Here is a 71,203-nt window from a genome sequence, read left to right as displayed (position 1 = left end):
GCCACAAAAGGCACAAACCACCAGCTCTCGATCTTCCACGGCCCGCACATTGGACCGGGAAAATATTACCAAGACCCCCCATCCCACGATGTTTTAACATTTCCGCCGAATACTGTTTTGTTTCCATGAGAAACACAACATCAGGAGCTTCAGAGTGGATGAGCCCACGTAGGGCCCGCACTGCCGCCAGGTTCCCAAGCCCGCGTCAGTTCCACGATAGGATCCTCATTGAGGTGGGCGGGGCTGCTCCACAGCCGCCGCCATTCCCAATCCATCATCAGTATTTTTCTTCTTCAAAGGTGGAGATATCCCCGAGCTTCCGGTGCCAAATGCGGAAGAAGTCACATTGGTCCTCTTTCTTTGGTTTACCACCTTTCCCTCCTCATCGTGAGGATCACCAATTTTTATTCCTGTTTGGAGTGGCTTAACTGTATTGTGTGTGTTATGCCCAGGCACATCAAATTCAAAATCATGAAAAACATTAGTGCTCTCACCGTACACAGTAGGAAAATTTACCTCCACCTTGGTGCGAGTTGCATCATTCTCAGTAAAAACATCAAACTCCTCGAGCTCGTCATTTTCATCTTCTTCCTCGGTTTCAATGGCTTGTTCTTTGTTCTTGTAGGAAGGTTGTATATCATTGGGTGCCCTGAGCTGTCGGCCTCCCCTTCTACGTCCACGTCCTCGTCCTCCAGCAATATCCACTTGGGGCCGTGGCGGTGGTGGTGCACGTAGCCACGCCCCAAACTTCTGGTTATTCTGGCCTGGTACGATTGCCACCGTGCAATCCTGTTCGCGATGATCGATCATCCCACATCTGAAGCAGAAGTCATATAGTTTCTCATACTTGAAGGTGGCCTTGTATGGTGCCTTCCCCCCTCCGGCGGCCACAAGCTGGCCCTTACGAAGTGGCACGTCAATCTTCAGCCATACACGGATGCGGAGGCACTCTCCATCTCTTCGCTTATCCCAGTCAAGGAAGCCCCCAAAATTAGAAGCCAACGAACGGGCAACCTGTTCAGTTCTGTAAGGATAGGGTAGTCCATGCACCTGCACCCAAAACGGCACCTGGGTCATTGGGATTGCCTCTGGATTAACCTCAACATTATATTTGTTCAGAGCTATCATGTGTCTGTCGAAACACCACGGCCCTGACCTCAGAACTAGGTCTCTGTCCTTTGTTTTCTTGAATCGGAAAGAGAACAGGTTCTGGCCGACATGGCGAACCTCCTCACAGTTTCGTGATTCCCACAAGTTCTTCATGGTTGCCCGGAATGGTCCTGCCGCCACCCTTCCTCTTGTTAGAACCTTGCCAAGAAGCCAGACATCCTCTCGCAGAACAGGTTCTACCTCCAAAACACCCACATCGAGAACATCATTCTCATCCCCGTCCAAGATCACTTCAAAATTTTCCATGGTCAATTACACAGTGTTACACGCACAAACGTATTCGCACGACTTCACTTTTACTTCCTTTCTCGCCCCAAACAGTAGCTGTGGATGTTCCCCAGTTTAATAGCATTAAGATTGGCACCGTTCGTCAACCCAAATCTTAGTGCTTTCCATAATGTTTCGGATTTTTATAAGAATTTAACTTGAGACTTGTGATTTAAGTGATGGTTCAATTAATTATTTCTTTCATCATAAAAAGGGAGATTGTCAATTATTTGGTGGTGAATATTTTATTTCGTTTTTGTCATATATTAGCCACAATGGCAATTAGTATCTTTTCTTATAACACGTGAAACCAATATAGGTTCATCGCAAAAAAAAATTCTTTATGAAATTCGAATGTTTATACATATAGCTAATATTAGCTCATTCAAAAAATTGAGATATTTCTGTCACTGTAAACCGGTAAATAATTGATTTTTTTACATCAAAAAGTAATAGTTAATTATAGAGAGTTAATTTTTGCACCCAAAAAAATATTTATACAGTGTTTAGCCAAAGCATCCATACAGTACTGTTTGGCTAAGGAATCCGCAACTGAAATAGCCTCCCATCAATACACACAACCCCAAACCACATGAGAGAATACATGAAGAATACCCTGAATATGAGTGACAAGAGGAGAGCATAAGGGTGGCACTCCTCACACCCCTCAGGATTGCACCCCTCAGTCAAGAACTGAGTGCTTGTTTGGGATGATATTTGTGACCCTTCAACACACGTTTTTATGAACACTCCATGTAATGGATTCTTCCTCAACGCTCGTTAAACCTTTCCTCAACACCAATTCAAACGACCCCTGAATACAACTAACAGAATTTGATTCAATGACCACATGCTGGGAAGCCCCGATCACACAAGATACAACACTACAAAAAATGTGTGAATTACGTCGGTCAAATTGTGTTAATTATGTCGGTTTCGACCGACGTAAGGTATAAAATGATGGTTAACGGGTAACTGCCATTACACCCGACGTATTATGCAATAAAATAAAATGGCGGGCAATCTTGCAAAAAACGACGACTGAAAACGCCACATTATTTCTGTATTGATTTTCAGCATGCAAATAGCGTCGGTCAAAACCGACGTAATATTTACATATAGCGACGGTTTCTGCTGCTACAATTACCGATGTTCGTAATAGTTAACATATAGCGACCGTTTCAGTCGTTGCAGTTGTTTGTTGTTGTATGTTATGTTAGTCAAAACCAACGTAATATATAAGGAAAAATACATAGTAATTAATTTTTATTAATATTGATATTATAAATCATCAATATATATGCATAAGGAAATATTAATCCATATTAATTTCTAATAATAGGGAATATAATCCATATGGCAAAAATTAATAAATATATATATGTACTAAAAATTGGTTTCATTTAGAGTACACAAGAAAATCCTTGTGTAAGGTTGCACCACCCTAGATTTACCTGTTATAGCAGGTTACTTCCAGGTAAATCTTTTTTTAAGTAATTATCTAATCCTAGTTTAACACCATTACTGTTCACAAAAAAAAATCCCACCACCACCACCACCTCAACCTAAACGCTATCTGCCACCACCAGATTTTCTCATTCTTCCTCAACAATCACCACCACCTTCAACCGAAATCTCACCCAACAGCACCACCATAACCACTTCTTCCTCTTCCTTTCCCCCAAACCCTTCGGCGGAGACTCTCATCAAAATCTCTCAATGCTAAAGGAGCTTCTGCCAACAGCGTGTGGTAGGCCACTGGGCTTTCCGGAGGTGGCGAAGGGTGATGGTGAGGATCCAAGCATAAAAGCTTTTCACGGTGGTCGGAGAGTGTTTCGTGGAAGCCATTTGATATCGTGGAAGCAAAATCAGAGCAAAGTTATGAAATTTGCAGATTTGCGATGAGGAAGAGGGAACGCAAGAACATGGTGCTGGTAGAGGTGAAGCAGCGGTAGAGCTGCGGTTCACGCCCTGAGCTTGTTGGATCTTGAACTTCGCTCGGGTTGAGGGGAAGAGATCCTCCTCCGATGATGGCCCCAGATTTGCTTGCTGCTTCACAAAAATGAGAAATCCCTCTTTTGATATGTAATTTTCTAAAGTTTGGCTGGAATTTTTGTGTGGCTATGGGAAGGATGGGTTTGTTTGGTGAATGGAGATGAGGGGGAAGGAAGAAAAGAAGAGAAGCAGATGAACAAATTGAAGTGTTGAAATAGGAACCGCCGGCGTCACCACCTCCAACCGCCACCGTCGCGCTGCCACTTTCTTCTTCTTCTCCTCTCCTCTCTTCAGCCTGAGTCGATAAGAAGGTGGCGGTGGTGGGTTTTTTTTTGGTAAACAGTGGTGGTGGGTTAAACTAGGATTAGATAATTAATTGAAACAAATAAAAAAAGATTTACCTGGAAGAAGTAACCTACTATAACATGTAAATCTAGGGTGGTACAACCTTACACAGGGATTATCCTGTGTACACTAAATGAACCCCTAAAAATTTACTACTCCCTCCGTTCCAAAACTATTGTAGTTTTAACTTTTTTATCTTGTTCCAAAACCATTGTTGTTTTACATATTCGAAGCACTTTATCTCATTCTCTTCCATTCATGCCCTCATTTAATATTATATCTCCCAAGTATAACCTCTTACTTCCACCAATCACAATTCTCACCAATTAATTGACCAACGATTTTCATTCTCTCTCTTTCATACAACTCATATTAAATAAGAGTGTTATAGTCAAATTATAACATCAATTAATGAACTCTTAAACTTTGTGCATATCCCTTAAACTACAATAATTTTGGAACGGAAGGAGTAATATATATGCACTAAAATTTACTAATACATATGCACTAAAAATTCACTAATATATATGTACTAAAATTTACTAATTTAAATGTATTAAAAATTACTAAAACTATTTTTCTATTCTTATATCTCTCTCTTCTTTACTTATTATATCATATTTTAAATTTTTCCCTCTTATATAATATCTCTCTTGATGTAGTTCAAAATGGTGTGTAAATATTCACTTTTTTTCTTTTCTTTTCTTATCTCATCACATCAAAATAATAAAAACTTCATAATTAAATGTGTTTCATAAAGAAAATTTTACTAGTTGTCTATTGAAAATGATTGTAAACTAGGGATATTTTATATTAAATAAGAAATTAAGGTGTCCATACTACTTTATAAACACAACCATATATAGGTACTATTTACAAAGTACTCTCAACACACATATTGTGTCTTGAACTAGAACCAAAAAGGTTACAAAAATGCTATAGCAAGAAAACAATAACCGAAGCATGTTGAAGAGAGTAAACCTTGAATCGGACAGGGGGATCGTTGCAGGAACAAGGGGCCGAGTCAAACGTCTTTGAATCGATAGCAAACCTGCGATATGAGAGGGAAGTAGCATATTTGCGATATGAATCGAAATCTATTCCGAGAACCGAATCAAAACAAAGCTAGAATCAAAATCTCTTACACTTACGAAGGTGAAGAAGAGAGATCGAAGACCAGATGCGGTGAAGAAGAGAGACCGAAGACCAGACGCGATGAAGGGAGAAAGCTCAAGATTGATGCCATGGTTGGAAGAGAGAGAGCTCGAGACTCATGTCATGGTTGGAAGAGAGAGAGCTCGAGATTCATGCCATAGTTGGAAGAGAGAGAGAGCTCGAGATTGAACAACGGCGTGGTAGAAGAGAGAGTGAACGACGAAAGCCTAAGGTGGAAGAGAGTGAACGACGTGTGGTAGAAGATCGAGAGAGCTCGAGATTTTGACCTGAAAGTGAAAATTTTAAAAATAATAATTTCCTTATGTCGGTTAAAACCGACACTATTTTGAATATAACCGACGTAATATATATATTATTGTGGCAGTTGTATTGACCGACGTAATATATACATATAATGACGGTTTCTGTAAACCGACGTAAAATGAGCGATTTTTTGTAGTGCAAATACTAGCAAGTGCAAATAATACCCCAAACATGCTCGCTAAATAAATGAAGGGACATATGATTGAATACAAACAAGAATGCATTTTGTATATAACAAACTCAAAGCCCAATTATATCATGAGCTTATCTTTTCACCCATTCTTAAAACATTAATTACATATACAAACTCATTTTAGAAAGAGTGTTTTTCACCGAACACGTGATCATACATCATTCAAATTTCCATTGCTTGAACCAAAACCTTGATATTAATTAAATATCATTTACTTATTCTTAAATGATTAACATTACAAATAGGGAGATATTTTTAGGGGAATATTATGCCGGAAAATTATATTCAAGAACATAGAACCAAATGAGTTTGGGGTTATCTAAATGACTTATGATAAAGTTTAGGTTAAATAACTCATCATCCAATCACATTGAAGATAAGTGAGTAGAAATTTCTATATTTTATTTATTAATTTATTTCCAACTCATTTATCTCAATGTGATTGATTGATCAGTTATTTAATCTAAACTTTATCATTGATCATTTAGACAACCCCAATCAGTGTGTGTTTGGAAAACTTCTGCAGATCCACGTTTGACCATGATCCACGTTTGCAGAAGCAAGAAATAGTTGATTTTGAATTTCTTAATCCACGTTTGGCCTCTCCAGATTTGAAACCAAACACACACTCAGTTTGCTTAATAAGAGCTTCTGTTTCTTTTCCCTGAAATTGGAAAGCCTATTTTGTTTTTGCTTTTTCCCTGTTTCTCTTTCTTCCATTTGCAACAAAACAGAAGGCTATTAATGACCGTTCTCTTCACTAGACATGAATTCAAGCCAAAAACGTGCAAGAGAAAAACCTAAGCCTTCACCTATACATGCAGACACAAAAAATTTGCTTGGGAACAGACACATAACTTCAATAATAATTGCACACCCTATCAATCCAAGAATCTGTAAGTGGACTTTCAGTGTCAGAGACCTGTAACAGAAGAGGCCATAATATAGTACCTAAAAAGCTTCAGCCTTTCTCAATGGCACATGGGACCGATTTCTTAATTTCATACACGATGAAAAATTGCATTTAAATCAAAATCACAGTGATAAATGATAATAACATAAACGTTTCTTAGCTTTTAATTGCATATTTGAAACTATATATATAAGTAACTTTTTTTTGCTTTTGCAACTCTTTGACCAAAATTTTAATTTCACTCTAGTTTTCCAATATATATTAACATTAAGCCAAAATCCTACTAAAGCAAACACTTCCGATTCAACAATAACATCTTCCATGCATATCATTTTTATTTATATCTCTCTTCCTACTAAATCATATTATATATCATATCTATTACTTATGTTTCATTTTTTTCATATTTAAGTCTATAGCTAGTTGTCTAAGTCTTTGATGTTGTGTTTGGTTTTCAATTTGGAAATATTGTTATTGGTGTGAGGGTATACCTGAGAGGAAGCATGGTCACGAATAATTTTTTTTTTTAAACCACATTTTATTAGGAGTTTACCACATTTTTCATCCGAAACTCTAAGACAATACGTATATGAGTCATTTCATCCTATACTATATACTATTTTTAAAACAAAAAACTGACAACTCCGACAAGTGTCACACCTTCATACAAAAAGTTGTTATCAAATAGTTTTAAATGATTGATTTGGAAATTACTTAAAAAAATTTATTTTATGTTTTTGTATATACATTAGAAGATTAAAATGATTTTCGTATATTGATTGAAAGCATAACAAATTAGAAAAAAAAAAGAAAATTAGAATGTAACTAGAATTAGAAAAAAAAATTAAATAGGTAATATAAACATTTAAAAAAGAAAAACGAGAGAAAAAATATGAAAAAGTTTGATGTATGTCAACAAAATATTCTTATTCGATCCGTGCATCGCACGAGATCAATACTAGTTTATAAAGTATTCATTAATCTCCTTCTTTTTCAATGTGAGACATATTTATTTATTTTTCTTATTACTCACACTTTTAGAATTTCCAACAGGAAGTCTGTTTGAGTCATTGAAATTCAAGATCACACATTCTAATGACACAAACGTGAAATAGACTTTAAACCTCGTAGATAAAAACACTTTCAAACTGTGAACCAAACACAGACTTAAATGTTCACCCAACTTTTATAAATCACTTATTTCCCAAATTCAAACAATCTCTTTACCACAAAATAGTTACCATGTTGCAATAATTTTTCTCTCTATTTCTCTATGTGTCACATCATGTGTTACATTCATTATCAGTTTTCTATTATGATATATATATATCTCTCCCTTTTTTTTTCACCTTCATTTTTTATCTATTTCTCTTTTCTCTATCAATCAAATCACATATCATATTTTTACTTTTTCTCTAATTTCTTCCTACCTCTCTCTTCCTCCACCACTCTACACTTAAAAAATGATGAGGTATAAATATATAATTATTCTCACATTTATATTTGGGTATGCCAACACCAAAGAAAAGTGATAAACCGACCTTTATTGGTATTCAAATCACGTATCACATTTGCATAAAAAGAATGGATTCTCATCAGGTTCTGCTCTCATTCTCTATATAAAAGATCTCCAGTCTCCATATTCAACAACACCAAACACAACAAGATAAAGTAAACAATTAAACACACACCAAACCAAACCACACCACAACCCTTTTTCCAAAATAAAAAATTTTCAACCTCATCAAGAGCTTGAAACTTGTTCCAATGAGCATGTTAGGCCTAAGAGATCTAGTTTTCATAGCTCCAAACCCATCTTCCCTGCACCACCAACACCAACACCAAGTCCAACCCATTTCATCAGACCCCAATTCCAACCTTAATCCTCTCCCTTCATCAGCTTCCCTCAGTGTTGGCTTTGGCATTTTCCCTCTCCTAACCGCCACTCCTTGCATGCCACAACAACAACACCAACAACACCCTCAGAACAACAACAATGAAGTTCAAAACCAAGAGTGTGCTGCTAACAACACCAACACCAACACCAACACCGCCACTAACTATTGGAACCTCAAAATGTGCCCAGAAGTGGATCCTGATCCTCCAAAGAAAGGTGCAATGAACAACCTCGTGGATGATGATGAGAACCACCACAACAACAACAACAAGCTCGTGATGACAACGTCTGAGAGTGAAGAAAACGGTGTTTACGGTCCTGATTTCAGGGTTTGTCAAGATTGCGGAAACAGAGCAAAGAAGGATTGTCTCTTTAGAAGGTGCAGGACATGTTGTAAGGGGCGCGGGTATGACTGCAACACGCACGTGAAGAGCACGTGGGTTCCTGCAGTTCGCCGCCGCGAGCGCGAGGTGACGGTGGTTTCCGGCGGTGAGGGTGGTGGTGGTGGTGATGGTGGTTGCTCTGTTGTTAAGAGGCCAAAGCCTTTTTCACATAATGCAACTGCCACCTCTCACAGCTCCAACTCTAATGCTCCCACACCCAAAAGCTTAGCTAATAGCTCTTGCCACCAAGGTAGTTTAACTTTCTCTTCCAGAGATAAATTTTAAATAGAAATATGATGTAACTTTATGGAACATTGAGTTAATGGTTAAATTTGGTCTTTGAAAGTGTAAGACTCGGTCACTCGACAAGTTAGTTCATAGAAGAAAAATACAATACTTCTGCGGTTTCTGATTGTGTGAAATGTCTGTCGTCAACACAGTCTAGAATTACGGGGCATTTTTCTTCTTCTATGGATTAACTTGTCTGACACGGACACTTTTAGTGGCAGTAACGAAATTCGACTTTAACTTAATTTATTCATCCTATAAATATTGTATGCAAAAATGCCATAAATTTTGTCCTTTTAAAAATAACTGCATGTTAGTTATTGGAATAATTTCAATTTAATAAATGGAATTGATGTTTTGAAAGGCAATTTGGTTGTCCTGGAGGTTTTGAAGCACTTGCATGTTTGGATATAATGCGGTTTTAGTTAAAATCACGGTGGACAGAATCAACTTTCGTTAGTTTTTGTGAGTGTCAACTACGATTTTGCTCTAATTTTTGCTCTAATGGTAGTTTTTCACTGTGTATCTAAATATGCACGAAATTATTTGGTGAAATCAGGTGGTTGAAGTGATTTTCTGTTGAATTGCAGATGCTGGGTTCAAAGAGAGTTTACCAGGTCATGTCCGTGCACCTGCAGTGTTCAGGTGCCACAGAGTCACTGCTATTGGCAATGGTGAAGATGAGTTTGCTTACTTGGCCACGGTTCATATCAGTGGGCATGTGTTTCAGGGGTTTCTTTATGATCATGGTGTTGGTGGGAAAAATGCTTGTGTTTCAGAGCTGCAACTGGGAAAGAATTGTAGTGGGAAGAATGGGGATTCTGCAATTGGGGTTCCACACAATCATGCCTACCCTGCTTCTGCTAGTTGAAGATTAATTGCATAGAGGTACAAAATTGGATCCAGCTTAATTCTAAGTAACACTTTTAGAACTTTCAGATGGTAGCATTTTCATCAAAGAATTGAGCAACAAATTAGGAAAATAACAAAGAAGAAAATTATAATGTTATTTATACACTGCATTTCTACACTTTTCCTTTTACATGATGTCAAAGGTAAAGTTTATGATAGTTTTTTTTTTATCAACAAAAGTTATTGATAGTGAATGGCATAAATAACATTATTGAGAATAAAAGTAAAAAAGACCACAGGTAAGTTAAAAGTGCATTTTCATCTACATGTGAAAGTTATTCATGCATTTATTTATTGAATAAATTGTCAAATTTGGTCCCTCAAAAATGTTAGACGCTAACAAGTTTATGATTATCCATAAAAAAAGGAAATACACAATTTAATCCCCAATGCCATGCCTGGGTGACTAACTTGACAGATGTTATATATGTGTGTAACACTAAGGACCAACTTAACTGATATTTTACAATATTGAGGACTAAATCGAATATTTCCTTATTTCATGATTAACTTGTCAGGAACACTTTGAATGTCACTCATTATTTATTTCATATGAACGTTTAAGAAAGAGGGGGACAACCAGAAAAAAACACGGATCGTGCACTTCTTAATGTCCATTATGACTTATGAGTGTATATTACTTTTCCACTACTCATTCATCTTGTCACAAGTGTGACACTTCCACTACCAGATCCGAAAGTTCCATAAATTAATCATCAATTGCTTAGCTAATTAGCTACTAGCTAGGGGGTTTTTTCTTTTTGAAAGTAGGGTTATTTTTTTTTTGTTACAAAGTAGGGTTATTTTGACTATTGTTATGTTATCTTATTACATCTCTAATAATACACGTCACCATTTATTTATTTTAAAAAACCCACTTTCTATGGTTTGTTCACACTTATTTTTTTTAAATGGGAGATAGAGAAAGAAATGAAAGAAATGATAAATGATAAAAAAAAAAGAGGTAAATAAAAAACATGAGAGGGAATGAGACTCAGGGAATGAATCAAAATCTTCAAAAAAAAAAAATCATTTTTCATCTCTGTAATGTTGAAGAAGTTATTAATTTCTTTCACCCTCTTTGAGGGGAAAGGCTTTCATGCGATTCACCACACATGTTACCTTGGTGCAGATAATGGTTGTCACCATTTTACTGCAACATCAGTTTGATGGGATGTTTAATTAGATTCACCTCACTCATTACCAATACTGGTCAATGGGATTTTTGGATTCACCCAATTCATTGCTCTGACTCATTAACTTGCAACAGGATTATTAGGTAGCTGGTGTACTTATTTCTGCCTTTCATGTCATTCATCAGACATATCTATCCTGGTGTCACCATTTTATTGCAACATTTGTTTAATGGGGTGTCTAAATTCACCTCATTCATTTCAATTTTCAAGTATAGGTTGACTTCAACTTTGATGAAGGAAAAGACACACAACACTTGTTCATTGCAATAGAGCACCGGCACCAACCACCATTGCCTCTCAACTCAACTCAACTCATGTATCCCACTTTTTTTTATTTATAAATATGTTAGCTTAGCCCTCACACTTAAAACTCTCATAAGAGAAATATGATAAATGATGTGATAGAAAAAGAAGAGAGACAATTGTGTTTGCAGTTTGCATTGCTGTTCCTTTCTGTCTTAGTTTTATTCGTTTATTTAGATCAGAACTTTATAGCTGACTTTTAATGAGGACTTACAACATATAAACTTTCTATTTGTAAATGACAGGTGATGGATCAGTTTCAAGAACCTTTAAAGGAAGGAAGTTCATTTAGAAGTTTTGTTGGGAAAACTAACCATATATGCTAAGTGATCTTCAATTGTGTAAATTTCTCTTCTTCCCAAAGTGTTCATATGCATATATGAAGCTGATAGGCCCCTCTTAAATTTCTTGCATCAGATTAGGGACATTGATGTTGATGTTGATGGATTTTGGTTAATAGTTAATTGAAGGTTTGACTTTGATCTCATGTCGAATATAAACAAGATATTACGATAATGTTACTTACACACCTCTCATTTGAGGTGGAAAAGGTGGAATGAAGAGAGAAATAGGAAGAAAAGAAAAAGTAAGAGAGAGAAAGTATGAGATGTGATAGATGATAAGATGAGAGAGATAGAAACAAAAAGAGGTGGAAATGAAGTGTTTAAAAAATGAGGTGTGTATATATTATTACTCAAGATATTATGTCACATGTTTCCACAATCACTAGAGAAACTGCTGAATATGAAAAAAACAAAGGAAATGAAGTTTGAAAATGGGGTCAAATAAGAAGGTAACCAAGTCATTTATGACAATAGTAAAAGTCAATAGGACAAAAAAAATCAATCAGTGTGGTGAGGTCAAAACTGGTGACAGAATAAACTGGTGTATATCAGATGTGGACCATATAACTATATAAGAGAAAAGAACATACAAACCTTAAGTTTCATATTTTACTATATGGGTATAATAATTGTACCATAAAATTTTTAATGTGTGTTACTTTCAACTTGAAAGTGTTTTCGACTTAATGTAAGGAATTCTTACTTTTGAGTGTGTTTATATACATTTTTAACCTACATTAGTACTCATTCTAATTATAATGTATAAAGATTAATTTTTTAAGGGAACTTTAGAGTTAAATTGGATGAGAGGACTTTCACATTCAACTAAATTCTAATATAAATATACTGGAACTGCTCCCTTCGTTCCTATTTATAAGAACCAAATGAAGGGTGTAGCTTGGTCTTTTTTATAAGAACCCAATTCAAATTTAAAGATGCATTAATTATTTTTTGACAAAAATATCATCATTTAATAGAGGTTTCTCTTTCTTTTCACTATGCAACTCATTAATGATAAATATAAATTAAAAAAAATAAGTTGGGGTAGTTTCGGAAAGTTGAGATAAATTTGAACAAATTTAATACTACCAATCACTTTCTTAAGGGGCGTGAAATGTTAATTTTGTTCTTATAAATAAGAGAGGAGGGAGTACTTTGTATGCTTTGGAATGTGGGTAAAAGTGATACTCCCTCCGTTCCAAAACTATTGTAGTTTTAATTTTTTTACTAAGTTTAAGAGCTCATTAATTGATGTTATAATTTGACTGAAACACCCTTATTTAATATGAGTTATATGAAAGAGAGAGAATGAAAATCATTGGTTAACTAATTGGTGAGAATTGTGATTGGTGAAAATAAGAGGTGATACTTGGGAGATACAATATTAAATGAGGGCATGGATGGAAGAGAATGAGATAAAGTGCTTTGAAAATGTAAAACAACAATGGTTTTGTGCTTTGAAAATGTAAAACAACAATGGTTTTGGAACAAAACAAAAAAGCTAAAACTACAATAGTTTTAGAATTGAGGGAGTAGTTTTTAACGGTTGAGCTATGAGTATGAGGTTTTGGAAAACCGACAATACAATTTGAGGTAGATTGCAATTACATTCAGAACCAAAACTCAGAACTATGAATATTCATAAAATTGTGAGGTGGATTGCAATTAAATTTCTTGCATCAGATTAGGGACATTGATGTGGATGCTATATCCAATGGTTAGTTAATGGTTTACTTTGATGTCATGTCAATATAAATGAGACATTATGTTACTCTCTCCGGTCCTATTTATAAGCAACAACAAAAGAATTCACATAGCTTAAAAAATGTAGTTTAACACTTTAACTAGATAAAATGCATTAAATTTATCTTTTTAAAACTACCCTTTGTTATTAGTGTTAGAAAGTGGGAAAAAGAGAGAATAATTAATGAGACACTTTTACAAGTTAGAATTAATAAAGACATCATTGGAAAAAATTAATTAATACTCCCTCCGTCCCTAATTATAAGCTAAAGTTGTAAAAATCACACTTATTAAGAAAGCCTTAATTGATGCATTGGTTTTCAAAAAAAATGTACAACTTTCTATGTTTACCCCTATTTATGATAACACTTTTTCATCATTGTACTACTAATGGTGGTGCTCCACTACCAATAAATGCAAGGGTGAATATGGAAAGAAATATTAATTTTTGCAAGATTAGCTTATATTTAGTGACACAAAAAAGTCTCAATGTTAGCTTATAATTAGGGACGGAGGGAGTATAGCTCAAACTTTCATTTGGTTATTATAAAAAAGACCAAGATTTTTCTTCTCTTTCATGCTTATAAATAGGACTGGAGGGAGTACATGTTTTCACAATCACCCAAAAAAAACTTTAAAAACTGGTCAAGTGACAAAAAAAAATAAGAAAATGTATTTGTGAATTTGTGATTTGTGAAAATGGGGTTAAGATAAGAGCTAGTATAACCAAGTTATTTATGATCAAAACAAAAGTAAATAGGACGAAAAAATTCATTAAGTGAGGTGAGAGGTCTATGCTAAAATTGTACAAAAAATGTTTTTTTAGGCCGATGTTAGTTATTAATTGTAGTAAATTAGTTCATTCGACATAATTCGAACCCTGACCCTTCACCCTGCAAATCTCTTCATTCCCTCACCAACCCTTCCCCTTACACGAAATGTGAAATGAAGAAGAGGGAAATAGGGAATATATTGGTCTATATGATATGAAACAATAACTTATTTAAAGTAAAAGATAAACCATAAGTTACTTTAGCACATGTTTGGAAAATAGAATCGATTAAATAGCAAAATGGACGGCTAATCTCTATGATTTAGTAGAATCAGTTTTGGTTTAAAGAAGCTACTCTATGTAGCTTTTAGAAATTCAAACCTACTTTTAGTCATGTGATCCACTTGTATACTGGTATAACCCTACCATAACAATTTTGTCTTGTGCTCTTTTCTTACATGTTTTTTAACCGAAAATATTGGGTAGACACACAATGCATGTAGACACTCGTAGCGAAAATTAAAGAGAAGAAGGTGAAGTAATGAATGTGATATGTGATGTGGTCACAGAAAAACAAGTGGTAGAGCATAGCTAGTCGGATGTCTTAGAGCATCTTCAATGATACTCCTAGTATCTAATGTTAAATACATATTCATATGAGTAACTATTACTATTGGAGTGCATATTCAATTCCAACATGATAAAGATGAGTATGTGGGAATAGATACTCTACACTAGACTTGAAAAGTTAGCTTGTATTTATTACAAGCACTTAAAATTAATATAAATTGGATTAAAATGGAGATAAATAATAAAATATACAAATGTGATATTGATGGTGAGATCCACTATAAAAAAATTTAAGAGTTGTTGGGTTGGAGTAAAAAGTTAGTAAAATTATGTAGATGATGTGACATTATGGAGAAGGTAAAAAGTGAAGTGTAGATATTTTATTGATTACAATGAATGTAGATGCTCTTACTCTTCCTCCTAACTGAAATCCTAAGCGTACGTGTCTATTACAAGATTGGCCCTTATTGAGGTTGTAACAATAATGATGACACAAGGGAATTTCGTAGCAATATAAATGGTGTTAATGGCGGAAAACACATTTCAACCATGCCTGGAAGATTAAGTGCATGTTTGAAAGTACATATGTAAAATCATGTAAACTCAAGAATCACATAAACAATAGAGACTACCTGCAATTGAGATTAGAACACTCAAGGATTAACTTGCAAAGTAAAAAAATAAGATTGTCAAAACCTGCTGTGGCAGGTAAAATCACTTGTTCATCTGTATTGTAATTTGGTCCAAAATCCAAGGGTCCTCATTTGGGGGACAAAAATGTTAACAAAGAATAATTTCTTTTCAATGTTGTTCTCTCCCTTTTGTTCATTCATTTACAATTGGAAAAGGCTTTGATTAACTCTGAACAACATTGATCATCTACACTACAACATACATTTGTTGTTGTGACTATAAATAAATTAAAATTCCCCAAGTGAAAGGGGGAGGTGGAGGATGATAGCCAGAACAATAAACAAACTTTAGAAAATGTGTATCCTCCCTTGTCTTTCACAGTATAGACCCCCAATTAGTGTGTTGGCAGCCAACCTAGGTATGAGTGTGTCAATATGTTGGTTAGAACTCTTGTCATTTACATGGGTCGCTGCCGGCTGCAAGCTGAATATTTAGCATCAAAACTATGACACTGGTTTATCCTTAAGTGTCCTCTACAAAAACTCTGAAGATGAAATCGCGAAAGCGTTTTGAGTATAGCCTTGGATCAACAGCAGAGATTGAGGTTGGATCATACTGCATTGATTTGTAAGCATGCTCAAGCTTTTTACTAATGTCATAGTCTTGTAATATGTCTATGATGCCAAAAAAGATGATAAGCTCATACAACTCCCCGGTTGGTTCTCCCACTAGTTGAGGAGTGTCATTGTTACCTTTTCTTACAGTCATTTCAGCTCGTGCCGGCATGTTGACACCTAATTGAATCCAACTGCAACATAAAATTGCAAATATTTTCAGAGAATGTAAGGAAGAACTTTTCTTGACTGGAGGAGAATTAAACTAGAAACTAAACAGTCACATTGGTTATAGATACCGTTTGGTTGTATACCAAAGAGCACTTATGGGAGCTTATCTACTAGAAAAAGCACAAACTAAGCTCCAATAAGTACTTTTTGGCTTTCATCCAAACAAGTTATAAAATAAGCTCCAATAAGCGCTCTTTGCTCTGCAGCCAAGCGGGCTCATACTTGAATAGGGCTGCTACATGTTTGTTGAATCAATAAAATACTTCAGTAACTAAAGTTTAATGTTTGGCGTAGTTGGATTCATTTGTAAACAGTCAGAAGTTGTTATCAATTGAAGCATCTACAAGGATGAGTTGATTGAATATATACCGACTAGGATCTACAATGAGGTGATCTGCATCGACCCCAGAAAGACGAGGACGGCCATCATCAAAGCCAGATGGGGTGCAAGCTCCTGAATAGCGACCGGAAGGTGTAACAGATCCACTAGGTGATGTTTCTTTAAAGTGAAGACCCACCAACATGCTATAATCCATAATCCTCTCCTGTTCGAGAAAGTCACAGTCCCTATCCACTTGCCTGCATGAAGAAATGCTAAGAAATATAACCAACTAACTTCCAAATATTTCATGCCTAAAATGTCAAGACATAGAAGCCATATTTTATTCCATAAATCATATGATTAAAAATTGAAGGCAATATTATGATGGTCATACAAGAGTTCAACTTTTCAGTGAAATCTATGGATCGTTCAACTAAGAGATGAAGTAATAGGCCTATTTGTGTAAGTTACCATTACTTTCCTATCAATCATATCATTTTGATTTATACAACCATTTAACTTGAATGAGAGCAGCTAACAAAATGTGCTATTGAAACAAACTGTTGCATAGTGCAGTGTCCTGCATTACATACAACACATAAAAAGGGGGGACAAGAAGCAACAAGCAAGAAATTCACCTGCAGAATTCTTGGAACCAAGACTTCTGCAACCGGAATATGAAATTCAGGTCAAGGTCCTTAAGTGTTGTTGTTGGCTCTATTTCGTCCTCAGGTTTATCAGTATTGCGACCAAAGGTTGAACCTTTTAAGTCAAAGCGTCTGTGGATGGCGTATTGAGAGCAAAAGAGGTTTCCCATGATGACAAAGCGAACCTGAAATACGTGAAGAGTGATTAATAATAATAAAAGATTTACAGTTACATCAAAGTGGATGTTTATAGATACCTCTGCATTACCTTCTTCTGTGCAGTTCCAGTTAGCCTCACACAATGGAGGCCAAAGAACTTGGTGACTAGAGTGTTCTCAAAAGCCCGAACGTGTTTATAATAAGCAGGAAGCATTCTTAGAAAAACCTGTTATCATGCAATTAAGTTTGAATTGAAATATTACTCGGTAGATAAATAAACTTTCAAATGGAAACACTATCTAAAAAACTACCAACTTAAAGTGGACTAGTACATATTTGTAACAAACTTGCAAATATCTTAATAATATTCTTTTGCAATGCATCTATGATCTATCCATTCTATTACTAGACATAAAACTGAGATTACAAGTTATCTTTCTACTTATAAGATTCTTTCTTCTTTTAAAGAAAAGAAAAGAAAAGAGAAAACTATGACTTATATTATAGGGCAATTCTGTGGTGGACCATGTTAAAAACTGGTTCATCCATGAACCATATTTTTAGTTTTTAATACTAACATTTAGTACATGTTATTTACAATAAGCTCCTTATATATTAAAATTAAATTGCAGAGAAACCCTTTTAACTTGTGAACTAGATTTTTCTTGGTTCACGGTAGACAAAGCCTATATTATATCCTGCCAACTAAAAGGGAACTCACTTTTACTTCTGCTTTTTTCATGGTCTTTATCATGTATCGATCATCATTGGTCAAGTAGAAGAAGCTTCCACTTTTCCCAGGGGACGAGAGCTCCCGAAGGGCATCATTCCCACATATTGATATCATGTAATCAGCAGGATCAACTTTGAACAATTTTCTAAGAGCCCTGCAAATATAAATGTTATCAATCATAAGAATCTGTGAATTTAGACAAACAAATGAAGTTCTAATGCAGTTAGAGACTATTTGTGAAAATAGGTTATGAAACAATTGCAATAGCAAACATATATTTCAGAAAATTTTCTTATTGCCACTTTTGAGAGAAATAAAGACCTTCCTCTCAGCACATCACCGACCTCTTTGCCTCAAAAGAAAGGTTATAAATTTCCAAGATCACTCTATAAGAGTAAGCACTTAGCAGATTCTGTTACCAACCATGGTTCACTAAAATAAGACCAAAGTTTGTTGAAATAATAAAAAAAGACCATTCAGTCCTGATGCCCACCTGAATACTACCGGGCAGTAGTCTTTCCATCTAAATTCACAAGACGGGTGAGGAGGCGTGTGCTTGGATCCTTCTGGTGGAAATTTAGTCCACACTTTTTCTTTGGGATCAAATGCAGAAGGCTTCAAATCAAGAGATGCACTTGGAGCAGGTCTTCCAACAGAATGTCTGTGCAATGGCACAAGAAATTAATAAGCGTATAGTGAAATTAGAATCACAATATAAACATAAACAGGAACAAAAGCCTTATTTCACTGAGTGAGGTCGGCTATGTGGATCACATGATCCATTTTAAAGATACGAGAGTTTTATGTTGGTTGTCGGTTGTCGTAGGCCTTACACAACCTTCTTCTATCCGGACTTAGGACTGGCTATGACATAGTCACACAGCATAGGCGGAGTTTGAAATTAGAATCATAAAAAGGAAATTTTATTCACCGGAATGTTATAGTCATCAGTGCACAGAACATTTAACTAAGTAGATGCAATTTTTATGACTAGAAATGGAAAAACAACACGAGTAATCCACATTTTTTAGTAGATGACAGAAGAAAAAGCTCAGCTAGACCATAAAGACCAGAGTGAATTACATGAAAACAACAACTATGGTCAGTAGTACCTGATACCTAGTTGCAAATTCAGCATGAGCTCATAGTTCTTATGCCCTTTCGATATGGTATCTCCCTGTCTCTTAGGAGCCTTAATTCTCAAGTGCGGCGATTTGCGCGATCTTGGAAAGGAATTATTACCCCCCAACTCATCAAATCCGGATTTCCTACCTCCATCCAAAGTACAAGACCCATCTTCAGAGCCATAATTACTAAGCCTTCCATCCACTGAGGACCATCTAGGCCTCTCACTACCATTAGTTCCCTTCACTGAGTTAATATCTGCCTCTAACCCAGCTAACCCAGGGACATCCAATGTCTTCTGTGAAGGGTAAATTGGAACTTCCTCACAAGGACAAATCTTGCAATCACTCAACTCCACAGAGAACACCTCCTGAGGATCCCATTCAAGATGGCTATCAGAAGCACCAGAAGGGTAATAAGTCCCACTCTGCTCCCTTGGGTCTTTACTCCAAACCCCAACATAGAAACTCCCATCACCCCACCTGAATGTGCCATTCCCTTTAGGAAACCCATCTTCCCAACACCCATCATATCTATTCCCATTGTGCCACATCATTGTCCCATTCCCACTAAACAACCCACTCTTCCACTTCCCAATGTAATGGTTCCCATTCTTCCATTGATACCTCCCATGCCCATTCTGCAACCCTTTCCTCCACTCCCCATCATAGAAATCCCCATTAGGATAACTCTCAGCACCATGGCCATGCTTCAAATTCATCACCCAAGAACCTTTATAAGTATCCCCAGAGGAACCAATGTAAGTACCTTTACCATCCATAAACCCACATTTGAATTCACCTTCATAGGTAGCACCACTAGGCCAGCTAAACCTACCTTTCCCTGTGGTGCTACCTCTGCTCCATTCACCAACATACATACACCCATCTGTCCAGAGATATTTACCTTGGCCATGAGGGTTTTTGTCAAGCCATTGTCCTGTGTAGAAGTCACCATTGGGGAGAAGCTTCTCAACCTGGCACACCTCTCTTGACTCATCATCATCTACATGGGCCACAGACATTGGTGTGAAGATGCTGTTTGCCCTTTTCTTTCCACCAGCTGATTTTCGAACTGTTGCTTCCCAGGCCTTTACAATGCCATTCAGCTCTCTGCTCATTCTCTTGAAGGTCTCCACTTTGATTTTCAACCTTCCACCACCCTTCCCTATATTTCATTCACCTTCATCCATCAACACCACCCCAAACCAAAAATGTCTCTCTATCTCTCTCACTGAATAACAATCTGCAATGGAAGGAGAAATGCAGAAACCATTTCTGCACCAAACCCAGAAGATGAAACCACCCCAAATGAACCAAAAAATGAAAGACAACAATGGAGAGAATGAAAATGTGAAACCAAACCCAAGACCCCAAAAAATTCTTCAGGTTTCCTCCAAATGATGTTGTGTAAAATGGGTTGTTTTCAGATTTTGGAAGAAACAATGGGGTTGTTGTTTTGACGAGGAAACCAAAACGTTGGTTTGGAGCCAATGAATGGTTTTTCTTTCCTTTGTTGTTTTTTTGCAAATTTTTATTTTCTCTGTTTTATTTTTTATTTTATTTTGTGTTTAATTTATTTTTTCTCTTTCTTGTTTTTGTTTGTTTTGTTTCTTCAGATGGAATTGGACAGGAAGAATTCAACTTGTGGATTCCGATTTTGGCTCTTGAACCAAACAATTGGGAGAATGAGAGAAATGGTTGTGTCTCTAAATGCTTTTTTTAGAATGTGAGAGATAGTTTGGTTCTAATTTTAGTGTTTATTTTATTTTAATCCCCTGATTTGTTGCTTAGAATAGATACACAATGCCACTTGGTTTAGGCATTTGTGGATTCCTTCCAGACTGTGCTTAGTTCTTCGTTCTTCATGTGTCTCTCTCTTGCAGGCCAAAGCAACCTTAGTCCCATGCATTTGCTACTCTGAATGAGATTTAACTAGTTGGGTGAGAACTTAGAAATGAAATGGAAAACAAACAAGTGTTTTTTAATAGAGAAGATAGGATGTACTAGATTGTGAACATCTAGCAATTAATTTTGATTACAAAAGGATAACAAATAAAGATGATAAAAAAAAATTATTGTAATTTCAAATGTGTTGTCTCTTGAACTCAATATAGATCTACATCAAAGCTAACGTATGAATATTTTACTTCTTCAATCCACATTAAAGGCAACGTGATAAATTCTAATTACTCTTGTTAATATATTATGATATGTGAAATCACATTAGCACTAGCTCTAATGCAAAACCAAACATGCATTTAGAACGTGGGATTTGGCATCCCAATGCTGTGAAGGTGAAATTGGGCTATGCTTTAAACTCATGTTCACCGACTTTGGAATGTGGGATTGAGAATGTCAATGACATGAATGTGAAAGAGGTTCAAATGGTCCGTTCATGTTGCATTAAGCTAATGTATGTACAAACATACCAAGTTTTGTGTATGTTGGCGTTGCATTTTAGTTTGATGAGAATTTACAAAGAGAGCATTAGTTTATCACTCTAACTTAAAATGAGTTAAAATATCTATAGCTAAGGTTTTTCTAAAGTAAATGTAAAAATTCATAAACATATGTATAATGTCAATAACAAAATAATGATGATACACAAACATCAAAACAGTGCAAATCACTTTCGGCAATACATTTTATGACGGTTAAAAGCCGTCAAAAAATAAGTGTCCAATAGTTATTGTATATAATGTGTTCATCAATATTTTTTATAACAAAATGCAAAATCTTTCACTCGGGTAACTTTTGACGATAGGTAATTAAGTTCGTGACCTGTTATGATATAACTTGAGGATTCTGAATATTATAAAAACTTAACGAACTCCCAGGTTAAACCCCATCTTAACCTTAACTAACATCTTGAGACCACAAAAGGCTACCATTAGTTAGACAAAATATAGGTAAAACACTAAACTAGTAAACTTGTTCTTTTGTTTTGTGGTACGGTCACACTCACAGGGAATCACGAGTTCACGAGAGTAATGGACCTCTCTATTTTCCTTACATAGACATTATTGGTGTGTGTTTTCAATGGAGTCAGAGTAGACAGGATTGTGGAATAAAGAATTAGAGACGGGAGACTAGTTATAGAGTTAGAGTTTGTTTCAAGAGCTAAACATGATTTAATTTGATCCTCTGAATATAGCAAGATTTGATTTTCATCTCTAACTTAAAAAAATTGATTTTTATCCCTGTGTTTAGAAAAATATTGTATCAGTCATCATCGCCGGAGGGCTTGTATTCGGCAACGTTGCCTAGTAGCAGGTCTGAGCAATTTTTAATATGTACTACTAATCTTTGGACTAATAATTTGAAGGAACATGTCATTTAGACTACAAGTCTACAAGATACAAGAGACACTCATCGTTTAATGAGCACTGAAGACATCATCTACCATATTAAGACATTGTCTACGAAAGGACAGTGCAAGAACCCGTCTCACACCTCATACGAACACCGACTTATGTGATATAATTTTCGTCTATAAAAAAAATGTGATATAATTTTCATTGCTCAAGGAAGAAGTGTCCTATCCATAAGAGTTCATTAAGTAACGTGCCTTCTTTTTGTGAAGCCAACTACACAAATGTTTCATTTGAGTTGAATGTGAAAGATTGAAAGTTCTTTCATCCAATCCAATTTTTTTGTTCCTTGAAAAATTTGTGTTTTTTTACATTGAAATGTGTGCTAATGTGGATTGAAAGTGTTTAACTGTTTCTAATCACATATATTTAACCAAGCCGTAACTCTAATCCAATGGATTTATTTCAAGGGATTATAAAAGGAGAAAAAAGCTTAAAGACAACTAACGAACTAACCAACCTACGAGTTCTTTCACTTTATTTATTCTTTCGAGCTCATTCATTCAAAGTTGTATAAGTTTGTAAAGCCTCTTGTTGTTCATACTTTGTATGATTGTATCCTTATAAAAACAATAGAGAGCTAAGTGCACACTGCACACATCATCAGCTCATAATCTCACAAAGGAGAAACTCAAGCAGTTCATACTTGTTTCTTTCTGAAGTTTGTAGAGCCTGAAGAAGCATGAGAAATCAATACTTATAAAAGGGTTGAGAAATCCCTCTGTTTAGACAATAAATGTTTTGTAGATGTGAGGTGATATGTCATTCAACTCCCTAGTGACCCTAGAGCAAATAAAGAGTAAACATGTTTCCTAAAACCTAAATGCCTATCACACTTTTGATGAAGTCATGGAGAGTCTACATCCCTCAATGCTATTTCTAAGGAGCTGACTCAAATCCACAGCTTATGTTTCGGGGATCAGCGTAGTTTCAGCTTCTGCCTTGAAGTTGCAGGGTAAATGCCTGCAAGGACAAAAGAATTGCCTTCAATTTATTCTTGGCATTTTCATCAATTAAGTTGCCATCACTATCAAATTTTGCTGGAGGCTGGAATGCATGTAGGAAGAACTCAGGTTTATTGATGAAATGTAAATCGAGATAAACTCCGATTTGGCGGAGATGGTAGTGTGATCTTCCCCCACCAAAGTCTCCTCCAGCACTTACAATGGCAGCAGGTTTACCAGCCCAAACATTTGGTGGTCTAGATGCCCAGTCAATTGCATTCTTTAGTGGAGCTAGTTCAGGATCAAGGAAACAAAATCAGCAGTAAAGAAGCTTATAAATTATACAATTGACTAAATTGCATGAAGCTGACAGGTAATAGAATCTATCTTTATCTTAATTTATCTAATAAAACTACAAAGTTGGACTAAGAAACCCACTTGCAAAAACCACAAAAGGAATGCACTAAGAACTATGTAGGTGGCATGCAAAGTCCACCAATTGATCTTAAGCTTAGGGCGTCCAATATGCTTCATGAAAATTTTATGACACAAGTAGCAAGTATCCAATAGCTGCTCTTAGCTTTTGAGGTTTGTCCACTGTCATTTTTGGCAAAATCTCGATTAAGAATTGAAGAATTAAATGTAATGTTTCCTCAACCTAATACCCTCTAATGTAAAATCGGTCCTCAATTCTGCTAAAATTATGATTCTCTCCTCTTTGACTATTTTCATAATGCACAAGTTACACATTCCGGTCAAGCACAGGTGCAATAAAAATTTCAAAGACACAAATTCTATCAGAAAATTATAGGCACTTATGCAAACTAATCAGTGCATGTTTGGATACAGGGTGAAAAACCACGAGAAGCCAGAATCTCGATGGATTGAAGCAACAGCTCTTAGCTTTTGAGGTTTGTCCACTGTGATTTTGGTTTCACAGTGCTTTTCCATCGTGTATCCAAACATGAATTTAACCAACCCCAGCTAAAGATGAGAGCGGTCAAATTCCAAAACCATTATTTCAGCACATTTAAATGAACATTCCAAATTAGTGGTGTTTATGCATTCTAATATTACAGCCACACAAAAAGAAAAGATACCGCAAGACCCTTGATGAATAAAGGACTAAGAGTGTACCAGTGACAGAGTAATTGTACTCAGGGGAAGCAAAAAGAATGCTATCAGCTAGAAGAATCTTGCTGCGAAAAGCCTCAACTTCAGGTGGGTACCTCCCTTTCTCCTCAAGATCAGTGTTCAAGAATGGCAGAGCTGAAATGTCAATGTATTCAATCTGGATGCCTTGTAAGTCTCCTTTGCTTAACTCAATTGCTACAAACATCATCATCAAAATAAATAAATAAATAAACCAGTGCATGATGATGAATGATACTACCAAATCAGCATAAATAAATATAGCAAACACCAAAATCATGTAAAACCAATAGTTCAATACAATATATTGAAGTGTTGGTTAATAGTTGGTGTGGAGAGTTTGTTTACCAGAACGAATAAGTCCATTGTGGTATGAGCCTTTTCGGAGTGACCCAGAAAGTGCCGCCACGTTAATCACCGGCGGGGAAGCTCCGGCAGCCGCTGCCATCTCTTATTGAATAAGATTAATACTACGAGTTTGGACCCAAAGGATGGCCTGCGATTGAGGAACACAGTGTTGTGGTGGAGGTGTTTTTTTGGATGAGAAACCTACGGCAATAATAGCGCAAATTGCAAAAAGGTTATCAAATCCTCTTTTGCCTTGACTAAGAAGTAAAGAATAGTTGGCCCCTCCATGACTTTGGATGTTTCTGGTTATAGACCATTTTATTTTGGTATATGTATGGGGATAATTTTGTGTATACCCAAAATTATTATTTGCATACCCTTAAATTTTTACTAAAATATTCTCTTTTCTAAAATAATTTAAAACTTATTTTAAACATAATATATTATTGAAAAAGAAACTGCATTAGAACAACCCTTTCATGAAAAAAAACAAACCAAAAAACATCACAACCAAATCTTCAATGGTGATCATACTTTAGAATGAGCCTCATTAAAATCTTACTATGACAAACTCAGAGGGATAAAAACCTAGTGAAGGAAAAAAAGTATCACATTCTCAAGTACAAAGACTCAAAACAACAAACCCCACCTTGACACCCAAACCAAAACAACAAACCCCATAATATATATTTCAAACCAAAACCAGAAAGCACATTTACCTTAAGCTATCCAAATAAACCACCACATAATGCCACAAGATTAATCCAACAGGTCCAACCACACAAATCCCTTTCATGAGTAAACCTAGTGCTCATATAAATCAAAGTCCACATTGCATATGCCACCCCAACCTTATCCAAAATGGTTCCAACCAAGGCAAAGCAACTAAACCTCCAAACATGTAGATCCTCCACTAAACCCACTAGGTATGAGGATACCAACACCCTTTGATTCGGGCGTACCTGTATCACGCACAAACGAATGCAGAGCTAGGATCAGCACCATCACACCCCATGAAGCTAGTGGAGGCTCCGCCTTCCAAAGGAGCCCACAAAGCAAGCATCTTGTTGATATACTTTCGCACGGACAATCCAAAAGCATGCATCTTCTTGACTCATCAAGTTGCGAAGAATTGGTTTTCTATATTTTAGGACCGTTTAACTGAGCTTCAGCCAGAAGCAGTCCCGCAATATGCTCCTCCAAACCTATTGTATAATTGCATTTTCCTTTTACCAAAATATTCTTCTGGTTACGAAATTAAATTATAGACTCTATTTTACCTCAACATTATCCGCGTCATTATATGCATATGCGTATGAAAATAATGATTCATAATTGAAGGTAATATATCATCCGTTCTAAAATTATTGTAGTTTAAAGGTATGTACATAATTTAAGAGTTTATTAATTGATGTTATAATTTAAGTGAAATGGCCTTAGTTAATGTTGAGTTATATTAGAGAGAAAATGATAATTATTGGTCAACTAATTGGTGAAAATTGTGATAGGTGAAAATATGAGGTGATATTTGAGAGATATAATATTAAATGAGGGCATGAGTAGGAGAAAATGAGATAAAATGTTTTTTTACTTCGAAAAGATAAATTGCACTCTCTAGATATGGATCTCTAGACCTCCCTATCCCAACTCATATGCCCCTAACTTTTACTACTTAAGCTATCATTCGCAGACAGATAAAATGTTTTGGATTTGTAAAATAATAGTAGTTTTGAAAAAGGAGATTTTGATCTTGAAGCATTGTATTCTTGCTCCTCATTAGTAATACAAGACTAAAAGTATTTTCTAGTAAAGTCTTTAGATTGTTTTATGCTCTCTTCCATTGACATGTCATAGACAGAGTTGAACTCTTCAAGTGTCAACTCGTAATCTCCACTCATAAACTGAAAGGTGGACTATCCTTAAACTTATCTTGCGATCTGTGTTATGTCTTTCATTAATGGAGATTAAGAACTCAAATGTAATCCTCTCGAAAGCATTAGTGGTTCTCATCTTTTTTTTTTTCTTGATAACCTACCTATCTTTTCATTTTTTTTCTAGCATATTTTTTTTTCTCTTTATTAAAAAAAGAATTATTAACTAATACAAAAGAAAAATGAAAAAGTAGAGTAGTAATACGGTGCGTTTTGCTTGAGGAGAAAAGAAAAAGGGTTGTTATCATCCCTTTATAAGTGTTTGTCTGCACTTTTGTTTCAGCACATCCTGCAGCCGCCGCTCGTAGGAACAGAGAAGGAGCTCCTTCATTCCCGATTCATATTTCACATTACCCTGTTTGTTCTATCATAGATATTTCCCAGTGACGAAACTTTTAGTAATCTGAAGGAGGAGCGTGGCATGTGTTCACTGTTTCAAATCGAAATGGGAGCTCCCTTTGATCACAAGGTTGAGGCAACCCATTTTGGTTTTTCATGCCATGTCTCACTCCCCAGTTGATACTTGGCATTCTGAGGGATCTATGTTCAATTTCCTAGTTCATGATTTTACCCTCTTTGCTCTTCTGATACCCTTCAATGTCTCTATTGGCAAACTATGATATCTGTTTTTGTTATCTTTCATGCTTAAATGTGATTTTCTTTGCAATCTACACTAGTCATGAAAAAATGGAATTTCCACATTCTAGCAGTGGTATTCTACAATTTTCATATCGAACTGGTCCTTGTCTTTGTAGGGTTGTTTGCGTTTGGTCCTAGCCGGAAAATATTGTGATTCTCATCCCCATGATTGCAGCAAGTTTGCATTTAGTCTTTGCCGGAGGGCGGAGCTCTGGTGAACTTGCTTAGTGGCAGGCTGAAACTGACGTGTCTTTATCCACTACACTTTTAATTAAATTTTCATTTTCACATATTTAATTAAAAATAAAATTTGTAAATTTGTGGGGAGAAAAAAAGAATGAAATGTGATCACGAGACATCAAACTCAGCAAAAATATACAGAGCTCAGCATAAAACTAAATAAGTGATTCTCATATGTAATGTAACCATAAAATTTAATCTCGGGACTATGTACATAAAAAATGAATCAAACCCACTCCCTCAAACAATTTGAACCAATAAATTAACATAGCCCCCATCACTGCATCATCATAGTTCTGAACTCTTCAAAGCAAAGCAGGCCATCTCCATTCAAATCAAAGTGATTGATCATTAACCTGCATTCCTCCAAGGACTTAGATTCTCCCAATTTCCCAAGCATTATTTTCAAGCTCTTGGGTGTTATGAACCCACACATTTCCTTGTCATGATACATCTCAAAAGCTTCTCTCAAGTCCCTCAACTTCTCATCTTCCCCTGCTCCTTCCATCAGCTCCACAAAATCTTCCAAACTCAGCAAGCCGTCGCCGTCCGAATCCAATTCCTCAACAGCCATCTCAAATTCCTTAAACAAAAACTCACCACCACCACAACCTCCCATCATGACTACCTTGTTTCTAATCTCAGTTGGAGATACCTTACCATCCCCATCTTCATCAAAATACTTAATTACACGCTCAAATTCTGCGTTCATCTTCATAATGATGATTAAGTTGCTATGAAATTGAGCACTTAAGAATTTGTTATGCACAAGGTGAATTATATATGTATGGGATGAGATGATTTAATTGTGTGTGTGTGTGTGTTGAACATCTTGTTGGAGTGAGATGATTTATATATGTTGTTTCTGATGTAAAGTTGGTGTTGCATTCGTGTTGTGATTGGCCCCAAGGTGGTGCAATTTGTGTTAAAATTCAATTCAATTTCCATGAAGTTAATGGCATATGGGAATGTTCAAGAGAGGAAGGTGAAGAGAAGAGGGCGTAACGCGCCATGAAAGGACAAATAGGACAAGGTAAAGAATGGTGGAATGCTTACCACCCAGTAAAATCAAAGACGTGTTGGTACCGCTTGACTTGTGTGTCAAGAAGTTTCTCGCCGAAATTATTTTGCCTCCACTTATAAAGAATTTTCTCCACTTAGTTAATTAAACTTACTATTTTGTTGAATTATAATTAAATTGAAATAATAAATTGATAATTATACATTGATAACTTACAAAATTTCAGATCCTCATTCAATTAGAAATTCAATGTTTTTTCATTGGAGGTACTTTACCTCAAAAGCCTGTTTTGTTGGTTTTACTTTAAGTACACAGCCTTAGGAGTTGTCATATGAGGCTTCACCAATTTTATATTCTATTTTGTTGTATATATAAAACTTAAGTTTCAAGATAGCTCTTGAACCATTAGATCATTCATAAGTTCCACAACTTGAGTTACATGCACATCTCCTTGTGTATCTCGAGAATTTCTTGTACAATGGAACTTGAACGTTGCTATGTTGATGTGTATGCTAGAAAATATATCAAGGCACTGATTTCTTACACTATTTTGTTTTGCAGTTATAAGAATAAATTAACCCTTGAAAAGGAACGATTCGCACATGAATAATATTAAGACATGAACTCTAGAAGAGAACGTGAAGATGATAGTTGAACGTACATGTTTTTCACCATTCCTCAAATTCAGAGAGGTTCTGGATAACTTCCACACACCATTGAGTCTTTTGGAAGCTCTCCGGAGTGTATATGATGATGAGGAGCATTATTTCCAACTCAAAAATGTTGAAAATCCAATTCGTTTGGATTTTGGATTAAAAGATATCCTGCACATCACATGACTTCCAATTGATGGAATTCAGGTAACTATCTAATACAATTTACCCAGGTCAATGATATATGCAAACGATCAAGACAGTTCATTTCTATAAACTCACGAAGCCAAAAGGTACACCAATAAACATGTTTATATTTGAGAAGCGGTAATGCAAATAGTCAATCCTAATTACAGCGTCACCTGATAGAAGATATCCTGCACATCACAAGACTTCAAATTGATGGAATTCGCAAGTAGTTATTAGTCAATGCACCTTCAGAATCAAGCTCAATGCAGAAGCGAAAACAGGGTGAATCGTTAGTAATTGACACCAACGACGCAGAAAGGGCAATAAGTTTTGCTGCAAATGGAATCAACAACAACAACGACCAGAGTGAGAGTGAGAGAAAGACACAGCGACCGAAGTGAGACAACGACAATATTGTTGTTTTTTTTTTGAAACATAGTATATTGTTGTTTGAGTTTTTGGGACTTTAGTTTTGGTGGGCTCATATTTTTTTTAAGTATATTAAGGTTGGGTCTTTTTTTTTTTGGTAAATAGGAAAACTATATTAGGTTGGGTATGATAGGATTTTTTAATTTTTTTAGTGATAACGAGGAAGATAACGCTACTACATTCAGATTTCTTAATTTCGATATGCATGACGTTGTAATTAGGATTGACTATTTGCATTACCGCTTCTCAAATATAAACTTGTATTTATTAGTGTGCTTTTTAGCTTCGTGAGTTTATAGAAATGAGCTGTCTTGATCGTTCGCATATATCATTGACGTATGCAAATTGTATTAGATAGTTACCTAAATTCCATCATGTGATGTGCAGGATATCTTCTAATCCAAAATCCAAACGAATTGGATCTTCAACACTTTTGAGTCGGAAACAATGCTTCTCATCATCATATACACTTCGGAGAGCTTCCAAAAGACTCAATGGTATGTGGAAGTTATCCAGAACCTCTATGAATTTGAGGAATTGTGAAAAACATGTACGTTCAACTATCATCTTCACGTTCTCTTCTAGAGCTCATGTCTTAATATTATTCATGTGCGAATCGTTCCTTTTCAAGGTTTATCCGTTCTTATGACTGCAAAACAAAATAGTGTAAGAAATCAGTACCTTGATATATTTTCTAGCATACATATCAACATAGCAACGTTCAAGTTCAATTGTACAATAAATTCTCGAGATACACAAGGAGATGTGCATGTAACTCAAGTTATGGAACTAATGAATGGTCTATCTTGAAACTTAAGTTTTATGTATACAACAAAATAGAGTATAAAATTGGTGAAGCCTCATATGACAACTCCTAAGGCTGTGTACTTAAAGTAAAACCAACAAAACATGCTTCTCGTGGTTAGTCCTCTCGCTCAGACCTTTGGGATACCAGGTTCAAATCCCAGTTTTGTCATTTATTCCCTGGACACCAACCCTTATTTTCCCAAGGACCTTAATGTCCTCGGGGAGAGTGAGGTACCAGAAAAAGAAAGGTTTTTGTTTTGACGAAATTGATTTCCCCAAAAAATTAAGTATCTATCTGTTTCACTGTCAAAAAAAGATAGTTATCTTTTCCTCTTTATTGTATTAAATAAATTGAATAGATAATATTTATGAAGATAAATGAATATTGTATTTCACAAGAAATTACAATAAGACATGAGATAGAATCATGAGATTAAACCTTCGAATTTAGAGTGGGTTTTGAGAACTTTGGACTCACGACCTTCATAGTGCATTAAAACCTTGAATTCCACAATAAAAACCATTGGGTATCTCAAAATGGTCTTAAACTCTCTTTCCTTCACGAGCACACTCTCACTCCCACTCCCACCCTCGTTTTATATTGTGTATATCATCCAAATGAAAGAAAAATTGTCATATATATATTAGAGGTAAATTTTGTAGTACCCATAAAATATTTTGGGTATGGTACCCGCATTAAGTAATTTAATAGATGATTATTATAGTGTTTTATATAAATTTTACATTTTCTCATTTCGTTTTACTATTTAATTAATTTCATCTCATGAAATTTGTTTTTTAATGAAAAATGGTTTAGTTGTAGAGATGAACGATGATGGTTGAGATGCGTGCAAAATGGTCATGATTGATTGATGAACAAAGCCTAAAAAACACAACTTACAAATCTCATGTCTCTAAGAATGAAACGTTGCATCATTACGATAAAATAACATCAAAATTATAACTTGTACATACTTCTTTATTATTGAATTATCTCATTTTGGGTACCATACCTTGATTTGGGTTAAGGTACCATAGCAAACACCTATATTAGAACATAGAAACGTTTCTAAAGTCATGAAACAACTAATCAATTCAATTTAAAATAAAACAATAACAACGCAAGTTTTTTAGAAACTTTGATACTAAAAAATGTAACTCTTAGAAATGGTTATTATTAAATATTATAAAACTGATAATCAAAGTAATAGTAAAATTAAGGCTTAAATACGTTTTTGGTCCCTCTAAAATTAGAGTCCTTTGGTTTAGGTCCCTTTAAATAATTTTTTTTTGTATACAATGATACTACCTTTCTAAAAAATAATTATACTATATATTTTTTTGAGGTAAAAATTATACTATATATACCAATAAAGAAAGAGGATTTGACCCATTGTATATGCATCATGCATACTTGCACTCTTTTTCTATTGTGGGTCTTTTTGTCTCTGTTTTTTTTTGTGAAAGAGGGAAAACGAGTTTGTGGAGAGATTATGAAAGAGCAAAAGGTAGAAACAGACAACATTGAAACAATTGTGACGTTCGAAAACCTCTGTTTAATTACTTTACTTTGACTCAATCAGACAATCACAACAATTCTCAATTCTCGAATTCTCTAATTACTTATCCTTCATTACATATTTTTATTTTTGTGAAAGTTAAAGCCCTCAGCCACTATTATGAATTGGTTAAAATTAAATCAGTTTTAATAGTAATATTTGGATTTGAGATTGATTTTTTTTTTCTTTTCAATTCGACTGGGTCACTACCATGGGCCTACGGACCACAACCCTTGTGGACTAGAGCTAGAGGACTACTGTTCCGGGAACCCCGAAGACCGACCACACCATTGGCCGGTCACGCAGGTCCCCGACTGCGGTCCTATGCCAGTCGATCTGGCTCGACCGAAAGCATGGGGCCTTACGAACCAGATCAAGATAGCACCAGTCGAAGACAAGATCTGGTTCACCTCAACCGTCATATCACTGACCCTATGGGTTAATTGTAGAGACTAGGGACGAGGCTCGAGGCTTATTCGCAGCTAACTTGGCACCCCTGACCGTCAGACCTCTGCTAACCGCAATATCTCAAGAGGGATCCAACAACAGAGATGTACATGGAGTCTAGGCAATAATGACACTACCTGGAGCTACCCTAACGTCCCAGTACAGGTATATAAGGCCCCTTTCGTGAGGGCTCAAGATAGGTATTCACTCATCTTAACTTAGAGATTTCCAAACATGGTTCATGAACTAACTTAGGCATCAACGTGCTATTGCAGGAACCCCTCCAGGGCTCACCCACTGTGCTCAGACCCCTACACTTCCACCCTGCCAGTGTCAGAAGTTACCCCGTCTCTCCTCAGCTCAAACTTCCACCGCTCCCTCCTCAATCAACACCTCCCCGGGTCATTTGGTCGGCTTCCCCCAATCAATGTACATCACTGATATTTATTCAATGAATTTTCAAGAAAACAATAAACTTCAACTAACCGTTCTTTTAAAGTTTTTCTTATCTTAGTTAGTCGTTTGACACTTTGACCTAGGATGCTTCCCTATGTTTGGGCAAGATTTTCGTCGTTGGTCTCCACCAGATTTTTCCATGTTGTTCCGAGCTTTTTTCTTCAATTGTCTAATCTCAAATGATCGCTTAACCGCTTCCCACTGAAAATTCTCTGGCATTGAGTTCACTTTTCTTGTTTTTGTCAATCTCTTCCACGCAAATAAACCTTTACTTGAATCTCAGATATATTGTGATCGGGCGATTGAGCAGCTAGCTAGGTTATTTTCAAATGTCCTTTAACTTTAGCAAGTTATTCTTGAATGTCACCACACACATCATTGCTACTCCAGGTGAAAGTGACTAAAGAAATTATCACATCACGTCATTATGTGATTTCAACATATTTTTTTGTTTCTTTGGTTGGATGATTTCATGTGGATAATTGTGATGTACTAGTTCTAACTTAGTTAGAAAAGTAACATTTATTAGTGGCTCAGCGCTCACATGTGAAATAGTTAGAGGGTTTAAAAGGCTGATTTGGTCTCAAAGTTATATAGTTAAAACTTAAAAGTTAAAACTGCCCCCTTTAATCCGAAACAGACAAAATTTATAAAAGTCCAAAACCAATCAAGTAATCGTTGGGTCACCTCAACTAACCAGGGGTTGTCTTTTGAAAAATTTGAAGCTTATATTGAGCAACAATGATATATACACACCTCATTTTCTAAACACTTCATTTCCACTCATTTTTATTTTTATGTCTCTCCTCTTATCATATATCACATCTCATACTTTTTTTTTCTTATTTTTTTTTTTCCTATTTTTCTTCTCCTCCACCTCTCTTTATCTCATCTTAGAGGTGTGAACATAACATTATTCTATATTGAGATTCTCATTTCATCTTCTTGACTTGTCTCAACCCCTTACCATGCATCAATAAAATGTTTATGCTATTTAAAATTTCATATACCTCTTTGTTATCATGATTACGTAAAAAGAATGTGTCAATTTTTAATTAATGAAACTGAGATTTATTAAAAAAAAAGGTGACATAGAATTTGGATCCCATAATAGGCACATATAGAATACCACTCAAAAACTCAATAATGTCATTTTAGCTGGCATCAATCCAAAATGGTGAACATGAAGTACCACTCACAATAGTGAAATCACATGTAAATACGATTATCTTGGTCCTAAGATTATGTGAGCTTGACTGCACTACGGTTTCATCTAGAGATTACAAAGTAAAATGAAGAAAACAGCCTTGAAGAGAATCATTTCAAAGATCTTTCTGTATTCACGTGTTTCCAGTTATCAAACTTTAATTTATTCTTATCAAGATCTCGATCACATCTAATATTAAAATTAATGACTTATAGTATATATCAAGTGGCTTATCAAAAAAAAAAAGTATAAATCAAGTACATCACTTAATTGTTCACTTAGTGGGTGTCTATATGTGGTTAGGGGGTAAGCTTTTGGAATTTTGAATTCATGATACCGACCGAAGCTAGTTGGTTTCAGAACAATTTTTTATTTATTTTATGATTTAGTCCAATTTTCTGGGGGTCCTACGTTGGAAATAATAGTGCTGTTTTGCATATAAGGGCTAATTTATGATTAAAGCAAAAACAATTATGATTACTCAGAATATCCACCTTCTTGAACAAATCTACTTCAGGGGTCTAATCATTTTGGGACTAATTGGTATTGAACGGCCGGACCCAATTGCATTAATTTTTTCACTCTTCATTCAAAAGTGAGTGACACTTGCATTGAGTCTTGTCTCAAGGCACAAGTGTTCCCTTTTATAGGGGTGAAAGGAAACCCTAAGAACCAAGTTAATTGGGTTGTTTGAGCCTTGCTACTCTCGGCCCAACATCCCTTATATTCACTCGCCCACCCTATGGCAGTTGTTTTCTATCCCTCAAGTTCTGTCCCCTGCGCATCATCTCTAATCGCCTGTTGCCTTAAGATCCCAATCGCCCTTTGACGGCTATGGGCGGGCCCCTATTGCAATGAGGGGTCTCACCCAGTCCATGTGTGGCACACGCGTCGTCGCCTCCTCCATGCGTAACGATGCGTACGACCTATGTTATGGTGAGCCAGAACCTGAAGTAACCATATCACTCATATGTGAATAGGAGAATTAGTTGTTAGTTGTAACTAATTTGTTAATTAATCATAACAAAATACTATCCTGGCTGTTACAGTTAGTGAGGAAATACTATCCTGGCTGTTACAGTTGTAACTAATTTGTTAATTAATCATAACAAAATACTATCCCTAGTATATTCCCAATTTCCCATTTGACAATACAAACATAGATAAATTCTGATAAATAAAAAAGTATAGATCAGGCATGTCCTCATTAGCATATTCCCAGTTCTCACACCTTGGCACCTTGCATAGCGTATGTCGGTCAGCACAGTAAACTTAGAGCTTGGCCCACCGGCACTGAAATTGCATGCCTATAGAATCAGGGCACTAAGCTTAAATGTCAGGGTTGAAAGTTGAAACCTAGAATGAAAAAACAAATGAGATGCGTGTGCCTTATTTTTGACAGCAACATCAGCGACACTTGCCGTTAGTGGCGGATGAGTAAGAAAAGAAGGTGTACATAATACGTTTAAAAAAAATCATATATATCACCTATTCATTAACACTAAAATCCTCAGGACAAAATATGTACCTCAATCAACTCAGTAGAGTTGAGTTTTGCATGTGAAGAAGTTTCAAACTATAATTTGAATAAAATGATTTTTTTTATCAAACTGTAGTTTTGAAATTTTAAACACACTATCAGCCAATAAGTATGGAAGTATAAAACTTTTTTTTGTTAGCAGTAAGCTTATTGTAGAGATTTCATGCTGATGAATTTCTTTGATAATTTAACAATCTCTGTTGTAGGTTTGATTTTACTTACACAATGATTTGTAATAATCAAGCAACCAAAAAAATATAATTAATGCCATGCTACAATTGTACTTACTATATGTGGTCAAGAAATAGCAGAAACATACAAATACCACCCGTGAAGGTAAATTTAAGAACAGAGCCAAAAAGGACAGAGCAATTCAGCTGAAATTACGGCTCTGGTTTTGCTTTGTATTCTTGTGAGGAATTACCTGAATATATCAACTCATGTTATTCCTTCCTAAGAACATTTGTAAAAACTAGAGATAATTAATAGTAAATTTCTCTTGTTAATACAGTTAAAAACTGAGGAGAAACTAGTAATGGATTTTCTGAAAAGTGATTAAAATAATCCTGGAGTGCATTATGGTCCAACTTCTACATAACATACCCACATTTGGGTCATATTTAATTTTTCTGCCTTGACAACTACAGAGCACTTCATCAATGCTTCTGGAAAGCAAAACAGTTTTTCTCACCCCATAACTTACAAATTGTGTGTATCTTTTGATTAATTCCACTTCCTGTCATACTTGACACTCTAAATTAAAATATTCACTATTATATATTAAGCATTTATTTATCATAACTAGTTGGTTAGTTGACAGACAGATATCCTGTGAGCCAAAATGATTCAGCAACTATCTTGGAAAGCATATACTAAAAGGTATGTATTAAATCTTCTCCCACTACCTCGCCCACAACCTACCTGGTCTTTAAATTTTAAATTTAATTATAATAGTAGTATAATTTTAAGAGCAAAGTATTTTATTTGCAAATTAAAATTGGTTTTAATCAATTGGATAAATTGATCTTTGAACAACTCGAGCAAGGTGAAGCGTGTGTGGTGTCCGGCTAGATGCGTGGTGGAGCCGGAAATGAACAATTGAACATGGTGGGGAGTATAACGATGTAGTACACGTAAAAGATATTTTGACGCTCAAATCAGCTCAAGATAATAGAGAAACTTTAAAGTCTAAAAAAATAATAAAGAGCAAATGAATTGTTTGAGTTACTCACGAGTTACTCACAACGCAAGACAAACTTTTAAACTTATGATGTGATCAACCATATAGATAGTTATTCGTTTGCCAGATGACATAAGGGTTTAACCTTGGTTGAGTTAGTTTGACATGGTCCTAATTAACAACTTAATTTTGTATCGTTATTTAGTTTGTTAAAAGAACGACAGTTATGCTCTAGCCTCTAATCTTGATTGTAATTCTCTACTTGTTCTAATTGTTGAGGCTGGTTGTATGCCTGACCATCAACCATGATAGCTTGGCAGGTAGGAGCATTTGAGGCCACTAGAATAGGAGCCCCAACCTGACATGGATTATAAATAAATCTCGAGATGAACATTAAAAAATGCTGAGTTCAGCAATAAAATGTTCAGATAAACAAGTAAAATACATTTTGAGATGAATAGTTACATATCATGCCTACATTTTACATTTTTGGCTGATATAGAGTACTCAAACGTTGCTCGGTTAAATGAGCTGAGTGGTTCGCTTTTTTAAGAATCCAAACTTAGGTAAAATAAAGATCTCCTCTTGATGGTTTCTTTCAAAAATAAAATTGAAATTGAGATGAAGAACTCATCTTAGAAGTTAAGCTTAGATTGAGATAAAAATATCATTTTTGTATCTTCTTTAAAAACAATCTCCCCCAGGAAGAAGGGCTCCATTCACAAAATCGCACCCTTTTAATCTTCTCAAAGTGCTAGAAAAATTCCTAACTACAATAAGGCACTCCTTCCAACAAGCTTGGATCCCACACAAGGAGTAAGGCACGAGGTCCCCAAAGAGAATCAGAAATGCATCTCATAGCTTGTCATTCAAGAATAATATCATAGATAGTTGCTAACAACACCCAACTAAGCCTTCTCCAATGATAATTAAATTCCATAATTGTCATGCTTAGGACAGAACAACATCAGAATCTACAAAGACTTACATTTATCTCACTCCAAAAGGGATTTGTGAGGGTTCGAACCTACAACCTGTCAGATACAAGACTCTGCCATGCTCCACTAAATTAACCAGTTGGGTTAATCTAAATATATGTTAATGTTGAATTTAAATCAATACTAGTATGTTTATTTAAATTGATAGATTATAATTTTAAATTGATAAATATTTTTATGCTTCGGAAAATTAACAATAACAAGAAAGAAAAACTAAGGAACACCTAAAGAATTCTTCAGAACTTCAGGTTCTGAGTTGGGAGAATCCACAATCCGCGAGGCGCGAGCCACTAGGGGGTGACAATACTCCTTGTTGCGCGATCCAGTCTGTTGAAGCATTCCCTTCACGAGGCACCCAAACCAAGGAAACTGTCCAATCCTGAGCTAACAACTCTCGAATGTCTAGCAGTATAATTATTTTACCCAAAATAAAAAAAATAAAAAACATCTGCAAACCACCCATGGTAACAAATATCTAGTAAACTCACATTTATGATATTTTTTAACTGTCACAAAACATGTTTTATGTTCGTTTTCTTTCTTAATCTTTTTAGTATGTGATGGTTTATAGAACCACCACAAAAGTGAGTGTTCCACACTCATAATGGTTTATGTATCACCCATTGGAAAAAAAAGTCCAAAATCACAATACATAATGTAAGGTGTGATTTCCATATTGAATATATGAAATAGGATTTAGGCTTAGTGCTTACAAAACGAAATGGAGTACAGTCTGTTCTCTCCCACTATGCTAATACCACTGAGCGACCCCCATACCCTTCCTACCCCCCACATACCCCCAAAAATCTTCAGCACAAAAAATAAAAAATAAAAAATTCTCACAATCTTATATATATTTTTTCTATATATAGGCACTGAGTAGTAGTCTAGGGAAAGCACCAAAAATCCTAGCCATGAAGACCACACTCTCACTCTTGTTCCTGTTCCTCTCCTCCCTAGTCCAAGGTCTCACCTACCCCAAATGTGATTCCCATGATCATGGCTCAACCCTGCAAGTGTTCCATGTGTTTAGCCCATGTTCCCCATTCAGGCCACCAAAGCCACTCTCATGGGAAGAGAGTGTACTCCAAATGCAGGCCAAGGACATAACAAGGGTTCAGTTCCTTGTCAGCTTGGTGGCTGGAAGGTCCATTGTGCCCATTGCCTCAGGGAGACAGATCATACAGAGCCCAACATACATTGTGAGGGCCAAAATTGGAAATCCACCTCAAACATTGCTCATGGCCATGGACACTAGCAATGATGCTGCTTGGGTTCCTTGCTCTGGTTGTGATGGTTGCTCTTCTGCCTTGTTTGCTCCTGAAAAGTCCACCACTTTCAAGAGTGTGGGATGTGCTGCTGCTGAGTGTAAACAGGTGATAATTTTGAACTGAACTGAACTGAACTGAACTGAACTAACTTGTCTTTGCTTTCTAATTTTTCTCTGTTCTGAATTTACGCGTGTGTTTCACGCGCCATATTTCATGACTAGAAAGAACCCGAAGGCCAAAAGCCATGATGTCATTGTCAGGATGGCTTCCATGCCATGAATAGGTGGAAAACCAAAAAATAAAATTATGCCCAATTGCCAATTTTCTTTACCTCCCATGATTCTCTTTTTTTTTAAACATTTTGATTTGATGACTTATCATTGCTCCGGCCTCCAAGTACTTTTGATGAGTTAATAGGAAAATCTGAAATAAGGTTGATTAAAAAAGTTTTTTCACTCTACACAACTCTGCATATGCATATGATATTCGATTTGGATTTTGGAAGATAACATTTTTTGGAGTAAGCTAACATATTTAGTTAACTCAAATAGAGCTTGTAGAACTAATTGAGTTTGAAATAGGCTTTCACTTTTGGGGAAAAGTAATTTTAAAAATGAATTCAGAGATGTTGTTATGCTAATCAAGAATCAAGCAATATATAACAATTGTACCAGTAATATTTTATGATCTTGTCATGAAGAATAAAAAATAACTATTTAAATATAACATTTTTTATCTTAATTCCTCAAATAGCATCTTGTTGTACTAGCTTTTGTCATATTTTATCTAAAAAATCAACTAAGAATCATGTGACCAGTGACCTGTACATTGCAATTGTCTGTGCAGTACATAAAAAATTGTGTTAATTGACAAACAATGATGATTTCTTTTTCTCTGGCTCAAAAAGATCTTTGCTTGCACAAACTCACTTGGCCCAATGGTTCTTACTCCTTAGAGCAACTCCAACGCTGGTTTCTTAACCAGGTTGGAGGTGCTAAGAAACTAAGGGCCAGTTTCTTACCCATTGGAGCAGGGTTCCTTACGGTTCCTTTGCTAAGGAAAAGTGGTCAGAGTTGCTTCTGCAAGCAACTCTGCTTTATCAGTTTCTTAATTAAAATATCATACTTTCTCTCACATTCACTTCCAACAGATTTCAGAGGGAAGAAATAGTAGAAACAGATTGCATGAACTACCTACAATTTTATTCAAACAATAAAAATAGAAAATAATTACAAAGCTTCAGAAGATTAAATTTTTACAAAGAAAAATGAAAAAAAAAATTACAGAAGCTTGTAGAAGGCCTGCATGTGCTTGAGGGGCGATCTTGTGGCGGTGGCGGAGGGTGGCGCTTGAAGAAGGCCTGCATGTCTCCGATCCAGTGCTTGAGGGGCGATTTGGGTCCAGATTGAAGCTTTGGTGGCGGCTGGGGTAAGTTTTGGTTGCGGTGGTGGGTGTTTGGTGGCGATGAGGAGGCGGTGAGGCGGGTTTGGTGGCGGTGAAGGTTGTTTGGTGGCGGTGAGGTGGTTTTGGTTGTGGTTGTGGGTGTTTGGGGGCGGAGAGGTGGGTTTTGTTTGAGGTTGTGGGTGTTTGGTGGCGGTGAGGAGGCGGTGAGGAGGGTTTGGTGGCGGTGAGGAGGCGGTGAGGAGCCGGTGTGGAAGAAGAGAAGAGGAAGAAGAAAAGAAGAGAAGAGGAAGAAGAAAGGGGAACGGCGCTAGGGTTATGAGGGAGGGAGTGATAAGGAAGTATTTATAGTGGATGACCGGGTTAGCCGGTCATCCAACCGTTTGGGACCGGTCCAGACCGGTTTTGACCGGCTGGACCCGGTTTTCTGCCTGTTTGGGCTTTTTTTTAAAATTTTTTTGAATTTACCGGTTTGACCGGTTTTCTTACCTTTTGTTTTAAATATTAAGTAAATTTAAATTAAATTCGTATAAATATTAATTAAATTATTTTTTAATTGATTTAGTATTAAATTTTAAATCTAAATTGTGTGAAAATAAATATTATTAATTTATGTTGTATGGTGGGACACGGGTGGGACCCTTCAAATAGTAATTTAAGAAACCATGGGTTGGAGCAAAATCTGGATAAGTTCCTTAGGGGTTTCTTAAGTCTGATGTGGCAGTACGGGCCCACAGGAATAGTGCAGAATAATGCAGAATAGTGTGTTAAGAAACCAGATAAGGAACCAAGGGTTGGAGTTGCTCTTAGCTTGTAACTTTTCTTGACGTAGAAGGACTGTAAAACGCTCATTATGATTGTTTTTCAAAGACCACACTCTAAAATACTCATCATAATTATTTTACTTTTTAAAGAGTTGCCATATTTTTCTTTAAAAAACTAAATCAATCATAAAAAATTGTGTTGAAATATGTTTTTAAAAGAATATGTTGCTATCCCTCGTTAGTTTCAAAACAAGAAGGACTCCAGCAACACTCTTTCTTATCATTTCATTGCTTTGAAACCTGCAACCCCTTGTCCCATTGTGGGTGGGGTTGACTTGCATGTGCTACAAGCCATGAATCCAAAACCTCCATAGCTAGGTGCAGTTTATCATGTTCATTGCAGGCAAAGGGGTCACGAGACTTTGGAATTTTCTAAAGCAAACTTTTTCTAACGTAGTGTGATGTAAACATTTTCAGGTACCAAACCCCAGTTGCGGTGTCAGCGCGTGCAACTTCAACTTCACCTATGGTAGCTCCAGCATAGCAGCTAACTTAGCCCAAGACACAGTTACCTTAGCAACTGACCCTGTTCCTAGCTACACCTTTGGGTGCGTTGCAAAAACAACTGGGTCCTCTAACCCACCACAGGGTCTGTTGGGCCTGGGCCGAGGCCCATTATCACTGTTATCCCAGACCCAAAATTTGTACAAGTCCACATTCTCTTACTGCTTGCCCAGCTTCAAATCACTTAACTTCTCTGGGTCATTGAGACTTGGGCCGGTGGCTCAGCCCTTGAGGATCAAGTTCACCCCTCTCCTCAAGAATCCTAGAAGACCATCACTCTACTATGTCAATTTGGTTGCCATTAGGGTTGGCCGGAAAATCGTTGATATCCCTCCCGCAGCACTCGCGTTCAACCCGACCACCGGAGCTGGCACCATCTTTGATTCCGGTAAGAAAGATCCGATTAACATGTTACTCACTTTAACACATTTTTTTTTCACCGTTGTGTTATTGATTGATTGAAATTTATGTACGGTCCACTAAAAATATGAAATCCCCTTCCAATTTAGTAGGATCTGCGTAAATTTCAGACAATCAAAATGTTAAAAAAAGAGTATCAAAGTGAATTATTCCAGCACTTATAATGACCAATATTGACCATGGATTTTTTATATCTTTTGTTAAGGTACGGTGTACACCCGACTTGCTGCACCGGCTTATGTGGCGGTTAGAGATGAGTTCCGGCGAAGAGTTGGAGGAAAGGCAAACCTCACAGTGACAACCCTAGGAGGGTTTGACACTTGCTACACAGTCCCAATAGTTGCACCTACAATAACATTGATTTTCTCAGGCATGAATGTGACACTGCCACAAGACAACCTCCTCATACATAGCACTGCCGGCAGCACCACTTGCCTGGCCATGGCGGGGGCACCAGATAACGTGAACTCAGTGCTGAACGTGATAGCCAACATGCAGCAACAAAACCACCGCGTGCTCTACGACGTGCCCAACTCCAGGCTTGGCGTTGCTCGTGAGCTTTGCACTTAATCAGTGATTCTTCTTCCTCAATTGGTCACAACAACATTAATAATCTTGTCAAAGTGGAATTAGAAACAATTAATATTGTTTCATCTCCTTTTGCCGGGTTGGGTTTTATTGCTAACTACATAGAAGATTTTGAGCTACTATATCTTTGTCTTTCGGAAATTCAGTTGTATTTGTAGCCTTATAGTGGTTTGTGTGATCGAGTCACGGGTTTATATACCTGTAGTTCTTATGTCTTTAATTTTAATTCAAGTTGATTGAATTGACGAAACTGTGCAAGTTCACGTTCACGGGTCATATAATAAACTTGTTATGATTCATGCGTTCATATTTATAATATTTTCCACTTAATTTCCATTTCACTTTCGGATTCATTTATTATACACAAGAAAAAATTTGTGCAAAATTGCAGAAACCTAAATTTATCTAATTTTCACATAATCTTTAAAGATTAAAACCTAGTAACAATTTTTTTTCCACTATAGTTTTAACCTTTAGTAACAAAATAAGAGTAGAAATAACACAAAACTACAAGAATAAAGTACAATTTTATGAACTAAGCTAGGCTTATCCTCTGCTAGTAATAAGCTGGTACAAGTTATTCAACAAACATGAATTCATCCTAAGTGTGTGTTTGGATCAGCGTTAGCAGAATTGGATTTGAGCAGAATTGGATCTGGACTGAATTGGATCTGGTAAACGTGAATTTGAGTGATGTGATTTATGTTTGGATACATTTATCAGGAATTGATTTTCGTAGTAGAATTTTGTTTGGATAACCTTGATTTGATTTGATTTTGATTGTATAATGACCAAAATGGGTATGAATACTTAAATCATTATATAAGGCTTGCATCATTTTTTCAACTTTATATTAGTATGAGTTAATTTAAAATTTAAATTCAATAAATTAATTAATATATATATATATATGAATGATATTAAAATTAATTTCATTAAATTAATAATAATATATGAATGCATACTACTAAAAACTTTTACAAAGGCACAGGAACATGGAGCTGCGACAATATTCAAAGGCACCCAGCTACATGAAAATTTCTTTCTCTCCAATCCTTCCCTGCCCAAGAACAATATGTGAATGTATATATACTACTAAAAACTTCCAAATGATATGAATTGGACAATAATAATTATCAAATTAACATACAAGCAAATATCATTAAGAGACATTCATAAATAGGAAAAGTAAGAGACACGTATCTTGGCTTGAGAGAGACACACATATCATTAAGGATTGGTATATATGTACTGACATTATATTTTATTACAACTTGAAAAATTACTATTTTATAAATATTATTAAGTGCGGGACCCACCATCTCACCATAGCCCCCCACCGCCATAACCATGGAAAGAAAGAAAAAAGTTGCAGAAAAATTTGTGCAGAGAATGGGCAATGAGGGAAAACTTTATTTTTGTTCATAATTGAGTCTTTGAATCGATTAGAGGAGACGCAGAAGCAACAAGGACGAGCTTCAAGGGGACGTGAGTCTAGAAGGTTAAACGTGAGTTTGATATTTTCACCCAAACATGAAAAAATATCACAGATCCACGTTTTGCCAACAGGACGTGATTCTAGCTCTCCCAGACGCAGAACCAAACAGGCCCTAAGTAGTCGGATGATCACGTATGGAGTAGTAATAATAAATTCTTTCAATGTCAAAAGAAATTTTACAACTAAAAATTAAAATTTCTTGTCAACAACATAGATCTCCTTTAATATATGGCTCAAGGAAGTGACTCATTTTGTGGGAATTGGCTTGTACATAATTCGTTTCTACAAATAATCTAAATTAATATCCAAGTCTCCTTGTTCAAAGCTCCAAATTATATCATGTGTATCAAACTCATCCCATGATATTTCAGGAGGAGGAGGAGTAGGAGTAGCCGTAGGTGTAGCAAGAGGAGGAGGAAAATCCAGATAAGTTAGTGTTTACACCGATTTTTGGTAAACAAACAGAATCCAAAAGCAATTTAAGGACCGGATTCGGAGTCCTCTCTGGGTTCTTTAGTGAAGACGTTTTAAATGTCAAGGTCGGGTTTTTGTGAAGAACAGTATGAACAAAAGGGAAAAAATAGTAGAGGATCGAAAGGAAAAAGAGGAACAAAAAGTAAAAGGAAATCAAAATGGCAAAGGAAATGAAATTGCATTGAAAATTAAAGGTGAGAATCACAGCACACTCTTAGTCTCTTTGTAGCCATATGTCACATGAGACTTGGAGGCATCCATTGAGAGTTTTGAGTAATTGTGTGAGTCTGAGTAATTTTACAATTAGATTTGCTACTTATAGAACTTGGAATGAAACTGCTACTAGATCCTACGGTTACAAATGAACTAGAAATAACTACACAATCTACAGCCATTTATTTGGCATGATTACAAAATAATAACTTCCAGCAACAACTCTCCCTAATATGTAGTAACTACTCCATGATGCTATGCTATGCTGCTGCCAGTTTCACTTGATAACCGTTTGACAATTTGAAAAACCCACTCCAAGCATCATTTAGTAACCGCAAAGTATGTGCTGTCAATTTGATCAATTACCAATTTGACTTGGTCTTCCAATTTGAGATAACAAACTTGAACCATTAATTTCGACCAAAGCCGCTTTGGTATATCTGAAGCATGCATCCAGTGGCCAAGTAGGTCGAAATATAAGGCATGCAAATAGAAATATATTCAAATAACAAAGTATTGTTCTTGACTCAAGGTATTTAATTTTGGTATTAACAGAGGCCCCCCAAAATGTTGTTTCTCGAAAGAAGTGAGAGGAATAACATTTTGAATTGCAACACCAAAATTAAATAAACACTTCATGGCCTTATTTGAATACTCTAGCCATTTCTTTCTGAATCTCTAGGGACTCAGCTTCTCCAAATATTTGGTCGAAATATTGGGTTGGTAACACTTAACTTGATTTATTGCTTTGCCAATGACATTAGAATTCTCGACCATATATTTTCTGGTCAAAGCCAAGATGATAAGGCTACATGCCATTCTTCATTTTTATTCTCTGACTTGAGTCAAGAAACGAATCAGTGACTCTCAAAGAATATATATTGGTCTTAACCTCTTAATATATTGGTCAAAGGTTTTCATCATTTCGATTGGAAACTTTCCGACCATTTTCAACCATCACTAGACCAATTAATATTCTTAGTCATTAGAAACATACTCACGATCAACTTTGAGTGTCGAACTTAAATGGCATGTGAACCAGTACTTCATTGCCATCAAAGTCTACCTAATATATATTAACATATAACCATGGCATTTGATTGGCATGTGAAACATTGATTTAAAGCTTTATACTCCTGTTTACACGGATTTTTGGTAAACAAATATCCTCTTAGTTCGACTAAAGGAAGTTTAGATTCGGGGTCCTTTTGAGAAAACGCTTTGCCAAAGTGTAGTGTGTGAACGAGTGTATTCTCGACAACAATAAACAACTCAAACGAAACTGGACTTTATTGAATATGAGTCGATTACAAAACAGTCAAGCAAACTAAAATAACATGAAAGCAAATTTCGACAAAACAAGCTACACACAAGAACTGGAAATCAACAAACTGAAATGCAGGGAAACTAAAGCGTTGGTTCTGCAACATACTCCTCCATCATCACGTTCTGCTCTCGAAGTCTCATTGATGCGGACGTTTAGAGCTTTTGGTGAATTTTCAGAGTTTTTAGTTGGGAACCCCTTCTTCTGCTGCTGCTTCCTCTATTTATAGTGTTCTTTCTGCCCATGTTCTTGGCGGTTTTTTCCTTGGATGCACGATGGCTTCGTGGGTTTTGAATTTTGGCGCCATACCCCACGTTTAGCCGATGGTCTTCGCGCACGTGACTCTATTGCCACGTGGATGGTTCTGAGTCGTGGGCAACCGTTGCTATTCGTGGCGTCGTGGGTGTACGCACGTGCTTGTAGTTGCTTGTTATTCGGTAACTGCCTCTTCCATTAAGATGATCGAGATTTCTTCATCTTCTGAGTGTGTCGAGTTATGGCTTTTACTAACTTGTCTTTGAGGGACATCGTGTGCTGAGTTGCCGGCTTCGCCAAACCCTTTCTGTCGAGAAACCACTTTTGCACCATGGTGTCGAGAATTGTAGTACTTGTAATTTTGGCTTAACAGTTGCCCCCCAAAAATGTTGGTTGTCGACTGCTTTAGCTCGAAGACACCAAGCATTTTTTATCGCAGCCGTTCGATTCCAACGATTCAAATGCTTTGTGCTCTCGACCATTCGATCTTCAAGTCCAATCAGCAGCCATAACGTCTGATGACTTCTCCACTAACTGACAGTTATAGCCTTTTTAGGGCCATGATTTCACCTATGCCAAAAAGCTGAGAGGTGACATGAATTAACTAATAAAATCGCTTGGACCCCAAATTTTTATAAATTGCTGCTCAATGCGGCTTGGGTTCCGTTTTCCCTTCTGTTTATAAATACCCTCTTGGTATTCCTTGTTCAAGCTTTACTCTTTCCTCCAACCTTCAACTTCTTCTTCCAGATTTCATCACTTCATCTTCTTCCGTCTTCCCTGAAATACTTACTGCGTCTTTCAATGGCTTCCAATCCTGAGCAAACCATTCCGTTGGCCACTGAGCTTAAGCTGGATGAGGCCAAGCGCGTGGCGATTCCAGAGCCTCCCAACGAAGCAGAGAAGAGAGCTATCTGGAAATCCCAGGTACTCATTCCTTTCTCTGTTAATGGTACTTTACGCGCCATTTTGGGTCCTTTGAAAGTAGTGAAGCATGATAAGCCCAATAGTCTCCCCGAAGAACATGAATCATTTCACCCTAGCGTTAGGGGAGAGGAGCTCATTTTGGCATTTCAACCCTCTTACCGTATGCCATTTCTTTCTGACCCAAAACGAGCCTTTCGTTCAGCCCCTCCTAACCCTTCTGCTAACGACAAGGCCTACCTGAAATGGTTAGATAGGGTTGAGGGAGATAAGAGACAACACTGGAAGGATGTAGGGATTCTCGACTTGATTCAGCTGTCGAGATCTCCAATCTCGTATAACCCTGCTATGCTGTTGAGTGCACTTTATTTCTGGGAGAGGTCCACTAATTGCCTTCATGTTCCCTTTGGTATGATCACCCCCACCCTCTTGGATGTTGCTGCTATCACCGGATTGTGGCCCATTGGTGATGATTATCACTCTGTACCTGCTCCTGTTAAACCCATCTCGATTCCTACTGACAACATTTCTTTTAGTCGATTCATTAAGGACCATTATGTCGAGAGTGGTGAGGTGTCTGATGCTGAACATGTCGCTTTCTTGCTGTATTGGCTGTCTGCTTATGTCTTTTGCACCAAATCTTTGCGCATACCTGCCAAGCTTTTGCCTTTAGCCAATCTGCTTCACGAGGGTCGACAACTTGCTATGGCTAGGCTCGTCCTTGGCAACCTGTATCAAATGCTGAATGAAGCTGTCGAGGATATCCGGAATACTAAGACCGTCTCTCTGAATGCGGCTGGACCACTTTGGCTGTTCCAACTTTGGTTGAATGCAGTCCTCGAATCTCTTCTGCCGGTACGAGATAATCCTCTAACTGTTTCTAACACCAGGATTGATGCCCATAGGCTCGAGACCCTGACCCCTGCTTATGATGCGTCGAGTTTCGAAGCTGATTTCAGGAAGTACTTTACCATGTTTCTCGAGCTGAAGCACTACCGTTCCAGTTTCTCTCCTTACAGCAAGGCTATTCGTGGCCCTTTCTGGCTGAGGAATTCTTATCCTAATGCTTCTGATTCTGCATTTCCCAAGGAGCACCACATCACACTTTGGAGGACCCTCTTGTCTCCTAGGGTTTTAACTGTGGGCTTTGCTAGCAGTGACTACACTCTATGTGGCTACAACCCTCAATTGGTTTCTCGACAGTTTGGGCTTAGCCAAGTTCTACCCAACACTTTATTTGACAAGAGTCTAGTCCTGTACCCCGGAACTATTAAGAGGGCTTCTGTTTTCGACACGACTGTTCAGTTTTATAACAAGAGACTCCTCAACCTGAGCCCCTTCACTTACGCTCCTTCATATTATGCCACTAATGCTTTCAAAGCCTGGTGGTCTGAGTATTGGGCTCAAATTTCGAAGCCCCTCGTCGATTGTCTGCAATGCATGACAGATGCTTTTCTTTTGCAGAAGCAGGACCCGAAGAAGACCAAAGGTATGCACCTGGCAGAAATTCGATCTTTTCAAGAGTTCTTTGGTGTGGTATATTACCCAACTCTTCTCCTTCGAGATACAGTTGCGAAAGCAGCCCAAGTATTAAGGCAAAAATGGGAACTTAAAGCCAAGAAATCCAAGTTAGTGGTTCCTCCTGGTGAGGAAGGTCTATCTTTTGTTATTCGAAAAACTGGCTTTAGGTTCCCGTCTTTGCCTACGAGTAAGTTTGCATTGGCTTTTCCACCGGTCTTGCCTAAATGGGTTGACCATGTAAACATAAATGTGTTGGCCAATCAAGCTCTACCTCCTCGAAAGCGAGTGACTTGGACTAAGTACCACCTATGGAACTTTCCGTATCATGTGCCCGTCGAAATCTTCAACCACATATCGCTGAACATGCGTATTGGTCAAGGTAATACTTCGACTTGGCCTTGGTTTTCCTGTTTTACTTCTTAATTTTTCTTTTGTTTGCAGCTGAAGTCATTATTCGACCAGCTCCTCAAGTTATTTCCCCAGTGGCTCATTCCTCCAAGGACAAGCCAGTCGTGATTGAGGATGATGATGATGATGATGAGGATGATGATGTCAGTCTTGCTGACAAGCTCAAGGTACTTTCCTCATGCTTTTACCTTTTCCTTTTCGATTCCCTTGGATTATGGGCTGACGTAGTTTTCGACAGAGTCGAAAACGGAAACCTAAGCCTGTTGCTTCGGCCAGTCAGAAGAGGGCCAAGGGGGTTGGTGTTTCCACCCCTAGTGGGGCTTCTAAGTTGGCATCTGATGCTCAAACAAAAGTCGATGACAAAGAGGGTGGTGGCGACGCCGCCATTCAGGTATGTTCTCCATTCTCGAGGGTACCTTGTGACATTTTTAACCCGTGGTTTCCTAATCTGAGTCATCTCTTGTTTGTTTTGATTCCTTTAGACTGATGTTCATGAGCACTCTACTTCCAATCCTCCATCCCGTGAGAATTCCCCAGCTCCCGTTCCTGCAAAATCCAAAACTGAAGGTGTCGAGAAACCTCCCAAGGCCGCATCCTCAGCTAAAAAGACCTCCACATCTGAGGGAAGGAGGAAGGTCAGGAGCAAATCTCGTCATAAGTCTCCTCGCCGTTCTAGAAGCTCCACCAACTCGAGCCCTTCTAAGGACTCTGCTTGCCAGGTATCTTTATATTTTTCATGTTTTGTTGACTCCTCTAATACGCGTTTTACTTTATCGAAAGGGCATTAAAGAGGTTTTTCTTGCAGGAAACTCAGGGTGCAACTTCTCCCATCCGCGAAACAGAGCCTCTTCCAGGCAAGGATGACAACCCTATGCCTCCTCCAAAATCGACTGCCACTGTTTCACCTCAAACCAAGGGTGGCTCTTCATCTCATGTGTCTAGTGAAAAGCTCGACACTTTATTTGAGGAGGACCCGCTGGCAGCTTTGGATAGCTTCCTCGATGGCACCTTGGAATGGGACTCTCCACCCCGTCAAGCTGATGCCACTGCTGAGACTGCTCAATCTAGTGGGGTAGCCAATTCTCAGCAGATCGAGGAGAGTATGGGTCGGCTGAAGGCTATTGTCTTCGCCAATGGGTTTCTCGACCAGATCCAAGCTGATCCTCAAGCGAGCCATGCTGCTAAGGAATTGCTTGTCTTCCTTCTTGGCCAAAAACTCGATTCTCAACAGGCTGCTGCTTTGGCTAACCTTCAGTCTTTTTTAGTGGATGCTTCAGCCACCTTTCATCAAGTCAAGGACGTTGGTCAAGCTGTCAGCTTTAAGGAAGCAAAAGTCTCTGCTGGTAAAGCTCAAGTTGCAGCAATGAAAGAGGACTTCAAGAAGTTCACTGCTAGGAAGGTTTTGATCGCAGATGAAATCTCTGAAGTCGACATCAAACTTGAAGAGCTGCATCGAGAGATTACCAAACTGGAGAAAAAGCGAGCTGATTTGGTCGAGGAAGGCCCTGCTGTGAAGGATCAGTTGGATGTGCTTACTAAAGACTCCAAGGCTCTGATCATCTCGACAAAAGAGGTTATCAAGGAATTGGAGATTGATCAGGCTGTGAAGAAGGGTCTCGATGCCAAGATTGCCACCTTTGCTGATTGTTTGAACTCTTTTAAAACCCTGCTGTAGGACTTTTTTTTTTTAATGTAATGATGGCACTATTCTAACCATGGCTTTCGATGCCAATTGCGTGTAATATTTCGACAATGGTTTTGGCACCTAAGCCATATAATTTGACGTTTAATTTGCCAAGTCTTTTCAGTTTCCACTACGCATTTATTTTGACGGCTATTCATTTACTGTTGCATCGTTCAAACTTCCTTGCACCCCCTCACATAGTCGTCGCTTTGTTTCTGGGGAATGAACCAATTTATTGCAATCTTATACCACGTTTTCTTGATTCAATGCAAGTCTTTGTTCATTAAAAGCCAAAGCTATTCACGATGGTGGTGGTAATCTGCATGGCCTATAACCGTAAGATGAAGAGTTGGCAACTGATTGCCATTAATTAATGCATTCCTTGGTTGTTACCCTATAAATAGAGCGTTTTTGGTTACTTCTTTTCAGTAACTTCTCCAAACTCCCCCTTGTTTCTTTTCCAGAATTCTTTTCCTGCTTTCATAAATCCCTTCAGCCATGGCTAGCCGTCGTGTTCTCAACCAGATCCGGAACTTGGCTTTTGATCAAGACTTATTCTGGGAGTTGCACTCTTTCCTTCCTTTGGCTGAAGAGCTTACGGGGCTCATTGACCAACTTCTTTCGAGGAATATTATTGCCTCGGTAAGAATTCCTCTTCAGGAGTTCTTGAGTCTCCTGCATGAAGCTGTACCTCTATATGAAGAACACCGGGAGCTTACTGCTCGAGTGTTCTTTGCTGAACACCAGATTGACGAGAAGATGGAGGAATTTGAAGAGTTGAAAGCTGCTCTTAGCCAGGCGGACCCCGAGGGGAGTGTGGGAGCTCTGAAAACCTTGGTGGACAAGCTTTCTTCTACTGCCCGTGAAGAGCTGGATATTCGACAGGAGAAATCGCGACTGGAATCCCAACAAGAGGATGTCTTGAGGCGCATAGAGCCTCTTAGGGCCAGATACAATAGTTGTAGGGCCAACCCTCCCTTTTAAAATTCCTTTGCCATAGTTGTAATGCTCTATTCTACTCAATAAAACATTCGCGTTTGGCAATTTATTTTCTTTTACTTCCTTATTCGATGTTTATCTCATGCAATGTTGGCTTATACGTTTTTAAATATTTGCCATTTATCGTCATTTGTCGATTACCTCCTAATTCCTTAATCGAATAAGCGTTGTTTAAAAGTACTTTCTCGACTGTAAAAGGGCCTTCCCAGTTTGGGGCCCACTTTCCATAACGTTTATCTTTTTTATCAATTGGTAAGACGACCTTCCATACGTAATCACCAAGCATAAAAGACTTAGCTCTAACCTTTTTGTTATAAGCTTTAGCAATGCGATCCTTTTGCCTGGTTAAGGTATCCAACACCAATAGTCTTTCTTCGTCGAGATTGACTAATTCGTCAAGCATCATACTCCAATAATCTTCACTTGGAATTTCCTCTTGCCTTTGAATTCTGCACGACTGTAAATATACTTCTACTGGTAATACCGCTTCTTGACCATATGCTAGTCGAAAAGGCGTTGCTCCGGTAGATTCCTAAGGTGAATTCCTGTAAGCCCAAAGCACTTGGCCTAACGTTTGATGCCAGTTTTTAGGTTTTCGACCAACATGTTTTTTAATCAAGGAGATCAACGTTTTGTTGGCCGCTTCGACTTAACCATTCGCTTGAGCATAATAGGGGGTCGAGGTTAGGAGTTTTATACCCCAAGATTCTGCGAATGATGCCACCTTTTGGCCTACAAACACTGTGCCTTGGTCTGTAGTAAGTGACTCAGGTAGCCCAAAGCGGTACACTATGTGATTCTGAATGAACTCGATCACCGTGTCCTGGGTCACATTTTGTAGAGGAATTGCCTCTACCCACTTGGTAAAGTAATCTATAGCCACTATGATGTACTTATGCTGCCTGGAAGAACATGGGTTAATTTCGCCAATTAGGTCTAAAGCCCAACCCCTGAATGGCCAAGGCTTAATGATTGAGTGTAATTCACTTGCTGGCACATGTTGTATCCCCGCGTGTCTCTGACAATCTTGGCACCTCTTGGCATACTCCATACAATCTTTCATAATAGTAGGCCAATACATCCCTTGTCGAAATAGGATCCATTTCATCTTGATTCCTGCCTGGTGGGCACCACATAGCCCGTCGTGAACGGCCGAGATCGCTATGAACGCGTCGTCTTCACTTAAACACTTCAGTAGTGTTCCGTCGACGTTTTTCTTGAATAGCTCGTTTCCCATGATGACATAGCTCATTGCCCTGTATTTTGTCTTTCTATCTGTAGTACCCACAGGATTTTGCAAGTAATCGACAATTGGCTTTCTCCAATCATTAGGTGCCATATTGTCAATGACCAGGATGTCGAGGTTAGAGGGGTTTAGTTTTTCTTTGACCTCGATAAGCTCTTTTAACCTACATTTATCGACCATATATCCTGACGCGATTTGTGCCAATTCATTGGCTTCTTGATTGTCCACTCTGGAAACGTGACCTAGCCTAGCTTCGTCGAATTTGGCCAACAAATTGCTAGCTTTCGTGTAATACCTAGCTAGATTTTCACTAATGCACTTGTATTCCTTGGTAAGTTGCTTTATTACCAACTCAGAGTCCCCTTTTACGACGACATTCTTTGCCCCAAGGGCTATCAGGATCTCGAGGCCTGATGTTAATGCCTCGTACTCAGCCTCATTATTTGAGCAGTTACTCTTAATCCTAAACTTGAATTTCGTGGGGATGCCCCTTGGGGATACTATGAACATCCCGATCCCAGTACCATTCTTATGGCTAGAACCGTCGAAAAATAGCTTCCAAGGTTGGATGCCCACGTAAGTTATGATTTCTTGAGGCAAAGTATGGTCTGCCAGGAAGTCAGCAATTGCTTGTCCCTTAACTGCCTTTAGTGGGGCATAAGTTAGTGAATACTCGGTTAGGGCTAAAGCCCATTTACCAATTCGACTATGCAAGATAGGTTTGGATAACATGTGCTTTATTATATCATAATGAGAAAAAACCATTACATCGATTGGCTTTATATAATATTTCAGCTTTACACAAGAGAAGTACAAGCATAAACACAATTTCTCGATCATGGTGTATCGAGTTTCTGCATCATTTAACACCCTGCTTAAGTAAAATATGGCTCTTTCTTTGCTATCTTCATCTTCTTGAGCCAACATGCTTCCGATGGTTCCATCCGTGGCAGAGATGTACAACTTCATTGGCTTTCCTCTTATAGGTGGTGCCATTATAGGTGGGCTAGACAAGTACACTTTGAGTTCATCGAACGCTTTTTGATGCTCTGCTTCCCAGCGGAACGCATCTTCCTTTTTAAGTCGAAGAAGTGGGGAAAACGACTTGGTCTTCTCACTGAGGTTAGCAATGAATCTCCTTAGGAAGTTAATCTTTCCCAATAGTGATTGCAGTTGTTTCTTGCTGGTTGGTGGACTAGTGTCGAGAATGGCTTTAGCTTTGTTCTTGTTGATCTCGATGCCCTTTTTATGCACCACAAAACCCAAAAAATCACCTGCAATAACACCAAAGGCACATTTAAGGGGATTCATCTTCAAGCCATATTTTCTCATCCTCTCAAAGGATTTCCTTAGATGCAACAAATGGTTATCCCTTGATGGGGATTTCACCACAATGTCATCAATATAAACCTGCATGAAGGTTTCTATAAAATCATGAAAAATGGTATTCATTACCCTTTGGTAGGTCGCGCCAGCGTTTTTCAACCCAAATGGCATGACCACCCACTCGTATATCCCCAAGGCACCAGGACATCGAAAAGCTGTTTTCGACACGTCCTCTTCTGCTATGAAGATTTGGTTGTAGCCTGAGTAACCATCCAACAAGCTTAAGTATTCGTGACCAGCAGCTGAGTCCACCATCATCTCAGCAATAGGCATGTGATACTCGTCTTTTGGAGTGACAGCGTTAAGATCTCGGAAATCTATGCAAACTCTCATCTTTCCATTCTTCTTGATTACTGGAACCACGTTGGCTAACCAGTCCACATATCGAGCTGTTCTGATAAATTTACACCTGAGGAGTCTTTCGATTTCTTCCTTGATTTTCACCAACACATCTGGATAGAACCTCCTGGGCAATTGCTTGACTGGTTTCTTGTCTTCTTTGATGGGTAACTTCAATTCCACCACTTCTCGACTGAGGCCAGGCATTTCATCGTAATCCCAAGCGAAACAGTCTTTGAATTCCTTGAGTAATTTCACCATCCTGTCTTTTAGCTCCGGGTCAATTAGAGCACTGATGTACGTTGGCCTCTTTTCTAAGCCATCACCCAGGTCCACTTCTTCTAAAGGGTCTTGCGCTTCCATTTTCTTGGACAAATCGACCACTGGCTTCTCGAAGCCCAATGGGCCGTCATCATAGATGCAATCTAGCTTCAGATTGCAAAGGTCCTTGAATCCGCATTCCTCGGCACTCTGCTCGTTTTCTTCTATGCACGTGTCATCCTTATTTGTTGTTGCCTCCTCCTGGGGTGTCAATTCGACGGGCAGGATTGAGACACTAGCTTCATCTATAGCCATTTCTTTGGCCATCCTCTCGGCCTCCAAGGCCGTTCTTATTTTGTTTTCGGCTGCGTAAGCCGAAATTCGAGCCATGCTCGAATTAATCATCTTTATCATTGGCTTGCCACCCAACAGTGGCATCTTTCTCTTCATCACTGTGTCATCCACTCATGGCATCAGGTTTGCATGTTTCATTGAGGTTTAGGCCCCGGATGGGATCCAACGTTACTGAGTACTCTGAGTAGGGGTTGAAGTATTGGTTAGCCACTGTGTCTAAAGGAGCAATTGTGGCTAAACTCTTCTCGAAATTCTTCTTATCAACATAGCTTGTTTCTGCTAAATAGTAGCTTTGATCTGCTTGTACATTTTCGACAACTCCATCAGCTTTCCAAATGGATATACGTTGGTGTAAGGTCGAAGGAACTGCCCCCACGCCATGAATCCATTCTCTTCCCAGCAGCAAATTGTAATTGGCCTTTGAAGGGACCACAATGAACAATGTGGAACGGGCTACTGTTCCTACGGTTATGTTCAACATGATTGCCCCTAGGGAGGAACCTGTCTTTCCTTCATAATCAGAAAGCACCATGTCATGTGAGATTAGATCCGCTTCAGTTTTACCTAACTTCCTGAGCATAAATCCGGGCATGAGGTTGATTGCAGCTCCCCCGTCGACAAGGACTTTGTTAACACCCTTCTCCTCGACTTTGGCCCAAACAAATAACGGTTTCAAATGGCTCTTCATTTGCTCGGTTGGCCTTTGGAAGATAGCTCTTTCATCTTCGACAGATCCTCTCTGCATCACATAATAACACAAAGGATTGTCATTTGTTTCGTCGTCGACATAGTAGTCTTCCTCGCTTTCAGTGACCTCTGAGATTCTATCGAATTCTGCAGGTAGGATGGACACGATGCAGATGATGTTAAGCTCCTCTCCATCACTGTCGTCGAAATCTTCGAGCATGTCTTCATCCTCATCTTCGACAACATCCTTCCCTTTTTCCTTAGCTGGATTTGGTGGTACGGTTGTTCCCTGTTTGATGGCGTGGTCCAGCTGGTTGATAATCGACGCCACACTAGGTTCATTGCGAGAGTTGTCTTCTGGCTTTATATCCCATAGTGAACGGAACTTGCCACCTCTTTCCCTCTCAGCTTTCCTTTTCCTCAAAAAACGCCTGAACTGAGTCCTGGTCATTTGTTCAGGAGCATAGTAGTTCCCAGAGCCATAGGAGTAGCTTCGTGACACACGGGAATTGTTGATGTAAGAGGATCCCTGGCCTAAGTCGATTTTCTGCCACTTAGGGTATGGTTTTGGCCTTGGAGGCGCTGGCCCGAACCATTGGTTTCTTGGCAATCCAGCATTGGGGAGGTAAGTTTTGTCTTTATTGCTTGCTTTCTGGCCTTTATGGTCATCGAGTTCCTGGTCTCTCTCGACCCACTCCTCGTGAGGGTACTTCAGTCTCCTGGATATAGGAGCCTTCCTCTGATAATGCCTTTTCATTTCTGAATCTTGATAGGCCTTGGCTGCGGATTTGTCGAAAACAGCGCTGCATCGAGGGCACAGCATAACTTCTTTCTCGCCATTTTTGCTGCGGGATAGAAACTCGACAAGGGTTTCTCCAGCCTTGGGGTAAACCTCTTCCAAGTTCACTTCTTTCTCAACCTCTGGTTCTTCGACAGCTATGTTTTCTTCTCTTACTTCTCCCAGCGTCAAACCCAGACTCAGCTTTTCGGAAATGTCGACCATGCCAATGTAGAAAGGCTCTACATAGTTGGCCTCAGCTATCTGCAGTGGATCAGAGTCGATCTTCATTTGACCTTTGGCTTTTTCATCATACTTGAGTCTTCCTGAGTCCAATGCCCCCTGCACAAGGTCCATGAAACGAACACATTGTGAGGTCCAATGACCAAAAAAGTTGTGATATTTGCAATATTTCTTCCCTTTCCTTTGTTCAGGAGAAGGAAGTTTTTGGTCTTTAGGGACCACAAGCAAACCATCAGACACAAGTATATCATAGATTGCATCGCATTTGGCCACATCAAAAGTATAAGTTTTCACAGCAGGAATCGTGTTCTTGGGGTTTTCCTCCCCAAGTTTGTTTTCACGTGGTTTCAATGCTTTACAAACATAAGGATCCCCTGGCTGAAGTTCAGCCAGATTGACGTCATTCAAATCGACGTCCGCCGGGACTTCTCGATAGACACATGGACTCTGACCTACTGAATCCGCATCTATGTACGCTACCTTCTCCTTCTTTGGCCACTTAGTAGTCTTGGCCCTTTCCTCTGACTTTTCGGCCTTTAGCAATTCGATGTGCCTCACTCTATCTGCGAGCAAAGACATATCTCGAATATACTGAGTGTCGATCTTCTTTCTAATAGAATACTCTAGACCACCAGCGGCTAAGACAACTAGCTCGTGTTCAGGGACATGGGTGAAACATCGAGATTTAAGCATCCTAAACCTGTTTAGGTAGTCATCAATAGGCTCTGCTGGCTTTCTTTTAACACTAGCCAGGTCCTTCAAACTTACTTTGCACTCTCCCCTAAAGAACTGTTCATGGAAAATTCTTTCCAACTGGGCCCATGTATGGACTGACCTAGGAGCGAGGGTGGTAAACCAGGTAAATGCATTTTTGGTTAGAGAACTCGGGAAGTACTTCATTTTTAAATTTTCATTGATGGCTAAGTCTCCTGCTTCGATTTGGTACCTGGCTATGTGTTCTACCGTGGACTCTCCTGAATCCCCCGAGAACTTAGTGAATTTGGGGACCTTCCAGCCTCGAGGAAGTTCTGATTCGAGAACCTCCTCTGTAAAGGCTGACACAAAATGGGGTCTATTCGCGAAACCCACGTTGAAACCATGTTGGTTCAACAATTGCTCCACCACAGCAGCAACATTTTGTTGCCCCCCAGCGTTCTGGTGTCGAATTCTTTCTAGCACACCATCAGCGTGTTCTTCCCTGTTTACCATATACACATTTTGCAATGGTGGCTGCACTGCCTCGTACAAAGGGTTTGCCCTCATCTCTTGGTGTTGCGGCGCCTGATAGCGCACCGGGGCAGGGACATGGTTAGGCAACGGGATTTGGTTAATCCCTGGTGCCGGTTGGATTTCGACTGGTGCCCCCAGGGCTGTCGCCAAACGATCCATCTGTCGTGCCAAATGCTGATTATTGGCATTATTATTTTGGAGCACAGGGTTGATTAGCTCACCTATCTGTCGAGATAGCATGTTAACCATTTCATGGTTACTATCATCTACTTGCTGCCTAATGGCTTGAAGTGAACCACTATTCATACCTGTAGATAAATAAATTTGTGAACTAGATCCAGGAATAGGGGGACTAACTCGACTTCCCAAGTTTAACATTGTTCCATTTGCCCCAAAAGGGGGTATGCTGAATGGGGGAACATTTTCAGGGAACGTCGAATACGTGCCTTGTATGCCTTGCATCATAGATGTAGGCATACCATAAGGCATGTCCCTCGTAATCGTTGAAACGATTTGTGCCTGTACTGATGTAGATACAGGCATTTCTGCAACTGCAGAAATTGCCACGTTCTGGGTTGGCATACTGGTGCCATGCCCCATTCCAGTAGAAACTTCTTCATTATTGTTACCGCTACTTCCCCCAGGGCTACTCTGATTACCCACGTTAGATCCTTGAGGGGAGGTTCTTCCTCGATTACTTGCCATACTCAAAGTCTTACCACTTCTCAGGTGCATATAAATCACAATCAAGACAAGTAGCAAATACCAAATAGCATGCAATAAACCCAAACACACAAAATGCTTCTGTAAAACTTAGTTTTCACAAAAACGGTCCCACTGGGCGTGCCAATTTGTTTACACGGATTTTTGGTAAACAAATATCCTCTTAGTTCGACTAAAGGAAGTTTAGATTCGGGGTCCTTTTGAGAAAACGCTTTGCCAAAGTGTAGTGTGTGAACGAGTGTATTCTCGACAACAATAAACAACTCAAACGAAACTGGACTTTATTGAATATGAGTCGATTACAAAACAGTCAAGCAAACTAAAATAACATGAAAGCAAATTTCGACAAAACAAGCTACACACAAGAACTGGAAATCAACAAACTGAAATGCAGGGAAACTAAAGCGTTGGTTCTGCAACATACTCCTCCATCATCACGTTCTGCTCTCGAAGTCTCATTGATGCGGACGTTTAGAGCTTTTGGTGAATTTTCAGAGTTTTTAGTTGGGAACCCCTTCTTCTGCTGCTGCTTCCTCTATTTATAGTGTTCTTTCTGCCCATGTTCTTGGCGGTTTTTTCCTTGGATGCACGATGGCTTCGTAGGTTTTGAATTTTGGCGCCATACCCCACGTTTAGCCGATGGTCTTCGCGCACGTGACTCTATTGCCACGTGGATGGTTCTGAGTCGTGGGCAACCGTTGCTATTCGTGGCGTCGTGGGTGTACGCACGTGCTTGTAGTTGCTTGTTATTCGGTAACGGCCTCTTCCATTAAGATGATCGAGATTTCTTCATCTTCTGAGTGTGTCGAGTTATGGCTTTTACTAACTTGTCTTTGAGGGACATCGTGCGCTGAGTTGCCGGCTTCGCCAAACCCTTTCTGTCGAGAAACCACTTTTGCACCATGGTGTCGAGAATTGTAGTACTTGTAATTTTGGCTTAACAACTCCTCTCCAATTTGATACTAAAATTTTGGAGTCTTAAAGCTTATAACCATTATGTCGTGGTTCAGAATTTAAATAATAAATTCTTACCATGCTAAGTAGCTTTTTCGACTAACCTCTTACTTTTCTCGAATTTGCATGGCTCTTCAAAATAATCATTTCAACTTTGATGAAGCACCATTAGAACTGCTTATTCATTGTTTTCGGCCATGAAGGCCGTTTCTCTTTTATTTTCGGCCACATAGGCCGAAATTCAAATCAAGGTACTCATGCTTCAGCCAATCCCTTTTGGGTTTGAGGTCCTTGGCAAATTCTGGCTCCATTTCACCATAACCTTCTTATAGTCACTTGTAGTCTTCAATCCTTTGAAGGATTTTGCTGGAAATTTCCCTTTGCTCTCATCTTCATAAGTATAGGGAGACTTTGGCTTAAATTCAGCCATATTCACTTCATTCTCATCACTATCACTATCCTCATCAGATTGATCAATTTCATCTTGACCAATTTCAGGATTTTGAGTGGCTCTTATGCAAGAACTTTCTTCTCCTTGAAAAACTTCTTCAGGCTTGTATTTCTCAAGCCTTAGTTTCTCTACCCTTTTAACCTTATGAGCCAATTGAGTCATATCTATGAACTCATCATTAACCAAATTCTTTTTAATCGAATAGTCTAGGCCCCCAATAGCCATTTTTACTAATTCGAATTCAGGCACATGAGTAGAACATCTAGTTTTCATATGCCTAAATCGAATTAAGTAGTCATCAATTGGCTCATTCGGTTGCCTCTCAACATTAGCCAAGTCCATTAATGTCACTTTGGTTTCTCCTCTAAAGAATTGCTCATGAAAAGCCATCTCCAATTCATTCCAATTATGGATCGAATTAGGAGGTAGAGTAGTAAACCAAGTGAAAGCATTTTTCGTCAAGGAACTTGGAAAATATTTCATTTTCAACAATTCATTGTTAGCAAGATCACAAATTTCAAGTTGGTACCTTGCAATATGCTTAACAGTCGATTCACCTGTGTCTCCTGAAAATTTAGTAACTTTTGGAACCTTTCCTCCCCTTGGAAGTTCTGCTTGAAGAACTACTTCAGAAAACGGAGACGTGACATTTGGACGATTGGCATATCCAACATTGAAACCATGATGATTTAGAACTTCTTCGACAGCATTGGCCACATTTTGTGGCCCCCCATAGTCATTTTGATTTCGATTAACTAAGACATTGTTGTCTAAATTTTGATCAAAATTCTGTTGCTGATTTTGGACTGAATTTTCTTGTCCATTCAGAACTTCGCTTGGACCAAAATTCTGATCTTGAGGCAAATTTTGAGGCTCATTTTGACTAAAATTCTGAACTTCATGTTGAGTAAAATTTAGAGGCACACTTTGACCATAATCAGGAACTTGCTGGAACGTTTGGTTCAAAGGCGGTGCTCCAAAAACATCAGCAATTCGACACAATTGTCGAGTCAAGTGTTGAGTATTTTGAATGAGAGGATTAAGCATAGTTGATATCTGTTGTGTCAACATGTTCACCATGTTGTACTTACTCTCATCAATTTGTTGCCTAATTGATTGTAAATCAATATCAGTGGTTGAATTTGAAGGAAATAAATTCATTGAACCACTTTGCATCAAAGGCATGGTCATTCCCAGTGTGCTGAACTGAATCTGTTCATGACCATTTTGATTTTCTCTCTGCCCAGAATTTTCAGAAATGACATTATTTATCATTCTGCCATTAAACATTTTCACAAGTTTTGGAATTCCCAAATACGAATAGAAGTACCAATACTTTAATTGGCAAACAAATATAAATTCCACTTGATTATGTGTGTACGTCAAGATTGATCAATATGACAATCAATTTGACATAAACTTATGGCGTTGAAGTACAGAGACCAAAATGAAGTCACGCTGGTCCATGATAATTTGGTCTTGAATTCTCAAAACCAATATGTGGAATTAAATATTGAATACAGATTCAGGACCAAATACAAATGACACTTTAAAACTTAGTTTTCACTAAAATGGTCCCACCAGGTGTGCCAATTTGTTTACACCGATTTTTGGTAAACAAACAGAATCCAAAAGCAATTTAAGGACCGGATTCGGAGTCCTCTCTGGGTTCTTTAGTGAAGACGTTTTAAATGTCAAGGTCGGGTTTTTGTGAAGAACAGTATGAACAAAAGGGAAAAAATAGTAGAGGATCGAAAGGAAAAAGAGGAACAAAAAGTAAAAGGAAATCAAAATGGCAAAGGAAATGAAATTGCATTGAAAATTAAAGGTGAGAATCACAGCACACTCTTAGTCTCTTTGTAGCCATATGTCACATGAGACTTGGAGGCATCCATTGAGAGTTTTGAGTAATTGTGTGAGTCTGAGTAATTTTACAATTAGATTTGCTACTTATAGAACTTGGAATGAAACTGCTACTAGATCCTACGGTTACAAATGAACTAGAAATAACTACACAATCTACAGCCATTTATTTGGCATGATTACAAAATAATAACTTCCAGCAACAACTCTCCCTAATATGTAGTAACTACTCCATGATGCTATGCTATGCTGCTGCCAGTTTCACTTGATAACCGTTTGACAATTTGAAAAACCCACTCCAAGCATCATTTAGTAACCGCAAAGTATGTGCTGTCAATTTGATCAATTACCAATTTGACTTGGTCTTCCAATTTGAGATAACAAACTTGAACCATTAATTTCGACCAAAGCCGCTTTGGTATATCTGAAGCATGCATCCAGTGGCCAAGTAGGTCGAAATATAAGGCATGCAAATAGAAATATATTCAAATAACAAAGTATTGTTCTTGACTCAAGGTATTTAATTTTGGTATTAACAGTTAGGTTCTCTAAAATAGGAAAATCTGAAGAAGGAATTTGCATTTGCTGAGCAGGAATCACTTCATGCGATGTTGCCATTTCTTCAAAGTGTTGACTTTGCTTTTCACCTAGGCCTTCATTCACTTTCTCAGTATCTTGGCTTTTCATATTATTACTTTTGTTCTTATAAATTTTGCAAAGAACCCAGTCATCCAACTGCATTTATACAAACATAAATGAAATTTTTTTAGAATCATAATTTGATATTCAAAATATGTGTAAAGATAAACATCAAAAGTACATATGTAAAGCCCTATACAAATTTCTCAATGATCAGACAATATTTTCTTTATATCAGACAATTTTTTAGGTTAAATGGACCGAATATTATCTGATGAATTCAAAATCACTCTAAAATTAATATTGTAAACATGAGACAATTTCAGTTTTTTTTTGTATCAAATATTTTTTTACATGTTATTTTAAAAAATTAATAAATCAAGTAATACATGAGATGCTTGCCATATGTTCTATATGCAAAAAAAAAATTAATAGGCAAATATTAGTTGTCAATTGTTAGTAAATTAGTTCATTCGCCAGGGTTTGAACCCTAGCCCTTCACCCTTCATCCTTCAATAGCCTTCATTTTCCTTAGCTCACCAAGTGAGCGCTACCTATAATTATCATATACTATTAGCTTAAAGGCAGTGACTATTTGCGCCTCCTATTTTACTAAGTGCGCCATCCCCAAAACTGAAAAAAGACCAAAATACCCTTCAGTAATTTAAATTAAAAAAAACTACCTTATCTTTCCCTACAAACCCTCCCCCCTCTTTCAAGCGTATAAGTCCTCTTCCTCTCCAACCCAATTTCAAAATTTGCAACCCTTACAAAATCAAGTCTCTCAAACCCACATTAACCATGGGAGGTTGTATTATGTGTCTTCATTCAGTCCCTCGATTTGATTCTGTCATGGGAGGATGTTTCGTGACTTGCCCGCACTTTAAACTGCGGACAGGTTTTATGACTACCGCATGTTTAAGTGCGGTTAGCCTGCGGATAGTCAATTTTTTTTTAATTCTCTCTGAATTCTCTCTGAATTTGCCTTCCACAGTTTAAACTTCGGAACTATTATTCCAACACATCACGTTCCGCACTTTTAAGTGCGGGAAAATCAATTTTATTTAGGTAGCAGTACCAGACCTTAACACGATTGAAATGACTAAGTTTTTCACTTCCTCTAACAAGTTAGCGGAAGGTATAAATTTCACACTTCCGCACTTATGTTAGCGGGAGCATGTAATTTGTTTCACTACCGCATGTTTAAGTGCGGGACTAACCAGTTAAGTCGGGAAGTCGCGAAATCGCGATGAAAGCTAAAAAAAACTGAAAAAAAGCTCAGAAAAAGGTAAAAACTTATATGGGTAAGCTTCTATTCTTGACTTGAGATCATCCAAAAGAAATTGGGAGTGGAGGATTAAGAGGAGGATGAGGAGGAAGAAGGAGATGGTGTGTGGGAAGTAAAAATAAAATATTACCTTTTTATTTTTTTTTACTAAGGGCAATGTTGGAATTTTTAAAAAAGGAGATGGCGGACTTAGTAAAACGGGGAGGCGCAAATAGTCACTGCCTAGCTTAAATCACTCATAATTATGAAAAGTAAAAAACTCATGCATTATCTTTAAGTTGAAATCTCATGAATTGTTTACCTTAGTTGGAAGTGCAGTGCCTGAGCTTGCAACATTCGCCTTGTAATTTAGTGTAAACTCTTTCATAATCCAATTTGTTTTCACTGGATCTTTGTTAGGTTTTCCTCTGTAAAACACCAATGTCCTTTTAAATCCAATAGTATTTCCATTGCTATTTATTGGTGTTTCTTTTCCACTAGCCTTCCAAAAACCAAAACCTTCAACAGCACGATCAGGGCGATGTCCATTTGGGTATTTCCGATTTCTTGAATTGAAAAAATACATGTCTTGTACTCCTTCACGTTTAAATATATCTGCGTAAAATAAAATACAATAATAATAAAAAAATCAATTTAGGATGTACGTTTTGGATGATAATAAATTAATAATAATACATAAAGTTACATACCATTGAGTTCTTGAGGGTCATAATTGTAAACATTAACATCATAAATTTGATCACAAGGAATAGGGCGACCATTGAGTTTAGCTTGCAAATAATACTTGATCAACTCATAATCTTCTGGTAGAAACTTGAAACCAGGTGGTAACGATTTCAGTGTGTTATTCCTACGATCTTGATCAATAACAATACAAGGCAGTGGAGAGTTAGTGTTCTCCATTGACGGAAAACAAGAAATCAAGAAGACCTAAGCAGAGATAAAAAAAAGATACTAGAAAAGTTCTAACTGACTTTACATTAATTTCTATAGGGTTTTTTTTTATAGTGGTGCTAGAAATATCCCCACACTAGATTACTGAAATCTTATTTTTATCTGTTCGATCGGACTTAATGAATAGCTAACATTTCAAATTTCAATTGGCTTATCTTTAAAAGATAGATTGAATTTGAATATCACCTTCAAAGAAAAATTGAATAATTTAGTTTTTATAAATTAAGAATTGATATGTATTGTTTTTTAAGTGGTAAGAGTTGAAGGACATATGGTTGGAGGGGGGTCAAGAAATCAAATTCTGGAAGGTACAATTTATCTTTATGTATAAAAAAATAAAATAAAATAATTAATTAAATTGAATTGATGGTTAACGCCTTCAATTTTGTATTTTTTTTTTACGAATTCTTGAATTGATTATTCATATATAACGTTATTGCTGAGTCTACGGCCCGTATTTACCAAACTGTTTATATGAATCTTCCAAACAAAGATCGATCTTTATCAAAATTTAATGAATGATCATCTTATAGTTATCTGACTTCTTTAACATTAATTTTTGACATCCATTATTTGATAATGATATCCTCTTGAATATAAAATCTACCTACTATCCCATGTTTACCAGTTGATGGACAGGGAGGCTGTGTGACTGGTCAAGCAGATCTTGTTACCCTTTGAAGCTACCAGGTTCTGCAGTTACCAATGGTGGATGTCAATGTGGAGGATAGGTTGGTGTGGGGGAGAGGCGCAAATGACCGGTTCACGGTGCGGTCTGCATACCAGTGTATTAAGGAGTGGCATGACCATCGAGTGAAGGCTGTGTCGGAGCTGTCTTTAAACCCGGTGTGGAAATGCGTATGGGGTGTCTGCACATCTTGCCTCATCAAGGACACTTTATGTGTAGGGTGCTGAAAATATCATACCCACGAGGAAGAGGTTGTAGAACAAAAGGGTGGAGTGTCCAGTTTGATGTCCTCGATTTTTTTCTTTTTGAAAAGCATTTGTTGTCCTCGTTGTCATGGGGTGGGGGAAACATATGAGCACACGTTGAGGGATTGGCCCTAGGCACGGTAGGTGGGTTTGCGTATGTTTTGGGCTTTGTTTGGGAGATGGATGTGATCATGTGAGCATTAGCTATGGGAATTTCCTTCATGCGCCATAGGAGGTGGTGGAGATTGTGTGTGGCGTGCGAGGAACAGGTTGTGCTTTGACGCGAAGGAGATTGTTGCGGAGGACGTTGGGTATCGTGCAATTGAGGAGCTCAGAGAATATCAATTGAAGTTGTTGTTGCTGCAGGGGAGCCTACGGGTACAGCTCAGGTGTGTTCTGTGGTTTGGATGAAGCCACCAGTGGGGGTTCGTAAGCTTAATGTGGATGCAACGAAGGGGTCGGAGAAGTGGGGGGTTAGGTGTGGTTATTCGCTATGATAGAAGATCCTAGCACAAAAGCGGAATTAAGATAGAAGGAAGTTTTGTTTACATATGGAAATGTAGATCACTGGTTAGTAGATTAAAGAGGTTTAAACCTCTTATTCTACCTCTTTCTTTAAAAGGTGATTGGTTGGAGCTGCAATCAAGGGGAGCGGAAAGAAGCTTCACCGATTCCGACTCTAATCTCAGGCTTCATTGGTAAGGTAAGGAAGCTCTGCAGCTCCATCATCACATATCCGCCAAGGAGTTACGTCTCTAGATACTTAGCAAGTCAAAGTATCTGCAACCAAATTAAACTCTTAAAAGGTTACAATTCAATCTCTATCCAACATTAGTTCCAAAAATTTAGATTAAGTTGTGCATTAAATATTTTTTATTTCAAATTCTTAAAAAAGCTAACAACTTCACACTGCAACACTTGATCATCCATGCACACCTCCCGAGAGGCTAAGGCAAGGGAGTGAATCCTATTCCTCCTACACCGAATCAAGGCATGAGTATGGAAGTATCTAGTATTTCTGCCTCCCCCCCCCCCAAGAGAGCCTCCTACTCCCTAGACTTCTGGAACCAAAAGTGCTCCTCCTCGGCAAGCGTCTGATCCAACTCCCCCTGCAACTGATTGTGTAAAATGGATAGCAATGTCGAATCAACTCGATCAAGACTACGCTGAATACCTCTGATACGAGCCTCCAAGGAACGCTTTCTCTAAGAAATACGCCCAAACACATCCCGGTTAAAAACAAAGGAATTTTGCTAGACCTCATGAATACTAGAAGACAATGCTCCAACCCTTCAAGCGCTCGCCACCACCTGCTCATCTCTGAATGGGTAACCCAAGCAGGTTCAAATCTAAAAGGGCTCTAACCCATCACTGGCGGAAAACCCCCACACCGCACTAGCACAGAGGAATGATCAGAATGGAACCGTGTGAGATTCTCCGCAATTGCCTCCAGAAATCGATAACACCAATATTGATCGTCAAGACACGAATCCAACTTCTTGCTCATGACATTGAGCCCACATCGTCGGCGCACCCAAGTATACTTTAGGCCAATGGTATGTAACGGTATCAAGGTGCAATGCTGGAGTAGACTAGAGAACTGGTCCCCCTGTGCCTACAAAAACTGTCCCCCATGCCGGTCTGAGCTCAAGAGAGACTCATTAAAATCTCCCACCAACATGCATGGTTTAGTAACACGCCCGTGTAACAAACGTAAATACTCCCATCCTGAGAGGCAAACCGAAGGTATCGGACTCGCGTAGACACCGGTACAAATCCATGACATATTTGTCGCCCTAACATCCACCGAGATAGCCTAATCACAAACATCGATAACCAAGAAGAAAAAAGCACTATGACTCGACACAAAGCACCATAACCCACCTGCATGGCCACGACACGAGCTTCAACTATATAGAGTGTGATGTATCCCACGCTATCCCGAAAATTCTTAACTTTACTGAACTTAACATGTATTTCCATGATAAACGCCAAAGAAGGTTTGTAGCGGACCAACAGACTCTTTAGGCGCCTCTTTACCCTTGCACTTGCAGCACCTCGAACATTCCTTGGGAGGACATTAAAATCTTTAAAGATCATCATAACAGACTTATGGTGTTTGAGTCTGGCTTTGGTTTAATCAGCATTTTTTATTTGTTTTAGTATTAACTTAGCTTTTATTATTTGAGTTGGGCCAACATTGGGCCATTATCATTTACTTAATAGGGTTAATCATGCTGGTTTATTATAAATAACAGTACTCTTCTTATGGGTTGTTTAAATGACCTATGTGAGTTATTAACCAACAACTCAATTGAGTAATAGAGTTTGTAAAGATATTTTCTCTTGGAAATAATTTTTTCCTTCTTGTGAATCCATTATGATTGATTTTCATATATAATCTCTCTTCAGTACTTCTCTTTTTCTTATTTTCTTATATTTGATGTTGGGTTGTTTCCTAACCTAGCAATTGGTTTGACCTATTGAATGTGTTGTTGTCGGATCCTCACGGCAACAACCACTTAGAAAGCAAAAATAAATAAATAAATAAAAGGGCTTCCAGTTTGTCGCACCAGCCCTATCGCAGCCACTGTTTGACATCCTTTAGTGTTGCAACGCCCCGATTTATCGGTTAAAATCGCAATATCGAAAAGAAAATAGGGCAGTTAAAGCAACATTTAAAAAAATTGAATCAATTGTACCGATCTCGTCGAACTGCTCAAATCCAACTGTGATATGTCGTCATGTGTGAAATCCGGTCATAGTCCCACGTCGACGATTTCTCTTCCTCAAGGAGGTGAAGCTCGTTGTGCCTCGAGAACAACACACCCTTCCAACAATGCATTTTCATCTAACAGCGTCAAGCGCCCAAACAACCATACAAGCAAGAGTCAACTCAAACACAATCAAGACTTCATACAAAAGCTTGTTATACATATCAAACATAAGGTGGTTTTTTATGTAATGCATCAAACATAAGGTATAATCATGTTATCATATTCAACAGTCAACTATCAAATTCAAGGTGCAACACTCCAAGTTATAAATATTCTATCTATACTGATCGAATATTTTTTTATCATTGAGAAATCACAGAATTTAGTCATTTATAATGGATTTAATTAGGAATATACACCGATAGAGGGAAAAAACGACAAGAACATAGGCTTTTATCTAAGTTATAAATATTGTCAGCCCTTCTGGTTAGGCAATGCATATGATCTATGGTCACTTACTCAATTGGAAATCAGGAAATGGATGGTCAAACGACTTGTATTAAATGTAAAAGCTGCATCTTTGTAGCCTAAGCATGATGTATCATTTCTAATGTAATATTTTGGATCCAAGTATGCTTCTTATCTGTCACGCAAGGTTTTAATGAGACTACTTTCTCTAGTCTTCCTTCCAAAGTTTGGGTGGGTGCTTATTAGTAGTACACGATTTTTGTGCTACTACTTCTTATCCTTGGTTGTTGCTAGCTTTTATTCTTTTTCTTTTTCTTTTTCTTTCTTTTTTCATGTATTGGGTTGAAGTAACCCTTATACTTCTCTTAATATATATTCATGGCTTATAAAAAAAAAATGAGAGAACCAAAAACTGATACTTATTGGGTGGGCAAGGTTCTGCAAATGATAATTAATTGGATCAATGTCAATGTCATTGAACTATAGATTTTTTCTGTACTTCTATGTAATCTTTTTTTTGTTAGGGGGAATAGGCCAGGCCGTTTGTAGGGGCCTATGACCTAGCCTACCACAAGTTCAGGCCAGACCAGGCCAAATTGGTAAATAGGCAAGGCTTAGGCTTTTTGAAAAGCCTATTTAGTTAAAAAGGTCAGGCTCAGGCCATTCAAAAAGTCTTTTAAGCCTTATAGGCTAGCCTATTTAAGTAAAAATGATTAGTATTTTTGTGGTACATTGTAAATATGATTAGTATAAATATATTTTACCATTGTTGATGTTTATATATTAGAAATTTATTATAATACTAGTACTTTTACCCGTGCGATGCACGGGGATATTCATTTTAATTTATTTTGTGGGGTTTTATGATTTTTACGTTATTTTCTAAAATATATTTTCTTATTAATATATTATTTTTATATTAGAATTTTTTTTTATAAATGTATTTTTTTTGTTTGGTTGTAGCATGATAATAGATTTAATGTGTCTGTGGTGTCTTGTCTCCCCTAAGACGACATAACACATACTTTTAACTT

General features: G+C 37.7%; 6 protein-coding genes across 7 annotated transcripts; 2 read left to right on the top strand and 4 right to left on the bottom strand.

Annotated features, from left to right (window-relative positions):
* Positions 1-7,930: 7,930 nt before the first annotated feature.
* On the top strand, positions 7,931-11,826 carry LOC130749529 (protein LATERAL ROOT PRIMORDIUM 1-like). 2 transcript variants are annotated; one of them, XM_057602903.1, is made up of 3 exons: positions 7,931-8,892; positions 9,521-9,818; positions 11,254-11,580. In XM_057602903.1, the coding sequence occupies exons 1-2, from the start codon at positions 8,130-8,132 to the stop codon at positions 9,799-9,801; spliced, it is 1,044 nt and encodes a 347-aa protein (XP_057458886.1). In that variant the 5' UTR covers positions 7,931-8,129; the 3' UTR covers positions 9,802-9,818; positions 11,254-11,580. The 2 variants fall into 2 exon arrangements, with proteins under 2 accessions (XP_057458886.1, XP_057458885.1); XM_057602902.1 differs by lacking the exon at positions 11,254-11,580 and adding an exon at positions 11,587-11,826 and having other exon boundaries at positions 7,933-8,892.
* Positions 11,827-15,458: 3,632 nt separating this feature from the next.
* LOC130748098 (phosphatidylinositol 4-phosphate 5-kinase 6-like) lies at positions 15,459-20,825 on the bottom strand. Its single transcript, XM_057601243.1, has 7 exons — positions 19,222-20,825; positions 18,603-18,770; positions 18,098-18,263; positions 17,486-17,602; positions 17,209-17,402; positions 16,618-16,827; positions 15,459-16,211 (listed from the first exon to the last, which is right to left on the bottom strand). Exons 1-7 carry the CDS (start codon positions 20,352-20,354, stop codon positions 15,926-15,928), a joined length of 2,274 nt encoding a protein of 757 aa, XP_057457226.1. The 5' UTR covers positions 20,355-20,825; the 3' UTR covers positions 15,459-15,925.
* Positions 20,826-23,277: 2,452 nt separating this feature from the next.
* On the bottom strand, positions 23,278-25,292 carry LOC130748099 (NADPH:quinone oxidoreductase-like). Its single transcript, XM_057601244.1, has 3 exons — positions 25,052-25,292; positions 24,689-24,880; positions 23,278-23,842 (listed from the first exon to the last, which is right to left on the bottom strand). Exons 1-3 carry the CDS (start codon positions 25,149-25,151, stop codon positions 23,538-23,540), a joined length of 597 nt encoding a protein of 198 aa, XP_057457227.1. The 5' UTR covers positions 25,152-25,292; the 3' UTR covers positions 23,278-23,537.
* Positions 25,293-28,011: 2,719 nt separating this feature from the next.
* Positions 28,012-28,715, bottom strand: LOC130742473 (putative calcium-binding protein CML19). Its single transcript, XM_057594579.1, has one exon. It carries the CDS (start codon positions 28,577-28,579, stop codon positions 28,139-28,141), a length of 441 nt encoding a protein of 146 aa, XP_057450562.1. The 5' UTR covers positions 28,580-28,715; the 3' UTR covers positions 28,012-28,138.
* Positions 28,716-39,231: 10,516 nt separating this feature from the next.
* Positions 39,232-43,662, top strand: LOC130745279 (aspartyl protease AED3-like). The gene is made up of 3 exons (XM_057597450.1): positions 39,232-39,723; positions 42,261-42,735; positions 42,973-43,662. The coding sequence occupies exons 1-3, from the start codon at positions 39,262-39,264 to the stop codon at positions 43,335-43,337; spliced, it is 1,302 nt and encodes a 433-aa protein (XP_057453433.1). The 5' UTR covers positions 39,232-39,261; the 3' UTR covers positions 43,338-43,662.
* A 19,294-nt stretch (positions 43,663-62,956) lies between these two features.
* LOC130749033 (NAC domain-containing protein 67-like) lies at positions 62,957-66,042 on the bottom strand. Its single transcript, XM_057602308.1, has 3 exons — positions 65,787-66,042; positions 65,399-65,691; positions 62,957-63,905 (listed from the first exon to the last, which is right to left on the bottom strand). Exons 1-3 carry the CDS (start codon positions 65,998-66,000, stop codon positions 63,513-63,515), a joined length of 900 nt encoding a protein of 299 aa, XP_057458291.1. The 5' UTR covers positions 66,001-66,042; the 3' UTR covers positions 62,957-63,512.
* Positions 66,043-71,203: the final 5,161 nt, after the last annotated feature.

Source organism: Lotus japonicus, chromosome 3 (assembly GCF_012489685.1).
Source record: "Lotus japonicus ecotype B-129 chromosome 3, LjGifu_v1.2".
In the NCBI taxonomy this organism is placed as follows: Eukaryota; Viridiplantae; Streptophyta; class Magnoliopsida; order Fabales; family Fabaceae; genus Lotus; species Lotus japonicus.
Note: the sequence above shows the minus strand (reverse complement) of the source record. Positions and strands in the feature narration are given on the sequence as shown.

Excerpts from the sequence above, each read along its gene's own strand:
- LOC130749529 (XM_057602902.1), top strand. The coding sequence starts at position 8,130 with ATGAGCATGTTAGGCCTAAGAGATCTAGTTTTCATAGCTCCAAACCCA. Across the intron at positions 8,893-9,520 it reads TAATAGCTCTTGCCACCAAG|ATGCTGGGTTCAAAGAGAGT; the intron begins GTAGTTTAACTT and ends GTTGAATTGCAG.
- LOC130748098 (XM_057601243.1), bottom strand. The coding sequence starts at position 20,354 with ATGAGCAGAGAGCTGAATGGCATTGTAAAGGCCTGGGAAGCAACAGTT. Across the intron at positions 18,771-19,221 it reads AATTTGCAACTAGGTATCAG|ACATTCTGTTGGAAGACCTG; the intron begins GTACTACTGACC and ends GCCATTGCACAG. Across the intron at positions 18,264-18,602 it reads TACTGCCCGGTAGTATTCAG|GGCTCTTAGAAAATTGTTCA; the intron begins GTGGGCATCAGG and ends TTATATTTGCAG.
- LOC130748099 (XM_057601244.1), bottom strand. The coding sequence starts at position 25,151 with ATGGCAGCGGCTGCCGGAGCTTCCCCGCCGGTGATTAACGTGGCGGCA. Across the intron at positions 24,881-25,051 it reads CAATGGACTTATTCGTTCTG|CAATTGAGTTAAGCAAAGGA; the intron begins GTAAACAAACTC and ends TGATGTTTGTAG. Across the intron at positions 23,843-24,688 it reads GTACAATTACTCTGTCACTG|CTCCACTAAAGAATGCAATT; the intron begins GTACACTCTTAG and ends ATCCTGAACTAG.
- LOC130742473 (XM_057594579.1), bottom strand. The coding sequence starts at position 28,579 with ATGAAGATGAACGCAGAATTTGAGCGTGTAATTAAGTATTTTGATGAA.
- LOC130745279 (XM_057597450.1), top strand. The coding sequence starts at position 39,262 with ATGAAGACCACACTCTCACTCTTGTTCCTGTTCCTCTCCTCCCTAGTC. Across the intron at positions 39,724-42,260 it reads CTGCTGCTGAGTGTAAACAG|GTACCAAACCCCAGTTGCGG; the intron begins GTGATAATTTTG and ends AAACATTTTCAG. Across the intron at positions 42,736-42,972 it reads TGGCACCATCTTTGATTCCG|GTACGGTGTACACCCGACTT; the intron begins GTAAGAAAGATC and ends TCTTTTGTTAAG.
- LOC130749033 (XM_057602308.1), bottom strand. The coding sequence starts at position 66,000 with ATGGAGAACACTAACTCTCCACTGCCTTGTATTGTTATTGATCAAGAT. Across the intron at positions 65,692-65,786 it reads TGACCCTCAAGAACTCAATG|ATATATTTAAACGTGAAGGA; the intron begins GTATGTAACTTT and ends TATTTTACGCAG. Across the intron at positions 63,906-65,398 it reads GCACTGCACTTCCAACTAAG|TTGGATGACTGGGTTCTTTG; the intron begins GTAAACAATTCA and ends GTATAAATGCAG.